The sequence below is a fragment of the Sturnira hondurensis genome, unplaced genomic scaffold, assembly GCF_014824575.4.
Source record: "Sturnira hondurensis isolate 20B ecotype Veracruz unplaced genomic scaffold, ASM1482457v3 Scaffold0005252, whole genome shotgun sequence".
NCBI classification, from domain to species: Eukaryota; Metazoa; Chordata; class Mammalia; order Chiroptera; family Phyllostomidae; genus Sturnira; species Sturnira hondurensis.
In genome coordinates, this window is record NW_028077883.1 from 7,230,506 (window position 1) to 7,302,594 (window position 72,089).

At 38.2% G+C, this 72,089-nt stretch overlaps 1 protein-coding gene across 1 annotated transcript; it reads right to left on the reverse strand.

Annotated features, from left to right (window-relative positions):
• Window positions 1-5,565: 5,565 nt before the first annotated feature.
• On the reverse strand, window positions 5,566-50,978 carry CASD1 (CAS1 domain sialic acid O acetyltransferase 1). The gene is made up of 18 exons (XM_037046467.1): window positions 50,598-50,978; window positions 43,103-43,199; window positions 42,437-42,557; window positions 34,284-34,328; window positions 32,781-32,843; window positions 27,223-27,267; window positions 26,693-26,816; window positions 25,328-25,542; window positions 23,099-23,521; window positions 22,009-22,098; window positions 16,793-16,912; window positions 15,644-15,800; window positions 14,234-14,313; window positions 11,891-11,992; window positions 10,489-10,629; window positions 9,927-10,004; window positions 8,597-8,689; window positions 5,566-6,958 (listed from the first exon to the last, which is right to left on the reverse strand). Exons 1-18 carry the CDS (start codon window positions 50,728-50,730, stop codon window positions 6,689-6,691), a joined length of 2,397 nt encoding a protein of 798 aa, XP_036902362.1. The 5' UTR covers window positions 50,731-50,978; the 3' UTR covers window positions 5,566-6,688.
• Between the last annotated feature and the right edge of the window lie 21,111 nt (window positions 50,979-72,089).

The following is a 72,089-nucleotide window of genomic DNA, read 5'->3' on the forward strand; positions in this document are numbered from 1 at the left end:
CTTCCGCCAGGATGGAGGTGTAGGTGGAAACACTGTGCCTTCTCCCACAACCAGGTTTGAATACAACAAAGGTTTAGTAAACAAAGACACAGCCAAAGAACAGAAAACTGAACTATACGGAAGTCTGACAACAACGAACCGTTCAACTGGGACCAGTAAGAGGGGCGGAGTCAGTGGCCGAGCAGGATCGGGCAGGAAGGATCCCCAGACCCAGGTGACCCAGGCAGCCGGGTTAGCTTCGAGGACCCAGTGAGGGTGCAGGGCAGGCTGACCGCAGTCACACATTCACAAGCAGATAAACCAGCAGAGGAGTGAGCAGTGAGATGGACCCCGCAGGCCCCAGTGGGCAAACCCAGTGAGTGCGCAAGGCATCAGGGTGACTGTGGTTGCACATTCACGCACAGTGGGACAGACCGCAGGGCCCTCGTGGCAGGAGGCGGCAGAGAGCACCACTATTGCTTTCCTTTGACCCCACCCTCACATACAGCGTCACAACCCAGCAACTGGGTCGCCCGGCCCTGGTGAACACCTAGGGCTCTGCTCCTCATACCTAACAGGCATGAACAGTCGAAAATATGGCTTAAGAAGAACTCAAAGTGCCAGAGCCGATAACTCTAAGCGAAAAAGAAATAATGAACCTCTAAGATGCACAATTCAAAACACTGGTGATCAGGATGCTCACAGAACTGGTTGATTATAGTCACAAATTAGAGGAACATATGAAGGCTAAACTAATTGAAACGAAGGAAAATGCACAGGAAACCAATAGTGATGGAAAGGAAAGTGGGACTAAAATCAATGGAGTGGAACAGAAGGAAGAACGAAACATCCAACCAGAAAAGAATGAAGAAACAAGAATTCAAAAAAAATGAGGAGAGGCTTAGGAACCTCCTGGACATCTTTAAACGTTTCAACATCTGAATTATAGGGGTACCAGAAGGGGAAAAGAAACAGCCACAAGTGGAAAACTTATTTGAACAAATAATAAAGGAGAACTTCCCGAGTCTGGCAAAGGAAATAGACTTCCAGGAAAGCCAGGAAGCTCAGAGAGTCCCAAAGAAGTTGGACCCAAGAAGGAACACACCAAGGCACATCATAATTACATTGCCCAAGATTAAAATGAAGGAGAGAATCCTAGAAGCAGCAAGAGATAAGGGGACAGTCACCTACAAAGGAGTTCCCATCAGACTGTCAGCTGATTTCTCAAAAGAGACCTTACAGGCAAGAAGGGGCTGGAAAGAAGTATTCCAAGTCATGAAATCCAAAGACCTACAGCCAAGATTGCTTTATCCAGCAAAACTTTCATTTAGAATGGAAGGACAGATAAAGTGCTTCTCAGATAAGGTCAAGTTCAAGGAGTTCATCATCACCAAGCCCTTATTATATGAAATGCTAAAGGGACTTATATAAGAAAAAGAAGATGAAAAATATGAACAGTGAAAGGACAGCAAACTCACAGTTATTAACAACCACACCTAAAACAAAAGCAAACCAAGAGGACAGCTAGATCAGGAGTGGAACCATAGAAATGAAGAACACATGGAGGGTTAGCAACAGGGGAGTGGGAGGAGGAGAAGGGGGGAGAAGGTACAGAAAATAGCATAGACAGTAGGTAGAAAATAGATAGGGGGAGGGCAAGAATAGTAGGGGAAATATAGAATCTAAAGAACTTGAGACACGTGGTCATAAACTAAAGGGGGGATGGTGGAGGAGGGGGTGTGCAGGGTGGAGGGGAATGAAGGGGGGGACTAGAACAACTGTAATGGTATAATCAATAAAAAATATTTAAAAAAAATGAATATATTTTAAAGATGAAGCTGACAAGATTTACTAAATATAAGATGTTGGGTAAAAGAGTCAAATTTTTAAAAGTCCAAGCAACTTGAAGGATGTAATTGCCATTTACTGAGAAAAGAAAGATTATCCTTATTGTTTTTTTGACCAGTAGTGAGAAACCTTAGTTTTGGTTTAGACTCATTAAATTTGAGTTGTCTTTTAGAGATTCAAATGGAGAGGTGAAGTAGGCAGGTAGTTATCTGAATGTGAATTTCAGGGAAGAGGTTCAGACTGAAGATACAAATTTGGTAGTCATCAGCATAAAGTCATGTGACTAGGTGGTGGTCACCGAAGGTGTGAGCACAGGTAGGTCTGAGGAATGAGCTTAATTGTAGTTTAGAGGTTGAAGGGTGTGAAAAAGACCCAGGACACAAGATCTTGAAGAAAGGGCTACTGAAGTAGGGAGAAAACGGGAAACGGTGATGTTCTGGAAGCCTAGTGAAGGAGGATGGTTGAAAAGGGAGGTGGTAGATCACCTGTGCCAAACACTGCTCACAGGTCGGGTAGCGGGGAGACTGAGAACTGATCACCGATTGAGCAACACGGAGGTGCTTGTTGATCTTGACAAGGGTCGTTCAGGTTTGCAGGAATAGAAAAACGAGGCAGTAGCTTTGGAAAGGCAAGAGATAAAGAGGAATTTTGTTTTCAAGATTCGAGAAATAAAGCCGGAGCTTGGCTGGTATCAGGTCAAGCCTCTCTCTACTTCGTGTAGATAGCACTTTACTGTACCTGTAAGAAAGGTCATCTTGTTTCTGGCTTGCAATCGTCCTCAAGGGACAGAAAACAGTATCGAAACGGCGAGACCAGGTAATTAACGCTAGAACATTTAAAAGTGAGGGTAATGAAAACACTGGTTTCACAGAAAAGGTACTGTTCAAATTGTACTTAACAAAGTGAGTTGGATTCAGGTAGATGAAAAGAATGTGAACAAAGGTTAAGAAAAGTATGATATTCGAGGAACAGCATGACTGGCCTGGCTGAAATTCCTATCACATAGGGGTGGATGATAAAAAGTGGACAGCTTTCACCCTCAGCCGAGTTCTGGCTTTATTGTTTTGGCAATGGACATTAAAAGGGTTAAATAATCTATCCATGATAGTGGTAGAATTAAAAATTAAAATCTTGTTAATAGCTTTGTGATTATTTTTAGCAATTTTCATTATGAGAAAATTCTCTCAAATGTCTTCTAAATAAGGCCTGCTATGTGTTACTGAAGTTAAAGCAAATGAAACTAGCTAAGATACTATACTTACTTTTGTGTGAGGAAGCGAAGGGTTTCTACCTAAGCCTCCATCTTCATTATACGTGCTTTTAAGCATGAAAATGTTGCCCTGCACGTGACAGAAACACTTCTAAGTAACCAAAATTTCCTTTCAAAATTTTGATTATATACTTTTTTATCCTCTGAAATGGTATTTTATAAATGAGATACATGATTTAAATTATTTCTAACTAATCTACTAGATATTTTATAGCTCCTAATATCCTCAACTCTACTTTTGGAAAATAGTCTCTTGCTTGTACTACTTTATGGATATAACTTTTAAGGCAGTTTTCTAATATTTTTAATTCATATAAGACACTAGAAGAGATTTCATGATAGTATAAGTAAGGATTTAAAGGTGCTTTTCAAGTACCAGTATCTTAGGAAGTTTTCACCAATCCTTAAAAATCACCCCAAATATAACAAAACATAAAATTCAGAATTTTGAAACAGCTGTCAAGATCAATTCTGCAACAAGAAAGCACTGGGGTACATTTGAAGCAAGCAAGTACCTTTTGGGGCCAACAGCAGAATTCTCAGTGGGATTTATATCACAGGAAATCTGAGTAACTAACCATGTGTTTTCTTTAACAAGGGAAGCTGTTAGGTTGAGCCATGCAAGCCTGCCAAAACTTCTACCACGTGTAGGTAAAAAATGATAGCACATTGGCGATTTAACACCGTTCAACATAAAGATTCTAACCCACTCTCCCAAGGTTTCCCAGAGGGGCCGAAGCTCTCATCTGATGGGGAAGGGGCAGTCTAGGGTGGCATCCTCCTAGAAACTGCACGTTCTTTTGACGAAGTGACTTTTATTAAGTGTCACTTTGTCAAAAGAATTATAACCATAATTATTTTCAAATGGTTATTGAGTAACAATTATGTAGCCCTAATGGTTTAGAATCTAGTAAAGAAATGAATATAAACAGATAGAGTTATCCATAGAGTTTATTTTACCAAACTTAAAAGCTTCCTATGCTCACATGGAATTAAACTTATTTCTAGAGAAAACAATTCACGTTATCTTCAAAATTTTAACTGGTCCACTTCTCTTACAATGGGATGGTAGGATGTAAATGTTATTTTATAAAAATAGGCACCTAAAGCAAGTAATAGGATCTAGCTCACAGGCGCAGTGAGTGGTTTTCTGTGGAGGCTTTTGCATTGTTCACGCTACATTGGCTATCTATAAAAATGGGAAGATTTGGCAAAAGACACGGAAAAGTGTTCGGGTGTATCTGAGGCGAGCAAATACCTTCTGGGGCCAATGGTAGAATTCTCAGTGTGATTTATATTATAGGAAATCTGAGTTTAGAGAACCTCGGTGGCTTTGTCTCAATTTCAGCATATCTACACACTCTGTCAAATACCTTTACCTAGAGAACGGTATGACTGCACAATGCATGCAGTGAGTACCCGAGTCAATGCAGAAAAACCCCGAAAACGTGTACCTCACAGAGGAGCTATCGCTGCAGCGACTTCTGCCATAGTAACTTCTTATCCATGAAAACTCATTAAGAAAATCAGATACAAACAGAATGCACTGTCATTAGAAATGCATAATATTTTAACTATTTTATATAACTTTGTAAGAAATGAAACAGTGGGGCATTTTAAACCAGAGCACGTGATGAAGTGACAGGGTCTACCGGTTACTAAGCCCAAGTTCCAGGCTTCGGTTCAAAGAGGAGAGAAAACTTGCTTGTTTAGTCCCTTGGGTGTCCCTGTGGGAGACATTAGTGCTTCCAAAACACCAGGAATACCGGTCATCTTTCTTTTTCAATTGTTTCATCAGGAAGAATCTTTTTCAGGTGATAAAACTTACAAGCTAAATTAAAATGCACTCTACCCACTGGCAGGTCACACCAGCAAGAATAATGTGATTGTGGTACTTGGAAGTTTTTGATTTATAACGATACTATTCTCTGCTTATAAGGCTGCAGTTGAGGAGGCTGAGCAATGAATCATTACAATTGTCTATCTGAGAAATGTCAAAAGATTAAGTAAGGACAGACAAAGAGAGAAAAGGAAGGGACATACTTTTCTGTCCAAGAAATAGTCCTCAATTAGTGAGAAGGAATCACTAGCACGTAAATCCAGTGCTAAAAAAATAATAGTTAAATTTTAAAAATCTTCAAGTAAGACTACTAATAAATCATAATGCTTAAATTTCTGAGTTGAAAGGCAGATAATTCTCCAAAGCTCTGATAAGTGCAGTATTCCTTTTTCAACTATCATAATGTTCTACCTCTATATACCAAGAGTTTGAAAAAGCAAATTTAAGTTGATGAAGTGAATTAGACATTTACACAAACATTAATGGATCCAGTTTTTTTAAAAAAGAACACATATAGTTTAATCGATACCTTGCCAATACAAAAATAAGCATCCACAGAACGTTTATTTACTGTTTAAATTATTCCATATTTTCATATACCACGAACAGAAAATATACTTTACCCCACACATAGTAAGAGCAAACAAGTGCAATCTTTCAAACATTAAAAGTCATAATAAAATCTGTACAACAGATAAATAAATTTATACCTCTAATAGTTAGTTTATAACAACACCAAACCAAACCAAACCAAACCAAAAAACATATATTGCCCAAAGTCACCGGTTTACTTAAAATTCTACTGATGGTCGGTCATATATCTCAATCCTAACAACTTGAATCTTTACTAGACTACACAAGTTTAGATTGATGAATACTTTCTTAAAAATAGGAGGGAGTAATAGGAAATAACAAAATGGTTATAAAGAGTTTTCCAAACATTGGAAATAATATATAAAAATTAGTCAGGGGAAAATGTATTAAGTGGATCCACAGGGTAACTGATATTACACTGGTGTAGCTTTAAGAAAAGGAAACAGGTGAATGGTTGAATTGGAAAGAAAATTTGGCCTTTTTATAAAAAAAGAACAACACAACATCAACAATGACAAAACCCTGTCATAGAGCCTAGAACAACTCTGTGACACAAAGTGTACAAAGATTTAGGCTCATATACCTGAAAACCATAGTCAGAAAAACAATCATGTCAGGAAACACATAACAACAGAAGAACACATATAAATTAAAGGCATACTGTTTATCACTCCACACCATTGCACATGTGATCAGAAAACAATACTGCAGTTATTCTTGAGAAAGTTTTCAATGAACTAGGACTTTCCATGAGGAATACAAGTATAGACAATCTCATTACCACAAATTTAGTAAATATCAAAACACTACCACACTAAGCTAGTTAAATTATCTCTATTTTTTACTGCAAAGGTAATTATCTCCCTGCCTTCATACGTTAACTTAAAATCATTTATAAATGGAAATACAGATCCAGTAGAAAAGACTTTTCACATGCAATGTATACAATGCAGCCAGTTTCATCACTGTTTTTCATTATTTCACATGGGATATGTACATTTCCAATATATACAACCACACACGTTCAACAGACATCACTGAGCTGTCCTCTGACCAGACCAATTGTTATTTATATGTACAATTACATCTCCAGATAGATGCTTTTCTCCTGTAGGCAGACACCAAGTTAGCTTGAAGAGTTTACATGTTTTAGAATTTTAGGAACTTAATGTCTTATCTTGAATGGATGATAAAATGAGGAGTCCAGAAAAAAATGCAGCTATGCATGCCAACCTTTTCAGCAGAGAAGAGTTATCTTTAGGAATAATGATCTGTGCAAGATCATTGGTGATCTGAGAAATTTCATGTGCCACACACACAAATATGAAAGTGCTGACGATGATATTGAGCATAGGGTTCCCAGGTATGAGTACCAAGATTCCCCTTGTGTCCGCTGCCAGCCAGATGTGGTATTGGCAGATAAAAAGCTAGGAGGAAAGATATTTAAAGTTAGGTATGTGCAGAGGGTCCATGAATAGATAACATTTTTCCCTAATTTAAACACTTAATAGCATAATTACGGTAGCAGGCTTTTCCAAAACCATTGAATTCTGTGTCACACTGGTCCCGAAAAGTCTACTGCAGTCTCCTCTCCAGAACTCCCACGTGCTGAAGCACTGCGTCCAAGCACTCAAGAAATGAACAACAGGAACCCTGACTCGATACACATTTCTTTGCATGACATGGAAGACAAATGACAGAATGATGTCTGGACTCCTGGATTCAGACCTCAAATAAATGTGTGTGTGTGTGTGTGCGCGCACGCACGCATCTAGTTATAAACCTGTGTATTACCTATGTGTGTACAATGTGTATCTATATATGTATATACAGGATCTGGCAGAAGTAATGCCTACTTGGGTGTGGTTGGTAGGGTCATAGGAACGGTGTGATAATTTATAGTTTTGATTTGAATGCTTCACCTAAAATGTCATATGGTATGCCGGAGTGTGACATTGTTATGTTACCGAATTACATGCTTATGATTTTGTAATAAAAAATTCTATAATAAAACAGAGGCATTATTTGTACTGGACCCTGCATTTGTAAGTATATTTATGTATGTACATACATGGGGGAAATGGGAGGGCGTTTAAGACCTACTCATGTTTGCTATGAATGGCCAAACAAGTGTTCTGTTCTGCACTGTATTCACATGTGTGTTTCTACCGTGTATTTCAAGTTCACCAAGTACACCAATATGTTGAGAACACATATTGGCGAACTACATCATTTCTTTTGACTGTGATTATAAATGTGGTTCCTTCATCACGCTGATTCAAAATATCACAGCAGATATATGCTTAAGCTACTTCAACAAATATGAGGACTATGACATTTCTATATTTTTAACAGAAACCCTAATAGTAAATTAATTCAAGTAAAGTTGATAAAACCTCTCATGCTTTAAATATTAAGGAACTGGCAAAATAAATATTCTTTAGTCCATTGAATGACTTGGTAAGCCATTCATGACCAAGAATTTAAATTCTATGTAATCTTTCTTCCGAATGTGACTTAAAAATAATAGAACATTTTTTCAAGAACTCAGAAATCTATTTCCCTATTTTAAAGAAAACTCAATGTATCTTTTTACACACATAATAAGGAGTTTTAAGATTATTCCCATTTCCAATAATAAGGGTGAATATTATTATGATAAGCATTATAACCTAAATTCCAGTAATATCACATTTAATTGTGGAAATAAACAACAAAATCAAAGTCCCCTCAGCTTGATTTCTTTTATGTCTATTTGTAAATTTCATTTACATTGCTTTCATTTTTTCCTCCTCTGGTGTCAGCATCCTGGGTGTGCTTCAAAGCTTGTGACAATACGAAGAACGCAGTGAAAGTCATCTACCTCTCATCACTTAAATAAAGCTTTACAATATTTGACAGTATGTTATTGCTTTTGAGGGTACTGAGCTTTTCCCCCTATAATTCCATAAATAACATAGCTCTGGTTAAAAAAATGTTCCAGCCACACATACACACACATACATGCACAGGAGCACATATAACACTTGGCTGTGTAAGATTGAGCAAAATGTTAATGTACCAACCTCTAATGAAATTTTCCCAAACCAAGCAAAAAATGAACTGTAAACAGAACGGGCATATCCAGGGATATTCCTTATTAGAATAAAGGCTAAAATCTAAAGAAAAAAACATAAACATAATACATAAATATTAATAATTTGTATATTAAAAGCATTTTGGGTTTCCTTCAAGTCATGACTTAATTCTTTATATTCTTAACCTTGATACATACACGATGTTCCCCACCTCAACAGATAAAGTATTAGCAAGTTATTTTTGTTCTAGCATCTATCTAAACTGGATTTCTCAAACATGGGGTCTGTATATTGCACACTAATGCCATTATTAGGTGGTGCATGGCTGAACAGTTTTGTTTAACATCTTGGAAAAATATAAACCCACTTGAGGACCTTTGTATAGAAAGAGATAACATATTTATGTGGAAAAATTTATAAATTCCCATGATATAATTTTGATTCCTCCATAAAGATGCTCCAGAAATTGTCCCTGATCCTCTTTGCTGGGCTACTCAGTTTTCAGGCCTCAGCTTAGACACTATTTTCTCTGCGAACCTTGCTGGGTTAGGAAGAAGTCACATGTGTTTCTAAAGCACCCGATACTTACTCATCACCTTACTAATCACAATGTACTATGACCACCTGCAACCAGAGGTATCTCTGCAAAAACGTCAATCTGATTTGAGTTGCCTCTAGCCTCTGCCCACCTCCCAGTCACTATCACATACCTCTCTAGTCCTGGGCTCTTTGAGCTCCAGCCCCAATGGCCTTCTACATCAAGTCCCTTGAATGCGCTATGCTCCTTTCCACACAGGCCTAAGCTCTTATTGCCTGCTGTGCCTTCATCCTTCCAAATCACTCCCCAACTCCAACTAGGTCATATCTCCTCATGATGTTCCCTTACTGCATCATGGACTTCTATTTAAAATTACATGGTAATTATATGATTATTACCTGTAATAGAAGAATGTAGGCTCAATAGGGGTAGGAAGCATGTCTGATATGGCTAACCACTGTATCTTTCCACATATCTACCACATACTAGGGATCAAATATTTATTAAGTAAATTTTAAAATTGTTAAAAATATGACAAGTACAATGAACATTTTCTAAGTGCCGATTAAGTGACAAATACTGATCATTTCCATACATTTAATATAACAGCCCTTTAAAAGGGATTTTAATTTCCCTGTTATGATAGAAGAAGTAGGGCTTGGAAAGATTAAGTAATACACCTACATCTTAAAAAGTTTGATCTCAAGTTTCTTTGCCTCTAAAGATTGCATTCTTGTCAAGAATTAAGAAAAAATAGTTTCTCCAAATCAAGACAATTACCTGCACTACAGAAACACATGGGTGGAGCTCATTGCACTCTGCTTTGTTTTTACAACTGCTGGCCCAGATGGAATAGGTCTAAAATAGAAAACACATCAATCAGTTCACAGAAACAGCTACGCCTTACATTCTCAGAGAATGTTAAAACTGTCTTTATAACATTATACTCCATTATGTTATTTAAAACGCTTCAGTAGAAACTTCCCATAGTTTTGCTCATCACTGGTTTTGGTGTCTCAACTCCCCCAAACACAAGCAGACAGGCACGCAGGCCTACACTTTTCTGGGAGGCAGAGATGGCTTTTCATGTCAAACAGCTTACATTTGTTTCCCCCAATTTATCAAAACTTTTAAAATTCCTATTTCACTTAGCTTTCAGTTATTATTCATATTTAATGTGTACATGTATTCACTTCAAAATTTATGCTCAATTGGAAAATAGAAAAAGAATTTTAAAGATTTTCTTTATTAAAAACAATTGATTAAATTCCATTCTCTTAAAGTTAATTTTCTATACCAATTAGGATATTGGAAAATCAAAAGATTAAATTTTGAAACTTACCAGGAAAGAAACTACTGAAATAAACAATAGAACATTTGAAATTTTGTTTGAAAAGAGAGGTTCACCCTTCCCTTCAGAAAGTACTTGACGCTTCTGCAAAGCCAGATAAATGAAAGCAAACAACATTCCATGAAAGACTACCTGAAAATAAGGAGACAAAATTTGTTTTAAACAGCTACTTTCCAATAAATAGCAAAAAATCTGGTAAATGAGAAAAACATGTATAAAAGTAAGTAGGTTGAAATCTTGAGATTTCAGTTTCTAGGACTTAAACTTCAAGAGTTAAACTTGAAGCAGTGAGGTAAACCCCCGTGACTGTTACAAACAGTAACAGGCAAGCAACGGTCTCTTGTAACAACATGAGAAAAACTGGCTCATTTTGAGCAGTTTCGGCAGCAGGTGAAGAAATAAAGACAATTAAAAAATAATAATAAAAACTTATTCTGAAGATAAATGATAAAATTTAATTGTATTCAACCAAGATAAAACATTTTATATAGATAATCCTTTCAATCAAATAAAACACATAATAGGAACACCACCAAATTCATACTTTTAAATAAGAATATATGCAAATACGAGTGAAAAATACGGTAGACTAGAAAGCTCTGTTAAAAAAAAAAGGCTACCATATCATAGCAGACTGCTCTAATGAGAAAGTTGATGATAAGAGCTTAGCAAAGCTTTTTATTAATACATGGTTTTTCACTGGAAAGTGCACAGGTGTTGGAAACCGGGGAATCACACAGAAATAGGCACCAGAAAAACATTTGTTGAATGAAAAACGGAATAGCAAAAGATGGGAGGAAAAGGGAAAAGAGTAAATAGGAGTAATTAACATTTATCCAGCATCTGTTATTTTTCAAACGCTGTTCTGGATGTTTTACATTCTGTTGGCCAACTGAATCTTAACCAGCCCTCAAGATTAAATTCACAGAATCATCCATGACACTGCTCTCTTCTTCTCTGCCAACTTCAACCTCCAAATTCATACTGCACAGTTTAGCACTCAGTTATAAGTAGTATTTCTGGGTTTTAAACTAGATGGTAAGGATTAGAAGCCTCGAGGTATGTCTCTCTCTAACAGGTCCCTCACAATACCAACACGAGGGCCCAACACACATATTGTGCCGAGTGGTTTAAACATGCACATGAAGGACCACCTGTAAGTGCAAGTTATGACTCCAACAAAGGCCATGTTTTTTATAGTATTTTTCTGCTAATATACACACACATGCATACCCTTTCTCTGCTATAAAAAAGTAGAGGGGCAGGGCTGCTCTGATTGACCAAATCAACATGCTTCCTTATTCTAAAACTAAATTAAAAATATTTAATTTTTCCAAAGAATTTTTTAAAAGAACAGTTTGAAATGGCCAAAGATCACAAGGTAAATACATACGTAACGGTCTAACCTCCATCTGAACCACCATTCATATACATTCCCTTTCAGTTCAAAACACTTGGACAATGGCCAAAGAGAAAAGATCTTCTCAAATGCACCCTGAGAAAAGGAATCCAGAAAATAAATTAAGATGGTACAAGTCAATACTTGTAGACAGGACTATATAAGGATCATTCACAGTTTTTCTATTCTATTTATTTCATTTAAAAATAGCACTTCATTTGAAATTCATCTGAAAATAAATTTATTTTACTAATGGCTAATACAAATGACTCAAACCTTTTTTTTGCTTATTTTCATTGCAGATTAAAGGCTACAGAGACTGAAAAATGTAAAAAGAACAGGCTGGTTATTGGAAAATTATTCCATTTAATATTTTAAATCTATGACACAAACAGCTAATATGTATTGATGAAAGCACAAAAATACAAAAGACTTCAGTCAATGTGGTATAAGTAATCTAAAAAATGATGGCTAATGTTAGAAAATATGTTTTTCTTTCTCTAAATGTCCTTAATAATCTATAATTAACCATATGAGTTAAAAGAATCCTCTAAATTAGTCACCTTAATCAATCGACCGTTCCTAAGTGCCATTACCAGCTTTTGAAACAAAGTTTACAATTTTACTCTGGTGAAGCTGGTGATTGTGCCCTTTTATTAATCTGACAGCCTGGAAAATCTGAGGATGAAGAGGCAGAAGTCTTGGGTACATTCCTGCACATCAATGAAGTCTTTCAAAAAAGAGAACAAAAACCTCAATTTCCAGCCTAAAGAATGATGAAAAACTCTATTAAGGAAAGCTCCATCATTAGACCTAATGCCACAGCATTAAAATATGTAACATTTTAATTTTTGAAAAGGCTAATAAAAATTAAGAGAAAATATGAAAACTATTGTATTAGGTGATGTTGAATCTTAAGGTCAGGAAAATGTTATTTTAATGAAGTGTAATATTCTCCATTTTACCACAGAATTTAAAATGCTTACAGCTTATTAAATATTAGGTCCAAACTATGCTTCAGGACATTAAGTATGATTCTGAACACAATTTGCATTATGAAGTACTTATGTATCTTATATACATACAGTATGAATATAGAAATAGGATCCAATGGGTATGTAACTATTAGATTTGATCTTATCCATCACTGTTACATGATATATTTATAAGGTATGACTTTATTTCTGATTAAAGATATTGTTTCTTATGTGACCAATAAACAAGTATTTATTGAACACCCATTTTGTAAAAGACACTGAGCTATATGCAGGGCCACATACTTTTTTCTTGTCCAATGGCAAACACTAATTCAGGGCAGGGAACCCTCCTTAGCCAACTCTACTGACCCTCTGGGCTGCCTGCCTTTTCCTCCCTCAGATGCAGCACAGTGCTGGGAACTTTAATGAATGACTATTAGGTAGTTGTTGCGGTTACCTGGCTATTTCTTTACACATTTGCCTATTGTTTCCTTACTATTTTACATATCTGCTGCAAAAAACCCTTAGAGGTCAGGCAGAAATATCAATGCTTTTTTTTAAGTATGAAAATACATATGAAAGCCTACAAAACAAACATGTGAAAAACCAGCTTTACAGAATTATACCCCCTTGCCCCACCCCTCACATAGCATTTGCATCTGACGCAGCCAGGGACTGTACCAGACAGAGTGTGGGAGATAAAAGCGAACTGCAGAATGTGTCACTACTCTAGGCATTCAAATTAAAACATTTTGTTGTAAATACCATGCTGCACAACCAATGTGTCTGCCTGATGGACCAAGCCAGCAGGTAGCAGTGTGCCACCCTGCTGAAGTAACTGAGAAAATGTCAACCATCATAAAAGGTTAGAGATAAGAAAATCACCAACATTTTAATGAAATTAAACATACTACATGTATACAAATCCCTTTGCTCCTATGTTGGGTTTACTAACTGCAAAAATTTTACTCTACGCAGTTATGGAAAAATCAAGTATGTAACACTTTTTGATGCAATGAATAATGCACAAACCAAATTGCAAATTCTGTCAAGAGAATTTTGATCTCCACTTAGAGTAGTAGTGTCTTGTAAGAGACATTCAATAAATGTTTGATTGATCAAGTAAAATGGGGTTTGAACAACTGCCAGAGGAAGAGCTCAATAAATTGCTCTTTCAACAAAAACAGGGGTAACAAAAGTAGGTCTCAAAAGAACTACACTGCATAGTCAACTACGGAATGACACTTTTATTACAGTCATTAAAAAATGAAGCTAAAAGAAGCTCTAACTCTTCTCACATACTTTAATAGACTTGAACACTAAAATAAAATAGAATATAAACTAAAAAGACTGTACAAACCTGAGAATATGCCAAAAAACATATACATAACAGCAAGAAGGCTAGTTTCAACAGTAAGCCAAAATGCCAGAAACAATTTCCTAAGAGAGAAAATATTTAATTTATTAAAAAATGTAAATTTACATAAGAAAATACCAAATATTATTTAACACATTAATACACTGCAGTTCTTAATATAATTTAAGGCTGCTTACAGGTGATGAGATATATCTAGGCAGTGTAAGTTACAAGTAGGACAAATAGGGGAAAAAACAAGAGGGTCCTGGCTAGGAATGAGGTTATAGCATACATCTGATGCCTCAATACCTGCTGTTCATCCACTATAAATATATTTGAAAACACCTCCTGGATTCGATTATACCTATGCATTATCGAAAGCTGCAACAGAATTTGGAACAGTATGTTCAGTGTAATTCTAACACTCAGGCAGGAATATACTAATTTAGGTAAGACTGCTTAAATATTCGAGTTCTAAAAAGAGAGCCTAAGGCCTACCTAATAGAATAGGATTTAACCATGAGATACATTTTAACACACACATGTTTTGAGTTATGTGTTCAGTATACGCACTGGTTATTCATTTGATTTAATATTTTGGTTTTATGTCAGGAATAAAACTACAGACTGTCCAAAGACACTAATGGACTTTATTAAAGACAAAAAACTCAACACTTTCCTGAAAAAGTATTTGATATTATAATGGAAGTCAACAGAAAATATTTTTGAGTAAGTTAAACACATTGTGAAAAATACTTTAATGATATGACCTTGAGGTGGGGAAAGCATTAAGATGAATGACTGCTGCCTCTCTTTGAACACTATCAGTAAGTGCCTATGGGGAATTTGAAGATGACAATTTTTTGGACGCTTAGGTTTTCTTAAAATAACTGCTGAAAGGGTTGCACGAACATAAATTACATTAGAGGTTTTTAAACTTGTTTGACATAAAAAGCCTTCTTGCAAATGTTTATTTACAATCTCTCTCTCCACACACACACACACACATGCACGCATACACACACAAGAAATTAAATGAAGCTGAGTTGTCAAAATTGAAGCAGAATGTAGGAGACTACAGCCTTGTCTGGCTTTCCCTTCTGTCTTCTAGCTTATCCACTCTGGCTGTGTACAAGACTGTTTGATGACTACTGCATTAGTTAATAGGTAAAATGACTGAAAATTTTAAGTTAAAAAAACACGTAATATAAACTGTTATTCACGTTGTGTTATGTGAATTACTTATATATGATATTTTAGAAACAGTTTTTAAGAACAAACTTTCAAAATGTCAATGCTACACATAAATTTAAACTGTTTACATGTCTAATAAAAATAGCCTTTAGCAACTAAAAACAAATTTAGTACATTGGAAGAATATATTTATTAACATAAGTAAGAAAGTATATTTACCGTTTGCTTTTTTTTGGATTATTTGAGGCCACAGTGCTAAAGTAACATATATGACTATGAACCATACAGTGACCAAGGGGACAAAGTAATAGAATTGATAAGGCCGATCCATTACTATACATAACACCACTACCAGGAAATTGAGACGAAATAAGACCTATTAAAAAGGAGAAGAAATAGTTTTCACTCCAGATATCCATAAAGAGCAAAGACAGATTCTCTCAGACAAACTATAAATGTTTATTTAAGACTAGAATAATAACTCTACAAGTATATTTTACTAATCCCTAAAATTGTATTTGTTCTACAATCATTGTAAAGAGTTGAATATAAAATATTTATGCATTACTATATTAACTAAATCCCAGCAAAGCACAAGCCTGAGCTGTCCTCTGGCTACAAGTGCTATCATGTTAAATGTAGGGAAAGAATCATAAATCTCCTTCCTAGGGCTCCAGTTTATAAGCGGAGATTAGATTACCTTCAGGAAGGTATCCATTTCATCTCTATTTAATGTTGATTTACCCCACTTGGGATTAAATTGAAAGTTGTCATATATAACAAAATGATATTACTCAAATTAAACAGAATCTTTGAGACTTATGTAACTGTCATTTCAGACAATACAATATCCAAGAACAAAGAACCCCAGAGACTGGTGTGAGAGCAGTACCACTTCCCACGTGACCACAGGCAAATTATTTAACCTCTCTGAGCCTCTGTGTCCTTGTCTGTGCTCGTGAAGGTCACAGCTCAAGACTGTAATGGGGGGTAAGTAAAACAATGTTCAGAAATTAACTAAAATAAGGTAGAAACTTAGTAAATATTATTCCTCTTCTTAGAGAGAGAAAATATCGGATGTTACTGTATAATAATTCCAGGTAACTAGACATTTCTACAAAACTACAGTTAGTCAGCCATGTTTCACCTTGCATTATTATGCATTCATCTCGATTATATTTTCCCTTCCCTCAGTAATAATTTATCTTGAATTACTAACCACAGAATATAGAAATAAAACAACTTTAAAGCACTATTTCATAAATTCAAATTATTCATGGTCTTATAATGACAATATTTATATTTTATCAACAGGCAAAAAAGCATGTTGAACTGAAAGAAAAAGAAAGTAATTGAATGCGTTCCTACCTGACATACTCTATGGATTCCAAAGTCTCCTTTGATCCAAAAGTACGAGAAGTGCCCATACCCCGTCTGAAACAGATATGCAGCAACCAGAACCCGAATGTGCATGTACACAGGCAAGAACTGTTGACAAAAATAGATAGGTGGAACGGATGTCGGCACTAACTGGACCTTGAACGATCATAACCAGTACTTTTAACCAAGACAATGAACGATCGGTACCATCTGGCATTACTTCAATGCAAAGACTTATTCTCAAACGTCAGGTGGTACCGTAGGAGACAAAAACGGGGACTTTAGAATCAGACCTCGATTTGCATTTCAGCTCCACCACTTACTAGCTACGTGGCTTCAAGTCGAAGGTTTCTGAGCTGCAAAGTGAGACTATCGCCTCTTTCCTCAAAAGGTTGTTGTGAGAAATGCATGAGTTAATACAAAGCACAGTGTATATTTCTTCCAGTCAGAACCAAATGTATGAAATCTACAATCATTAATCACCATTCTAGTTTTCACATTTTCCCAATGACAAAACAACAAAAAAAGCCTACATTTTTAACCCTGTTAAATATATAGACTTTAGACTTGTCAATAAAATGGTCACGACTACTTAAAATATTTAGTTGGCTAAATATACATATTTAAAAATATACATGGACATAATTTAGAAACATTATTTCCCTCTCATTCCTATTTTATAGAGTAATTTTATTTAATACTCCTACATAAATGTTTCATTATGACCCAGATCCTTATAACCCCTTGCCATGTTTTTTTCAGAGCATCATTTCTACTCTGTATTTTATGGGAGCGGCTGGAAACAGTATCTCACTTGCAAGCCCTATTTCTCATAACCTTGGAACACTGTCCTTTCCACTGACCCACCAACCACCAGGCCTTTAGATGCACATTCATAATCTCTAAAATATAACTAGTACACTGCTTTTAAAAGTTATGTTTCAAAGAACTGTTCAGTGACATCCAACCCTTGCATTTATAAGGCCATTCTTTTAGGGATAATGACTAAATTTACGTACATTTTCTTGGCTTCTACTGTATAGACTCATCTGATCACCTCTGTAATTAATCAGCATTAACACTGTTTATTAGCCACTTTGGTTAGTGTGTCTTCCCCGAGTGATGCTTTGTGGACAAAATAAACTAATTAAAGCAGACACCTTAAATAGACTTTATAAGGCCTTGGATGTAGGCATCTTTTGTATATAACCTCAAATGCATCCTTGAACACACCTTTTTCTTTTCTGAGAGATGGTATTTTTTTTCTAGAAGGAAAAAAACTGAATCTATAGTAGTACACAAAGTCTCTACCATAGCCACATTCTAGCCAAACTGTTCAGACTTCCTGTCTCCCGAACTGGCCCTCTTTCTGCCTCCTTGTCACCTCTTCTTTTGTTTACCTGTTTACACTATTCTGGAATGTTCTCCTGGATCCTTTTTTATTTCTTCAAATTCTATTCTACTTTAGAGCCCTGTTCAAAACTTCTAATCTTTACTCTCAGATGAAAGTAGTTTCTCCTTCCTTTGAGTTGCTAGACTATCAACAATCTATAAACCACAGTTTTTATTTACTGCTCTTTATCATTAGTTCTTTTTAAATGTCTGATCTCATCATTAGATCAGAAATTTTCAATGAAGGTGTAACATATTAAAATCATAGGGATGAAGGTGGAAAACGCAGTACTGAAATACCTCAGGATTTATCTAGTCTAAACTGTGCCCTTACTTCATTCTTGATGTTCTCTAAAATATTCCCTTTAAGTATCTTAGCACTTTTTAGAAGCTGAAACCACAAATTCCAAAGGCAATCCATTCCATTTTCAGGTGGGGCTTAGCTGCTATAAAGTTGCTTTTCATAAGAAGTTGAAATGTACCTCTACATAGAACTACCAACTTCAACTCTCCAGGGCACTGCTATGCAAGAGAAATAAAAGTGAGCTGCACAGTGAATTTTTAAAAAGTTAAAAGAAACAAGTGAAACTTAAAATTAGTTTAAAAGTCAATATATCTAAAATATCGTTCCAACATGCAATGAGATATTTTATATTGTTTTTATAGTAAGTTTTTGTAGTATATTTATCATGATTAATCATACTTAATCTGGTTGGTGTTTCACTTTACACAGTACAGCATATCTTAACTCTGACTGGCTCCATTTCAAGGCCTCCAGAGTCACTCACTGGTGGCAAGTGGTTACCCTGAAGAAGAGAGTAGCTCTAAAGCCACAGCCACAGGCTTAATCACGCTTACATCTAATGGTTCTAGAACTATTTGAAAAACAGATGTCAAACCTAGGCTAACCATTCCTAATCACTCTCACCTCTCCATAAAACACGCTTTCAAGTCCTTTCAAGATTAGAGCTAGGCCTACAAAGTTGGGACTTGGTGCTTCTTTTTAAACAGTCAAAACAATGAATTTAAATGAAATCAAACACAATCACAACAATTTGCCAAATTCCTGACAATACTGGATTACTACAAATTTGATGTAACAGTTTTATCCACTTTTTAAGATATTTTCAACCAACAGAAAAGCTGCAATAATAGTACAACGGAGATCTCACACACACATTATACTGAAACATTTAAAAGTATGTCACAGACCACATGACTCCACCCCTAAATACTTTCGCAAGTATCTCCTAGGCAGTAAAAATGCCTGATCATATTATCATAAAACCCAAGAAATTTAATGAGCATAATAGTAGCTACTGTATAATGTGCTTTCAAATTTCCCTGACTGTCCCAGTAACACTCTTCATAGTTTAAAAATTTTTTGCTTTCAATTTAGGAACCTTGAATCAACTATCACTCATACCATTTACTTGTCATTCCTCTTTAGTCCCCTTTAAACTGTTTTTCTTTCTGTCTTTCACGAGTCAAGTATTATTTACAATCAAATTTTAGGTATAAAAATATATTTAAAATTCCAACTTCATTAAAATGAATAGCTAGGTTGACTTCTGGTTCTCTTCTTTTTCTAGTCCTACAAAATTCCCCTCAAGCCCTTTGACTCAGGTCCCTTCATAAAAGTTATTTACAAACTGTCAAAGAAAAAAAATTACAATGGAACACAGAATCATCTACTGCACATATAACTACCTTGCTGTATTTTCCATATTAAATTCATAGTATTTTACCATACTGGATATAAGTTGTTTTAAAAGAATGTTTATACCAACAATTGCAATCTGCCAGACCATCTGTATTATTTTAAGAATTCTCTGTAATCTCTGATATAGTTTCTATTTTAGTATAAAAACATGAAATAACTAAAGTTTCATATATTTTACTAAAAAACATTAATATTAGGTAATTAGAATAATCATGGCAGTTAAAAAGAATTTTTAATTAAGGTAATCCCTCAAAGAGCCATGAATCAAATCCCAAAATATGTTATAACTCATGCTAATAATGCTTTGCTGATGTAGACACAGGTAATTTCTAACCAAAAAAAAATCATACAGTATAAAAGAACAGGGATATATTAATTAATCAAAACAAATGATCTATTAATGAAAAGTATGTCCCGCCAGAACAGAAATTTTAAAAAAAATTATCATTTAGGATTTACTGGGATATAGTCCAAAATGTTATCAGAATGCTAGCTTGGCAAATGATTATAAAAGAATGCCAAACTGCCTGTATCCATTTATGATCCAAATCCTTTCTGGAATCACTGAATTGAAGAACAGATTAATCTGCATTAATTCTCTCTGATTTTTTTAAACACTATTATCACCCTTTAATATGTCAGCAATTAATTATGTCTCCAAGTGGCATTTTTTAAAAACCCTTTTCCCTCCTCAAATTAATTTAATCTTTGTGCATACATTGGAGATATTTCTAGGATTCAATATGCACCTCTACTTAGTTTTTAGAAATTTGCCATATTTATCCTATAAACTCTGAACTGAGCTTATAAGCTAAATCTTACTCTCTTCATCTCCCCTTGCCTTGGCTCTTCCACGGCCAGGCTGCTCCCACGGCTATGGAATTCAGGAGGCCCCTCTGTCTGCAGCCTCACAGGGATTTCACCGCTGCCACGGACACACTTAGCATAGTCACGTAAGTTCACTGAGAACTATACTTCACTCCTCTGCCTTTTGCCCTTCAAATAAACCATCCATAAAATCACTAATTTTTAAAAATAATAGACTTTTATGAAGAATAACATTATTTTCAAATTCTTAAAGAGATATCTGAAAAACCTCAGTGTTATTTACCTTCTTAACTGCTGCTAGGAAAATTTTAACAGACCATGCACTTCTGCCTGGGAAAGAGTCTGTCATATCCATGTATCATCGATTCAAACACTGTTTAAAGATGTGTGCTTTACATAAACAAATTATGCAGTAACAAAACAGTTCAGGAGTCCCCAAATAATGAATGAGTTTCTTACACTTTTAAAACATTTTATAGATATCAGTTTGTATCTTTACTCTAAAAATATGTAAAAAGTAGTTATCAGACACCTAGGTTCACTCTCAAAAGCTTGTTTTTAACTGTAATGTAGCTAAAACATTACAATTCTTATACATTTTTTTTCTACCCTTGCCAAATCCAAGATGTCCCCAGACCCTGAGAATCCCAAATCTTTTAAGATAGTCTGGGAGCAGGAAAAGGCTTTGCCCTGATACCCGGCAGAGGAGGACCATGAATCTCACAGACTAGGCCCCACCGGCCTCCAGCGCAGGCACTAGTGTCCCAGTTGTCTGAACAAGAGGCAAGAGCGTTCTAAGTTTTGTAAACTCTGTAAGTGTAAAAACAGTTGGTTAAACTCCCTAACATACAGAGAAGGACAGAATATACAATTCTCTGATTTGATTTCTTTTGATAGTAACTTACCTATTCCAAATCCTCATCTGCATTTACAAAGACTCTCTATGGCTTGAAATTGGTTGTTCAACAGGATGACATGAAATAATACCCTTTGATCATTAGCTGTTTCTACTACATTAAAATTAAGGCCAAGTAAATATAAATTATTGCCTTCTCTTTTTTAAAAAAATGACTTTGCTTTTGAAACTAGTCATTCCCAAAGAGTCAGGTGGTAGGGAAGAATGGGATGGGGCAGAAAGATCGGGCTGGAAAGCAGAAGGGTCTCTAAACGGCAAGAGAATACGGAACAAAAGAACTGGGACCCTTAAAGAAACATTCAAGCGGCAGTACTTCCTAGGTTTTCTGAACTTTAAAATACTTACTGTACTTGCTCCAGAGATGTGATAAATCAAAATTACAAGCTGCATCCAGCCTTTCCATTCATCTGTTTGTTCTCTATTTAATACTTTCGTCTGTGTAAAGAACAAACATCTGTATTAAAATTTATCATGAAGCCATTATTTGGACAGTATAAATGTAAGTAGGTTAAAATTGTTCTTACAGGATATAAAGGTAACGCTTTTGCTAAAAGAACTTGGGTGGGGGAAGAGTTAAAGATGGTCATTTTATTTCTTGATAAAAGATATAATAAAACTACTTAAAATATAAATTTGAAAACTAACATAAACTAAAATTTTAAACAGTATTTGATACTTATAGTTTTATATGGATTACATTTAAACTATGACAGATGTGTTTATAAATCTAAAAAAAAATGGCACTTTATAATTTTCTTTAAAAAAATCTCAGGACTTCAGTTAGAAAAGATTTTACAGTTCTGTTACACTTTATTGTGAAAAAAAATCTCTATTATTATAGCTTATTTTACATGGGATTTTCTCACCAGAAATAAAGAACTGACTAATCATTCTCATATGAGAGTTATTTCTTACAATTGAATTTATTAATTCAAATAAATCATGCCTTATAAAGGAGTCACAGTAATGCTAAAATAGGAAATTCAGAATATTATGAACAGTGCCCTTATTAGTATGTAAGTTCTAATTTGTGTGTACATATGCCTGACTATACATAAATATAAAACATGCTTGTGCATACAGGCATGTATTAATATAATTCTACACTTTTGCTTTATAAAAGGCTGCAGCAGATCATGACTGAAGACCTTCACAGAACTGGAAGCCCCCCATCTCCTCCATCCTTGTGCAGGCAGAAGAACATTGAGTCATACATCCTTTTTACAGGTCATTATTGCCAACTTTCCAGGGATCTTCACCAAACTCTGTGCACGTCCTCCAGGAGTTTGTAAAATGCAACAGAGTCCACTGAGTGAAATGCAACCACAATGTTTGGCTATCCTCTTCTACACAGATGCTTGTATATTTTTTAAAATCTAGACTTTGTAATGAGATAACAAAAGATAACATAAGCTAAAAAGAAAATGGCTCTTACCTCTTTAGTATTTTCATTGTAAAATACTCCCAAAACCAAGATGTAAATAATTGGGATAAAGAAAGTTGAATGTGTATAAAATTTGTTTTCCTTCATAAATAGATTTGCACGATCACACATGTAGAAATAAGCCATAATCAGGCCAAGTTTGCAGAAAGATTGTAAAAGTACTTCTAACGGAGACACAGGGGTACTGATAATATTTTTCTTTTCCTCTCCACTTTCCAAATCAGTACATGGCTTATTCTTCCGATGAGAATTACGATGAATTATATAAAATATTAAATATCCGACAATAGATAAGGTGAAAAAACAAGCAGCCAGCTTCTGTATAAGCGTCAGAGGGGGCCGAGGCTGACAGCAGGAACCGTCCACAGGCTTCAGGACCTTATTGCAATACACGTTCATGAGAATCATCGCACTCTGGGAACAAACCAAGTTACTGGTTATTATCTTGTCAGCAATGTAGTTCGCTTTAGATTTTCTCCTGTGAATACTACTGACTTTTCAACACTGACACCAAAATGCTTTTGTACTTTTTGCTGCCATTTCCCAAACACTCATGCAAATAATGGTATTCCTTCAATCTGTAAAGCTAGTTTGGGGCTTTTCAACCTCCTTGGGCCATGATCTATAACAAAAAATTCATTTTCTAATGTGACCCAGACACATAAATGGGAAACAATCCCTATCCTTACTACTTATAATGCACTCTGACATTTATTACTCTTCTCTCTTTTTTTAGAAAAAATACTAATTTCATAGCTGCCAATGGACCATGGCCTTAGGTAAAAACAGTGACAAGATGTCAAAGAACAAAGAATTTTAATTAGCAAACTTTCAATACAGAAGATAACCAGGATATTTAAGATAGGGTCCCAGTTTTTAATTGTGAAAAAAAGAATATAGCCCTGGTTGGTGTGGCTCAGTCGGTTCAGCATCATCCAGTAAACCAAGGGGTTGTGGGTTCGATTCCAGGTCAAGGCACGTGCCTAGGTATGGGTTCAGTCCCCAGTCAGGGCGCATGTGAGAGGCAGCCAATCAATGTTTCTCTCTCACACGGATGTTTCTCTCCTTTCCCCTTTCTCTGAGGTCAGTAAAGCATGTCCTTGGATGAGAATTAAGAATATAAAACAACTACCACAAACAATAATTAATTCTTAGCTAACAATATGTGCAATATGCTTTTCATCTGGTTTCCAGTTTATGGACCACTTGGAATTCTACATACATTTTAAGTATTCCTAAAGTTAAACAAAATGTGGAATCTTGAACATGGTTTCATTATAGTAAAAACATTCTAGGCAAGCTGTCAAGATTCTGTCTAGTTGAAGTTTCAGTCAAATCCATTTTTATTAAAACTTTATAGGTTAGGCCTCTTTGGAACTCTAAAGTAATTGTATCATTCAAGCCTAAATTCACAGCACTAAACTAGTCAGTAAGTCTCAGCCCACTAGCCCTGGGTCCCGTGTCGGGCACCCTTGCAGACACGAGCCTACAGACCGCATCCCCAAGTTCTTCACCAGCTGCCCGGCATCCAGAAAGTCCCTGCAAGTGTGTGAAGAATATGTGTATATTTATACAAATGTGCATTCTTCTGCAGGACAGGAATGGAACCATTGCTTTTTACTGAACTCTAGAAGCGGTCATGTGATCCTCAAAAAGGCTAAGAATCACTGTTTTATAAGAAAATGACTATCTGTTCTACAATGTGTAAAAATGTATAACTATGCAGTTCTTTGTAAGACTTAACATCCCTTTCCATCTGTCTATTTGGACTTTTTTCACTGTCTACTGTGTACCTTGAAAAATGTTTAGGGTAAAAAAAACTATAAAAATAATAAAAGTTATTCTACATATTAAAAAATGTACTCATCATAGAAGTTTAATCTTGTCAGTTTAAGGCAAGAACATAAAGCAGTAGTTTTCAAACATGAGTGGGCTGAGAATGTACAAGTTTCTTGATTAGACAAGGCATAGTAAGACAGACTAGTAATAAAGATTCATTTCCTCCTCTCCATAACTTCTTTCTCAAAGTATATGAACACGCTCACTTATATATTCAGTTAGGTGATGAAAGCAAAATTACTTCTAGATTTATGTTTAGACAGAATAATTGTAAGTAATTAGGAATACAATAAAATAACTCATTTATTACCATTTATAGTGACTTATAGCTATAACCAATTAGATATTATAGTTTCTATCTACAGACACAAGAATTCTTACAGTTTCTCTGCTTGACTCTGGAAGATGTAGGCCATCCAAAGATTCCATGATGGTTTCTTGAGCAATTAATTTGGAAACACTGAACATCTTAACATTTGATTTAGAATTTCTGGTGCTACTATTTAAAATACTGACTGCAGCTTCATTGTAGGCATCTATCTTCTCATTAGTGATCATTTTCCTGTTTTCACTTAGTAGATCTTCATAAACAGGATCTGCACATGAAATACATTATTAAAAACATAGTTTTAAAAATTCCTGTTGGTAGAAACTGTGATCATGCAAGTTAGTTGATTCCATTTCATATTTTGTTGTTGAAGGCAGAGGATTCCAGGCGCTTAGTAATTCTTTTTAAAGTAAAGCTGGCCAAGAATTGCAAAAGGTTTATCTTACATTCAATTTATGAATTAATCAATCAGTACTGTCCTCAATTTTATGTTCTAGCATGACTTAGGAGCTTAGAGTTTGGGGATGCTGGGTTAGACCAGGTACTGGGAATTAAAAACTGGGTAGCAGGAGGCTGCCTAACGGGAGAGAGCAGCAAGTCTTTTTCCCCTCTAGTCACTGCTTAATTTTGCAAACTTTGTTCACACAATTAAGAGGTTATCTTATTGAGGATCAAGGTCTCATAAATAATTTAAATTTCACTTTTTCTCATGTTAGTATGAGAAAGGTTAACAAGGAGTCTGTAAATAAAGACTGTGGAACACATTATCACCAGCCCTTTTATTCCTCTCAGCATGATATTCAACTTGGAAAAAATCATAAGAGTTTCTGACAAATAACTTGAATTGCTAAAAAAAAAAACCCAAGGCATTTCATATTGTGCTAGCATTAAATAATGGACATTCAATAAACTCTTGAAATTAGTTGATCTATTATCAACTTTCTCTTAAAGAATTTCATTACCAAATATAAACGAGATGGCATAAATTTAAATACATTTTGTCAATTCCAAAGAATATTTACTTTCAATGATTCTAATATTATGAAACAGACTTTGAAATTTTTTCCCTATATTTCCCAATTATACTAAGTATACTTTGTAAGAAGTAAAAAAATCAGAAGTAAAAATCTCATTTGCCTATAGAACATATTCTCTTTGTTACAATCTGCAGCCATCTGCCTGGTGAAGCTCCTTGGAGAATATATTTTTCTTATTTATTTTTTACTTATATTTATTAGTGTCTTCTCCTTAAGTTCGAAAGAAGAAAGCAAATAACTCAAATTTATTCTAATTTTGCAAACCTTATTTCAAAATGTATTCTCATAAGGCAGCAATTTTATTTCTTGAAATAGGAGATAATAAAAATCTATGACTCATAATATATACAAAATGACATTTTTTCATTACTCGTCCATTACCTTGTAAGACCCAATAAACATCACTGGTCTTGGCCAGTTTTTCTAAAAGTGGTGCTATGGAAGTAATGTTCATTTTATACTGAGAAAGCGCTTCATTGCTGCCGTTGTGAATCTTGATAGACCACTAAGAAGAAGGAGAAATTATCACAGAAAAATTAAAGTATATAATTTACTCTATTGTCACAAAGGTTGTTATTTCAAGATAAGTCCCATTTTACTTTGTTATTAGAATAAATTATGGTCACATTATTTCATGAAATATGTGAAGGCAGAAAAAGCTAACATAAAATTAGGCTTTCAACGTATAACATTCAAGAAGAATATAATTTTAGATATCAAATATTGACATTTAATAGCAAATTTTCTAAGTTCCTATCTTTTTCGTAAAATTCATTAGTCTCATTAAATAGAAATAGCAGTTAAAACATAAGTACAATCAAGAATTCTACTTAACATAAGTTAACATTTTCTTAGCACGTCCTTAAGCATGGAGCGGAAATCATCACATAAGAATGCAGAGGGTAACTTACGGTGGCAGCTCCTGCGACAATCACATGGGGCTTTGCAGCAGAGTCCTAAAGAAAGGAAAACCTTTATAACAGTGTTATATGTAGTTCAGAGAATTAATACAATTAATCTTTTCCTTAAATTTAAGTTCTTCCTTCAAAGCACATTTTAATTTTCTGGAGTTTCTTACTGAATCTCTGCAATAACAATGGCACCCTTAAAGAAACATAAAGACAGATAACCTACGCCTAAAAAAATCTTACGTGATTACACAGGACGGCATGAGGCCTGTATGGTTAATTCTTTGGTGTTCTTTAAACACACACACACACACACACCATGATTGAAATCTAATATTGCCAAATGGCTCAATATTATTCTGAACTGTGAGTAAATGGCTTAAGAATAAAACTCAGTATACCATGTCAGCCAATTAAAAAGTATTTATGGAATATATAGTTTAAGTGTTAAATAAAATATTAGTGCCCCAAAGAAATACTTTTTGGGGAAAGCTAAATTCAATACATATATAACAAAACAGACTGATCATTATTATAGACTACAATGTAGGGAAAAAAACAAGGAGAAATTTGGTAGAAATCCCCACCAAATGCAAAGTGTACTATTAATAACCCTACCAATACTACTTTCTCTTAAATTAGCTCATTTTAATATAGATTCTTGCCACCTGTGACACAACGCAGGAAGATGTTATACAGATCCTATAAAACAGGGGCACAGCCTCACAAAGCTTCACAGAGCACAGCTGAAGCCTGGCAGAGACAAAGTCAGAATCCCAGTCTCCTGACTCCTGGGTTCAATGCGCTTTCCACAACTCAGAAGATGCAATGTTACAATCATGTGCATGAGAAAAAATTAAAAATAAGGGAAACATCTGACACATACATAAAAGTGAGTTAGTGTCTCATTATAAAGGTGATATATACTTTCATAGAAAGCTATGTAATCAGAGAAAAATAACAAATTAACCCATTTCCCCTTCAGAGGTATTGGCTTCCAGTCTAGTACGCTTAACCAATCCTTCTAAGTTTGTACCTTTGTTTTATAAGAATGTTTAACACCTTCCTGCCTATCTCACGGGTGGCAAGAATCTATATTACAATGAGCCAATTTAAGGGAAAAGTACTCAGTGCTCATTTCATGTGATTTTATACCGAAATGTCTCTTCATCCCTAGGCAGCTCCTGTTCTCACTGTTCGCAGCGGTCATCCCAAATCTTATTTTCCTTATTCAGGTCCCTTTTGTCCTCCTCCTCACTTTCCACATACAGGCTCATTCTCAAATTTCAAAGATAAAACTGAATTCATCTACCTGTACGTTCTTAACTTCCTCCATTCTTACAGCTTCACCCTATCTTCCCCTGACAAGAGAGGAGAGAAAATACGTCCCTATCTCTTCTAACGGCAAACCCTTTACTCTGCGTCTACGTCCCCCTCCTTTTCACTCCCATAATCCATGCCACCCCTTTCCCTCTTCTGCCTTCCCTTAATCTGCAAGTGTTGGATCATCTTTCTCTTCAAAAAATATTCCTTCAACCTTTTCTCACACTAAGACTCTTATTTTGTACACTTAACCAACAGATTATTTGAAAGAGCATTCTGCCTTCACTACACCAATTTCTTTCTCTCTCACTTATGCCTCAATTTATCATGTTTTGATGTGGGGCTTCAACGCCTATTAAAACTGCTCTCAGAGCCCACGGATGAACTCTGGATTGCCCAGTCCCATAGCCTAGATTCCTGATTCTCAGTGTGGCTGGGAACTGCCCCGCCTGGTTTCAGAAGCTGTAATCCCCTGTGGCTAAGGCTGAGTAAGGGACTTTGGGACCATAAGCCAATTAAAAGACAAAGCTTATCTTCCCTGTAGGGGCACCACCCCTGCCCCCTTTCTCTTCACTATGCTGGACCCTGGGCAGATGACAGTTTAGCCAATGACGGGTGATTCCTCAAAAGAGGGAGGACCTAAGGCACGGTTGTGAAAGGGCCCTCTCAGGGAAGGACTTGGGGGGCTATAGAAAAAGGGGGTGATGGACCCTCATCCCTTGGCTTTGACATAGGCTGAGTCCTCATTCTGTCTGTAAGAAGTCTCCTAATCTCTTGGCTGCCTTACTTCCCCTGCCTGACTTAAACCTGAAACAATGCTGGTGGTGGGTACAGCCCTGTGCTGGAAAGGGTAGGCTCCCTAGGGTGATCAGGCCTGAAAAAGAATGCATCAAATGCTATGAAACCTACTTTGCTAATACCCTCAATTTAAATGATAAGGGTCCAGAAGCCCCAGTGGCCTAATGGATAAGGTATTGGGCTCCTAAATGATAAGGGTCCAAACAGGAAGTGAAGTTTGTTCCCCAAAGTTTTATGACTCTTTAACTATCTGACCCTGACTCAGAATAAGCCCTCAGAGTTCTTTGAAGGTTATCTATTGTTTAATCATTTCTGCTTGACGATGACTGATGAACTTTACATATACATCCCGCATTCCTGTGCAAACCGAACCCAATAAAAGCTTGTCAAGGCAAGGGTTGAGGTGCTCTCCTCTTGAGAGAGAAGCCATGCCGTCCCTTTTCCTCCGCAGGACTCGGTAGTCCATGTGAATTTGCCTCGACTCACCCATTCATCCATAACACCGTGGAGCCCAGGGCCAGGGTCCGAGTCACAGTGTGACAGTACTGACTATCTGCTTCTTACAACTCTTTCCTGTGTTACATGACCATGACTCTCCCCCCGCTTTTTTCTCTTACCCCTTTCACTGCCCCTTCTCAGAATCTTTCGGTTAGTTCCACTTCTAAACTGTCTTTAATGCCTACATTCTCTGCCTGTTCAACTTCTTCCATTCAAGTAACTTCAAATACCACCTCACTCCATACCAAGGCTTCCCAAATTAACCTAAGAAGCTCACACTACTTAATGACTATCATTCACCTACAGAATGAAATCTAAATTGCTGCCCCAGCTGGACTGAGTGGACTGAGCTCAGTGGACTGAGTGCTGGCCTGCAAACTAAAAGGAGGCCAGTTTGGTTCCCAGTCAGGGCATATGCCTGGGTTTCAGGCCAAGTCCCCAGCTGGGGGTGTGCAAGAGGCAACTGATCCATGTATCTCTTGCACACTGATGTTTCTCTTGCACACTGATGTTTCCTCTCTTTCTCCCTCCATCCCCCTCTCTCTGAAAATAAATAAACAAATCTTTAAAAAATCGCAATTGCTGGTTTCTTCACAAGTTAGTCTAATTTATCACTATTCCCATTTAAAACTTTCAATGGTTATCCACTACCCTCAAAATAAATTTAATCCAATATCCTTATTTTTAGAAAATACATGCTTAAGAATTTAGAACTAATGAAAAATGGAAAAAGTAAATCTACACCACACCAAATACAGCTTAGGATGTTATAATCATTATCTGCTTAACTCATCTCTTATCACCTCTCTTCCAAAATGAGGCACCTGATACTAACAACCAAAACCAAACACAAATAAAGGAGCCCTTTGCACTCTAGCCCTAGCCACCCTAAATCTGCTGCTGATGCCCTGCACAGGCTCTACTCTATCTTCATCTCTGCTACTTCCTTTGCTTGGGACGACCCTCCTTTCTCACTCTAGACCTTCACCTTTAGGACCACTTTTTCTGAAAATTAGTTTTGAAACCTTAAAAAGTTACATTTAGTGCTTATCCTCTGCAATGCTGTTATACCCAATAGTCACCTATTTGGCCCCATCACACTGTTTCCTTAATTACCAATATCTGCCGCTCACCTAGAAGCATGTTGAGGAGAATTCTATTACATTACCCAGGGTATCAACACTGTCTAGCCTAGTACCTAAAATACTGCAAGTGATTTATAAATACCTGTTGATATTTATACTCTAAAAGTAGAGTTGTTTAAATTCAACTTTGTTTTTATGCCAATAAGCTTCTATGAGGGATATAACTTTATCTTTGTAACCCACAGTTCTTCTGGAGATATTACCTTCTCTGTAAAGCTTTCTTGGATCATCACCTAGATTCTAACCAACCCCATCCTAAGCGCCTCCATCCATGGTGCTTTCCTTCATCCTCTGTGCCTGACCTGTTATTGCCCTTCATTTTACCATGTCATTCATCAGACAGTCTTTATACATGAGACTGCAAACTCCGAGGGCCTTGAGTGGGGCTAATTCCCTGTCGTGTTCCTAATAACCAGCACAAAGCTAGAAATAGTACATAAATAATAAAAATATGAATCTCTGTATTCTTAGGATCCAGCAGTTTACTATAGAAATAGTAAAAAATAAATACATATATAGTCTTTAAAAAATAAAACCAATCAATAAAGCTTAGGTAATTACATGATCATCTACCTAAATAAATGGAAACTTTTCTTTCCTTATAATCATAAGAAATTTTATAACGGAATCTAAAGCTCCAAAAACTAGTTTTAGCATATTATAAAAACTGAAATCTGGAAATGCAACATTATTTCCACGTTAATAAAAACAATGGTTTTCTGTAAACTTGCAGAACTTATAGATTATACTACATTGATGTTCCGTTAATTGTGAATTTCTACTATTGTAATGGATATACTTGCAGGTCCACTACAAATATGAAGCATATTTTTAACTCACTTGAACTATACACATAACGTTCTATACCTCTGGACATTTAAAAACTTACCAATAAAAGCAAAACAATTACATGATATTCTAATTTATCAGAAAGGTGAATTCCAGAAATTGTCTGCATGTTTTTTTTTTAAACTTAAACACATTTTCTCGAAAAAACAAAATTAGAAATGTTGACTAGGTTCCCACCAGATTGTGTGAAAGCTTGTTTGGTGTATGAAGTGGCTGCAATACTAAACACTTACTGTGGAAAGAAGCAAATAAAAATACCACTGCAGTACAAGTAATTAAGCAAAATAAGGTCAACAAATTGAATACTGTTTTATCCACCCCAAATGCAAATCCTTCTGGGAAAGAATACAGGTGTAATGAAAGGACGGATGAGGAGCTATATAAAGACCACCATGGCGATTCCAAAGTGGACTTGTGGGAACTCAGGGGTTTTCTGACCTTAAGAGCATGCTTGTCTTTATACACAATTCATCTTTGAACACTATGAGCCAAATGTACTAGGCTTGACTTCTGGGTCACAAACATAATGCTAAAAGGGAAAAAAAGAGGCTATCAAAAAACCAAAAATTTCCTAAGTATCTGGGCATGAGTTTGAAGAACCAAGTGGAAAAACATCCCAAGGAATGTGTACTGTGATAGAAAGATTACTTGGGTTTGAGTTAACTGAGCTGCAGGCAGTGACAGAAAATTTTACATCTGGGAAGTATGGTATGAGCATAATCGCCTTAGGGTTGGAATGGTGATAGTGGAGACACTGGATCAACACACACATTCTCTTCTCAGTAAAGTGAGAGAACCAGCCCAGCATAGCTCAGCTGCTATCACGAAGGCTGTATAAAGTACAGGAGAGGGATATAGCTGAGTACGGGAAGAAAAACAATGAGTGTTTATGAGCTTTTAAAATTTGGTTGTGCAAAACCAGAAAGACCTCTCTTTTCAAATACAGACCTCAGTCCACACTTTGATACACTGTTTCATAGAACCATTAACTTCCGGATGCCACAGAAAATCCTAAGAAACATGTAAGAAAAGAAAAAGTCAAAGAAACTGTTATATCCACCACTCAAAATTAACATTAACTTATTTCCTACACAGCACTTAAAAGTACCTCACCACCTTGTTGGTTGTCGGAGGGGAGGGAGGCGGGGACTGGGTGAAGGAGGTGAAGGGATTAAGTAGTACAAAATAGTCATGAGGACAGGAAATATAGTCAATCATTATGGTGCCAGGTGGGTATTGGAATTATTGGAGGGAACACTTCATAAAGTAGATGACTCTAATCACTATGTTGTATACCTGAAACCAATATAAAATAATACTGAAAGTAAATTCTAACTGAAAAAAAAAGCATTACTAAAAACTTGTATTAAAATAAATCTACCATTAAGACAAAGCTCAAAAACTAAAGCCAAATGCACTGTATTTAAAAGATCTGAACAACTTACATAATTCATTTCCTTATTAAATCTATCTCAAGCTACCAAAAAAAAAATCCCATGAAACAAATAAACAAAAAGACCACCTTCTCTCTGCATTCTTCTTCTTCCGTCTCAATCTGGCAAGTTTCACAATAGTTTTCCTGCTATCCACTTTTGCTTTTTTCTAATCTGTTTTCCACATTTTAGTCAGAGTAACCTTTTAAAAATTTAAAATCTGATCTTGCCACATCCTTGCTTGAATATTCAAGGAATTTCAATTGCCCTCAGGATAAGTTCAGGTCCTTGAAGTTGCTAAGAAGGTGCAGGACCCGCCCTCTGCCTGGCACTCTGCCTCTTCCCCTGCCTCCTCGCCTGTGCTCTGCACACCCTCTCAGTTATCGGGCAGCTCCTGGAATGCTCTGTGTCCACTTTCTCCAGCACTTTGCACGTACTGTTCTTTCTGCCTAAAAAGCTCATAAACTCTTCCGCTGAGCCTGACAAACTCTTACTAATCTTTGAGGCCTCAGTTAAAACATCACTTCCTCCAGGAGGACAACTACTTTTAATTTATTGCCTTGTACACGCCTAATGCCCCACTTTTCCCCTTGCCACCCTTACCCTCCATTTATTTGTATGTAAAGAACTATCATTATAGTTCTGCAAGCTCCACTAGGTCTAGGACAGTGCTTTGTTCATCCTCCCTGCATTCTCAGTATCTAGGAGAGGTCACTGAGACTAGTAATTCAAAAAATCCATATACATTCTTTTACGAACACTAATCTTTCACATATACTGATTTCAAATTAATGTGTAAAATTATTTTTTCCTGGATTAAATATCCGAGAGTCCAAAATTTCTATTTTATTGCACAAAATAGTACAAACATTTATTCAATTATTTTACTATTCTTGTCTACTCTCAATACACTGGAGTATATTTAATATATACAAAGTATTAGGTGCTCTGTAAATAAATTAACTGATGAATATAGTTTTGACATTGTAACATTTTGCTTACTACTGTATGAACTTACCACTTTAACTGATGCAATCTTGTCTTCAAAAGGAATGTTTTCATGCTGCCATAAAAAAGGAGACAACAGAAATAGTAATGTATAAATTTTATGTAAATAGTTCTCCCGTTAGCTGCTTTTGTTAATTTATTTATGTATCGTATCTCAATTATCTATAGTCAATCCGAAGAGGGAAAGAACTGCACAGAACACCACAAAGTAAGTGACACTAGTTAACTTGTGTACCTGTGCTCTTCCACATCAAAGACACAGTTCAAAGATAAACCCTCAACTATTAATACAAACAGACATATGAACACGCCTATATAAATGATCTTTTCACCAAGACTGCCACGACTGCAATTTAGTCCCAGTACTACTACCCGTGGCAAAGATGAACTGCTCCCCTACATTTCCTAAGTTCCTTCCAATCAGACAGGACAACCCGACTAGTTCTGTCCAATGCAACGTGGACAGCTGCAACACGGGTCACTTCCCAGCTGAATCTCCCAGGGCAACTCTCGAGTCTCCAACTTTGCCTGATGCAGAGACGGAGGAGGAGAAGAGTTCCAAGTGGTATAACTAAAAGAGGATAAAGATCCCACAAGAGGAATCCCTGAGAGACTGCACAGAGCAAAGGAGCAAAGCCTCTCCTGGGACTTGCAGCGCTAAGCGAGACCTGAGCATTTGTTGTGTTAAAATTCTAGTGTGTTTTGTTGCTGCAGCAACATCCAATCCATTCTCACCAATGTTCAAGTACAGGTCCTATCTGGACCAGAATAAACACATATGACTCTAGGTCATTACCCGTTTCACTTTTGAGGACAGCACACAGTCTAGTTGTAGAAAAAATTAAAATCTGGAGACAACTTTTTGTAATCAAGCATTTCACATAAAAAAAGAAATCCTTTCAGAGTTAAAAACTCAGAGTGGGGTGGAAGACAGAATGTAATTCCTAATTCCTAAAGCCAAGGTCAAACTGTGTTAATTAATTTAGCCAATTTTACTTTCATATCTATGTAAAATAAGGTTTGCTTTTACTAACAAGCTAACTTTTAAAATTCTTGTTAGTCCTGCTCAACCACCATTTTGGGGGCGGACTCCTGGGACAATTACTCCATAGGAACTTTAAGGTGTGTTACATGAAAAAGAGTTTTCTTGGCCAGGAAAGTGTGGGAAACACCGGGTCAGAGAGAATCCCACAGGTACTCTGTTCTCCTCCTCCCACCCCGTCCTGGCCTTGTTAAAACCCTCCTCAGAGAAATACTGCCATGAACTTTCTTTTCCCTTTTCTTGTACAGTTCAATTAACTCAACTCACCCTTCTCTTCCTTTATTATTTTAAGGTAACGTCTGATACATACAGACAGTTATGATTCATACTGATACATACTGACAGTTATGTGTCAGTCACAAAGCACAGTAAAAACACACATGGACTTTGAATCCATGGCACAAATCAGGGTATCACCAACACATGGAGAGGCATGGGTGGACCGCTCCCTCTTAACTCCTTGCTTTACCCAAAGGAAACAGCTACCATGAATTTTATTTATTTTTTTATTATATAGTTTTGTTACCAGTATGTGGACCCTTAAATAATATATTGTTTAGTGTTAACTTTCCAACTTTCAATTTTGAAAAATTTCAAACTTACACAAAGTTGGCAAAGTTGACAAAATTATAATGAACTTCCAAATGCCCTTTACCAACTAACATTTTCCATGCTAGCTTCACATCTCTCTGTGCACACATATACATAGTTTGTCTCTTTTGCTGAACCATCTGAAAGTAAATTGCAGATTTAACACTTCATCCTTAAATACTTAAGCATACATGCCCAAAGCATATGTACTTTCTCTTACATAACTAATACTACAATCCCACCTAGGAAATCGGATACTGATAAAATAGTCTAATCTAAAATACAGCCCATGTTCAAATTTCCCTAACCTCCCACAGTCCTTTCCACAGTTTTTTATATTTTAATCTAGAACTCAATTAAAATCAGATATTACATTTAATTGTCATATCTCTTTAGCCTCATTTAATCTAGAACATTCCCTGGCCTTTAAAAACACATACGTCAATTTACTGTACCAGTATATGTTGGGAACCATCCTGCCTGGTTTTAGAAGCTGTAACCCCCCATGACTAGGCTGAGTAAAAAGACCTTGGGACTGAAAGTCACTAAGGAGACAAAACTTTTCCTCCTGGCAGGGGTGCAGCCTCTGCTCCCCTTTACTTCACCCTGCTTGGTCCCTGTAGGATGGCTGGATCACCAATGATGGGTGAGATTCCTCAAGGCAGGAACAACCTAAGACAGGCACAGTCACAAAGAGACCATCAGGGAAGGGCTTAGGGGACTATAGAAAAGGGGTGATGGACCCTCCCCCCTCTGCTTTGTCATAGTCTGAGTCCTCATTCTATCTGTAAGAAGTCTCCTAATCTCTTGGCTATCTTATTTCCCCCACCTGACTTAAGCCTAAAACAAAGCCAGAGAGGGGTATAGCTTTGTGCTGGAACATGCAGTTCTTGGGGATGATCAGGCCTCAAGAAAGAATTCATAAAATCCTGTGAAAACTACTTTGCTAAGAATGCCCTCAATTTAAATGATAAGGATCCAAAGCATAAAACGAGTCTGTTTCCCAAAGTTTTATGGCTCTTTGATATCACTCTATCTATCTGACCCTGACTCAGAATAAGCCCTTATAGTTCTTTGAACATTATCTATTCCTTGATCGTTATTGCCTGACAATGACTGAATAGCTTTACATATACGCCCTGTACTCCTATGCAAACTAAACCCAATAAAAGCCCATTGAGAAAGAGGCTCAAGGTCTTTCTCCTTTGAGAGACTGGTCAGCCTTTCCCCTCCATGCAGATCATGTCTTGGTAGATTTATTCTCATCCATGGCAGCTGGGAGAGCTCTGCTAGATGGAGCTCCCCCACAAATACACATCAAATATACTTACTACTTTTGTGGAGTCTCAGTCAGTTACTAAGATACACCAAATCCAGATTACAATGGGCACTGACAGTTACCTTCATGTATACGTCTCTTAATACAAATGTAGAGTTTCCCTCCTAATAGTTCTAAAACAGCAATTTTCAACCTTTTCCATCTCATGGCACACATAAAGTAATTACTAACATTGGGGCACACACACCAACAAATATGTTTTTTGCTGATCTGACAAAAAGAGGCATAATTTCGATTCGTTCACAGCAGAGGGCTATTGTTATGTTGGCTGGTATAATTTTTGTATTTGATGACCTAAGGGAAAAGAGGTCAGTGCCCCTGACTAAATAGTCAGGTATCACATGTTTTAAACACTCTTGCAGTGCACTGGTTCCAAACTGCTGCCCTAAAAATTCATGGGTTATACAAATGCCCATCCTCACGTGATAAGAAAAATTATTTTCTGAAGCTTGTAACAATTTATATTCTCACCAACAGTTTATGAGACACGGACCCTCTAATTCATCTCATCAGACTTCATATTCTTTGCCCTTGTCAAATGTAATTTCTGCCACAAAAGTAGGTGTAAATGGTATCTTGTGCCCTGGCTGGTGAGGCTCAGTGGACTGAGCACTGGCCTGTGAACCAAAGGGTCGCCGGTTCAATTCCGGGTTGGGGCACCTGTCTGGGTTGTGGGCTGAGTTCCCGGTGCAGGGTGTGTGACAGGCAACCACGCATTGATGTTTCTCTCCCTCTCTTTCTCTCTCCCTTCTCCTCTCTAGAAATAAATAAACTAAAATCCACAAAAAAAAAGGTACCTCATTATGGTCTTGATTTTCATTTCCTTGGTTAACTGTCTTTCAGATGGACACGGGGATTTACGTTTTCCTCCTCTGTGAAATGTGTGGTCATACCTTTCCCCTTTGTTTTCTGTTGGGTCATCTTTTATTTTACTAATTTGTGGTTCCTTACATCTCTTCAATATATATATATTATAAATATCTTCTCCCAGTTTATGGGTAGTCTTTTTTCTTTATCTTTTGATGAACAGATACTCCAAATCTTAAATATGTAAATTTATCTATGTTGTCTTTTATAGTTAATACTTTTGCTTCTTACCTAAAAAACTTTTCCCTACTGGAGGTAATGAAGATATTCCCTTACATTTGTTTTCTAAAGGTTTCAAAGTTTCGGCGTATCTGTTACTTATTAAGTCTGTCATGTAGGTGTCTATTTTAGAGCTCTCCACTCTGTTCCACTGGTGTCTCTGTTTAGCCCTACCATCACCACAATGTATTGATACAGAGTTAAAATAAGGTGGTTTGAGGTATAAGGGGCCCCAGACTACCCAGCTTGCCCGCCAGCTGGAAGCAACACAAACAGCTTCTTTACTGCAAGGCTTCCCCAGTTTTTAATATCCTAACCTAAATTAAAAACATCTAAGAAGGGGATATAATATCCAGCTCTGCCCAAACTTATTTGACCAGAGCCTCTCACAGAATTAGTCTTCCACAAAATATCATTTGAAAAAAGTCCTGCTCTGAAGTTTCTTTTTAAAACATTTTTTCCCTCAACACAGAAAAGAAACACATTCATACAAAGAATTACCTTCAAAACTCCTATTCCACCCAAACAAACCCACACCAACGCTAAATCACCATCATCATTAGCAGCAGCAGCTTTTACAGTAGGCCAGACTGTGCCAGGCACAAGAATTTAAATAACAACAATAAGCTCTGTCCTCAAGTTGTTCAGAGACAAGAGAACTAAGTAAAATACAATTTAGCAAATGCTCCACTAGCAGTGTCAACTAAATAGCTCCTCACTAACTGTCTTTCTAAGACTATGTCCAACTGCCTTTGGCTCTTTTTAGAATGCATATAAATTTAGGAGACTTCTGCCAAGATGGAGGCATAGGTGGAAACACTGTGCCTTCTCCCACAACCAGGTTTGAATACAACAAAGGTTTGGAGAACAAAGACACAGCCAAAGAACAGAAAACTGAGTTATATGGAAGTCTGACAACAACGAACCACTCCACTGGGACGGTAAGAGGGGCGGAGCCAGCAGCGGAGCAGGGTTGGGCAGGACAGATCCCCCGACCTAGGTGGGAAAGTGGCCCGGACCCAGTCGGGGTGTGGGGCAGACTGACCACGGTCACACATTCGCGCACAGTAAGACGGACTGCACAGACCCCAGCAGCGAACCCAGTGGTGGAGGGCTGACGGCAGTGGCACATTCGTGTCCAGGGAGATGAAGCGCTTGGGCCCCAGTGGTGGCGGCGGCAGACAGGACCAGCCTTGCTCCTCTTTGACCCCGCCCCCACATACAGCGTCACAACCCAGCAACTGAGTTGCCCTGCTCTGGTGAACACATAGGGCTCTGATCCTGATACGTAACAGGCACGAACAGCCCAAAAGATGGCTCAAGAAGAACTCAAAGCCCCAGAGCCCATAACTCTAAGCGACCAAGAGATTGCCAGCCTCTCAGATGCACAGTTCAAGACACTGGTCATCAGGATGCTCACAGAACTGGTTGATTATAGTCACAAATTAGAGGAACATATGAAGGCTAAACTAATTGAAATGAAGGAAGATGCACAGGAAACCAATAGTGATGGAAAGGAAAGTGGGACTCAAATCAATGGAATGGACCAGAAGGAAGAACGAAACATCTAACCAGAAAAGAATGAAGAAATGAGAATTCAAAAAAATGAAGAGAGTCTTAGGAACCTCCAGGACATCTTCAAACATTCCAACATCCAGATTATAGGGGTATCAGAAGGGGGAAAGAAATAGCCACAAGTGGAAAACTTATTTGAACAAATAATAAAGGAGAACTTCCCCAGTCTGGCAAAGGAAATAGACTTCCAGGAAAGCCAGGAAGCTCAGAGAGTCCCAAAGAAGTTGGACCCAAGAAGGAACACACCAAGGCACATCATAATTACATTGCCCAAGATTAAAATGACGGAGAGAATCCTAGAAGCAGCAAGAGATAAGGGGACAGTCACCTACAAAGGAGCTCCCATCAGACTGTCAGCGGATTTCTCAAAAGAGACCTTACAGGCAAGAAGGGGCTGGAAAGAAGTATTCCAAGTCATGAAATCCAAAGATCTACAGCCAAGATTGCTTTATCCAGCAAAGCTTTCATTTAGAATGGAAGGACAGATAAAGTGCTTCTCAGATAAGGTCAAATTCAAGGAATTCATCATCACCAAGCCCTTATTATATGAAATACTAAAGGGACTTATCTAAGAAAAAGACGACGAAAAATAGGAACAGTGAAAGGACAGCAAATTCACAGTTATTAATAACCACACCTAAAACAAAAGCAAACCAAGAGGACAGCTAGATCAGGAGCAGAACCATAGAAATGAAGAACACATGGAGGGTTAGCAACATGGGAGTGGGAGGAGGAGAAGGGGGGAGAAGATACAGAAAATAGCATAGATGGTAGGTAGAAAATAGATAGGGGGGAGGGCAAGAATAGTGGGGGAAGTATAGAATCTAAAGAACTTGAGGCACGTGGTTATAAGTAAGGGGGGGAGAATGGTGGGGGAGGGAGTGTGCGGGTGGAGGGGAATAGAACAACTGTAATGGTATAATCAATAAAATATATTTAAAAATAAAAAAAGAATGCATATAAATTTAAATGTATCTTGCTTGATAATTGTGATAAAAATTAAAACGAAAAGCGGACTTTATAGTTTTCCATTATTGAGATTTCTAAAAAGATTTTATTTATCTTTAGAGGGGGAGGGTAGAAGAGAGGGAGAGAAAGATCAATGTATGGTTGCCTCTCGTGGGTCCCCTGCTGGGAACTGGCCTGCAACCCAGGCATGTGCCCTGACTGGGAATCGAATCGCAATCCTTTGGTTTGCAGGCCCTCGCTCAATCCACTGAGCTACACCAGGCAGGGCTCAGATTTAAAACCTCTACTAGTCCTTCCTGGTTGACAAAACCTCCAATAGCCTAAGGGCTCTTCTCACAAGAAATAGTTCCTAAAAATCTAGCACCCGCTACCGTTGTCACTCTGAGCCAAGCTACTTGTGAAGTCCTAGTTGTGAAATTCCCGATTTTTCAACTCCTTACCACAGGGCAAATCGAATGTGTACAAGCAGATTTTCATCATAAATTCAGGAGATAGCTCCCCTACAATTCTGAACTTTCTTGTACTTCACTTTCCTCTCCTTGTGACTGCCCACTGCCACTCATACGCAGCTGAAGACAGGGTTTAGAAATTTGGATCACTTAAAAATGGATAAACAAAAAACAGTTCACAAAAATTAACTAATTATTAACAAACATACAGATGATCATACTTGTTAGTTCTCAAAGACCTACACATACACACACATAGTCTTTTGGGTACTTTTTTTCTCTTCCAGAAGAATGACTACATTGAAGAAAGGTATATTTTTAAAGTAAGAAATATTTTATAAAAAGGGCATAAATTTGTTGTTACATTCTTGTTTGAATTTTGTAGCATGATTGCCCAGTGCCAGTAAGGTAGCAGGAAATGAGGCCCTGACATACATTACTTAGAATATAAATTGAAATATTCAATGATATAACACTTTTAAAGTTTTTATATATTTATATACCTAATATTACAAGGTAGAGATTCCACCCTAAGGAAATAATTTAAAAAGCAAAGTTTTCAAACAAAGATGTAATTTAAAATGTCTTTTTTTAAAACAGCAAAGCGAAAAAATAGGAAACTACAAAAAGTTAGGAAAAGGGAGGTTTATATAAGATTATATTATATCCACTCAAAAATATGTTGGCATTATAAAAATATTTATGCTGATTATTTAATAATATGGTAAATTATGATAAGTACTGAAGAAATAAGACATGAAATTGTACATGCTAAAAGGTTACCATTATATATTTTTTAAAGGGACAAAAGATAAATGGCAAACATTAAAAGGAGGATATTTTCTTTGTTTTCTTTCTAAGAAATTTTTAGAAGCTTTTCCATGAAAAGAATTTATTATTTCCAAATACTAAAAAAATAAATTAATGAAAGGCTGGCCAATACCCACTCCTCCCGCTGACTCCCAGGGCAGCCTATCACCCCGCGGTCCCCCCCACTGCTCCCACACCCAAGTGAAGCCTCCGCAGTGCCTTGCCTTCACACTCCTCCTAAAACGACTCAGCCGGCCAACATCTAAAACAACACCCTAGTGAAGAGAACAGACAAATTTTACCTTATTTCCTTCTTCTTTGAACTGAGGATTAATTATTTTTACAAATGAATAAAATAATTGCCGAATTCTGGAATCTCCAATAAATGCAATATGTTTATCTACAAGGCAGTTCTTTGCTTCACTGAAATCAACAGAGAAACATTAATTAAAATAAACAAAAATAGCATACTGGCGTTTCAAAGCACACAGTTTGTGAAGAAAGTAGTACAGGATTATTATATGTAGTAACTATGTTGCTTTAAAAACAGGTGGCCATGTTTGTTTAACCTACAGGCTCCTGTGTGATCAACTAATCTCAGTAACTCCCAACAGCTCCCATTTATCAAGTCTTTAAGAGGTACTCTAACCCTATTAAGGACTTTATATCCACTATTTCAGAATAAGTCTATGAGGTAGCCATCCAAGTCCCAAAGCGAGAGTCCTTCATTCAAGGCCTTTTGCCAGGGGCCTGTTTGTTTTTGCCTGAGATAAAACCAGAGCTGTCTCCAAATGCTCTCGGGCAGGAATCTCCATTTGGACTCAACTCCACCTCTATCCTCCTCCAGCAGTCCTCTACCATCATATACAGAAGTATCACAGAGTGCTTTCTTTGTTTCACCAACCGTACTCCCCTACATACTATGACCCATCATAGGGAAAAAACATAACAAAATGGAGAAACCTTACCTGATTTTGTATTTATGCATCATACAACTATGAGGTTGCCAAACTTTCTCTCCAAGAAATCTGCCACTTGAAAGAAGGTATTCACACGAATCATTGCCTGTAACAGTTAAACACAACAGTGTTACAAACAGTAGTTAAATCTTTATATGTTGGTTATCTAGCCCTATTAAGCTCTTTGAGGAGAGAAAGTACAAAGTCTTTATCCTTCACTCTATCTTCTAAGTGCATATTACTTACCCATGAGAAACATAAATATCAATACATTACTATTCAGGAGGATAAGAGTCACTAATAACACATACTTCACACTGAAAGAAACTGACTCCCTAGCCTCTAAATGCTACATTCACTGCTCTGGCAGTTCCTTCTGCTTCAGGTTTTGTTTCCAAGGGTATCATCTCAATAACAATCTAGCCTTTCCAATTATCATTCCTATTCTAGCTTGGAAAGAAAAGTTTCAGGGATAAAAGAGAAGACTTTGGAAATGACTTCTTCCTTCTCAACTGTTATAATACATAGTGCATTAGCATATTTGGAAACCCAGTTAATATTGCAATATTTTACAAACCTACTACCTGATTTTCACAACTTTCCCGTGAGTGTGCTATCCCATTCTGTAAATGTGTAAACAGAGAAACGGACTTATTCAATAATCTCTTTTAAAAAGCCTAATGAAATTTTATTCTTTTAGAATATTACAAAGGTAAGACTTGAAAAGATGTCATGGCGGCCAAAGATACACACACATAATCAGTGTCAGTAACAAACTGCAGATTTCATAGTTATTAATAATCAGCCTCTCTACTTCTCTTGATCTCTCCTTCCTGGAGGATGACCAACCAACTCCAATCAATCCGGTGGAGACAGTCACAGTTTTACATGGTAAGTTCCACATCTGGGACAGGTGGTCACCCTTCCTCCTTCGGCTGTTTAACTGCACATTATCTCAAATGACTTCACGGAGTTAAAAAAGGGGGTGGAGGCATTTAAAAAGTTCAAATATGGATGAGGGAAAAATAAGGTGTTTAGATTAAGCATAGGGCTATAATAAAAGATACGTATTACTTAATTTAATCTTGAGTTCTTTACTTACAGTCAACAGTACACTCTACTTGCTTTACAAATAGTTAAGGTCAGGATAGGGAGTCTGATGAGAAGAATATCACAGAACAAGAATTGTACTGAATCATTCAGACCGAAGGTAGGGAAGACCTAAAGATATTTAAAGTAGAACATACATATTTTTTCAATCCAGTTATCTATCTATCTGGCTAACATACAGATGAAAGGTAATACAAATGCAAGACAGGTATGTATGAACAGTGAAAGTACTGTTACTTCAGTGTCAGAAATTCTAAAACAGAACAGGAAGGAAAAATAACAATACTACATTATAATACTGGTGGGAAACTGGGTAAGAAAAGCAGAGTATCAATTGCTGAATTTCTCCAACTGCATATGTAATCTGTGTAGGTTTTCTGTATTTCAAAGATTTTTTAATAACATCTCACTAAGGGAACTATAATCAGTTCTTAATTCTTTACAATTATTAAAAACTAGTTCTAGTTCCAAAAAGAGCAAAAAACAAATTTAAGCTACATAAACAATCAAGGAAGAGTAAAGAAAGAACTATAGGATCACATAATTAAGTTATTTTCCTAAAAATAGCCCTCCTGTTGCATTCTTTTAAAATGGCAATGCAGCAAAATCCTATTATTAAAATTCTAGTAAATGTTTAAAATTAGAATGAAAAGTCTGTATTTACGGCATTTCTACCTCTTTAAATATATCTATTAAACTAAATAAAAAGCTAAAAGAAGTTGCAAATAATTGGGTATTAATTCTGTAAAGTTTCTCTTTCTTTAAAAAATTATTTTATTTATTTATTTTTAGAGAGAGGATAAAGGGAGAGAAAAAGAGAAGAAAAACATGACTGTGAGGTTGCCTCTCATGGGCCCCCTACAGGGGACCTGGCCTGCAACCCAGGCATGTGCCCTGACTGGGAATAGAACTGGTGAGTCTTTGGTTCCCAGGCCAGAGCTCAATCCACTGAGCTACACCAGCCAAGGCTGATTTTTGTTTATAACACAAGTCCAAACAGAAACACACCTTGATCAATATTCAGTGTGTGGGGTTGTGTCATTTGTTAACCGTCTATATGGGTTATCACTAAGGTTTTCTGGAGAGGATGTACCATAGCAACATCTTAAAAAAAACAACAAAGTCTTTTCTCCGACTACTCACACACTGTTTTCCAGTAGTTCAGTGAGTAGAAAACAACATCTCTAATCCAATGAACCCACAGTAGGAAAACCCCAAGGCACAACAGATTTGAAGTTGTCACTAACGAATAAGCACTGCAAACACAGGATTTTGAGACTATTCATTTTTCCAGAGAAGAAATTCTTAATTTGCTAATGGATGCTAGTTGGTGATGACCCTTAAAATATTTTAGGATGCAGAGGTTTTGTTACAGCCCTGCATCTGAACTCACTAATTGCTGTGCATCAGCTAGGGTCCTGTCAGAAGCCAGGAACCGTACCAGCTGTTCTAACAGACTGAATCCAGTACAAAGAACTGTTAGAAGAGTAAAAGAATTAATAACTGGACAATTGAAAAGAGACTGGCATTTTATATTTGTCAGCAGAATAAAGTAACCTTGTCTAGAAAAGAAAACTCCACAAAATTCCATACTCCCAAAGCTCTCTTTTGCTGGGAAAAGATTTTTTGGGTCAAATCAATAAATGTACATCTAGATGTTAAAATAAGTTAATGTGTCATATTTTTATTATGTATACTAACTATACGTAATATACACTGGCATGTATTTCCTTTCAAAATTTACCCAGAAAAATTCCAACCAGAAGAACACAACAACAAAACCAGTCGTTATTTTCAACTGCCTCATATAATTTTGATAGCTACTTGAATACAACCAGTGTGAGATGAAAGGTGCTGAGTGCTCAGATGAATCAGGCTGTGAACACAAACGCCCACACACAGGGCAACTGGAAGTACAGAATCACTTGCTCTGCTATCTCCAGTAAGAAGATTATCTGATGAATGGCTGTCTTCCTCTTCATTGTTATCTGAAGCATAAGCATTCTGTTTGGACAATGGGAAGTCTCAGGTTTTAAGACATGATATTTCTATCATAGAAAGATACCCAAAGCAAGAAAAATAAGTAAAACAAGGTTTTAAACAGCTGAAAACTATGTAGCAACTGAAGACTAAATCTGTTTTGCTAAAGTGTAGCCCCTATTTTCCAGACAATACTTCCTGTGGCACACTGTACACTTACAGGAATCATCCTACCAAAGCTGCGTGTTCCTTTCTACCAACCATGAAGATGCCAGGTCATAAAGTTTACAATACCATCTGCAGTGTATTTTGTTTGCCTAAAATTCAGCAAGTTATACTCCAGTCTGTGCTGAAAAATCACCGGGTACATTTTCCTTTAGGCAAACTCTGAGTACCTCATTCTAAGCAGGGTCACACTGATCGGATCTTTCCAGCAGTCAAAGGAAAGCCTGAGAGACTAGAGCTACTTTTTCTCCCGTTAATTTCTGAAGCCTTGAACTTACTTTCCTCTAAAATATGCAATACCTAACATTTGCATTTAATATGCCTAGTGATAGGAAGGATTAACATTTCAACAAAATTAATGCATCTGTAGCAAGTTAACATTATCAATTAAAAAAGTGAAATATATCCAGATGGGAACTACCCTCAAAGCAACAGACACGCCTTGTGTCACAGACACAATGTTTTCAAGTTGTAACCATAATATTAACAGACATTTTGTGATTCAGTAATTTTAGAGGCTGATACAATTTTTTTAATGTAGTTAAAGGCTTAATTATTTTAAAGCGCCATTCAACTGAAAATAATGCAACAAAAACCTACTTTCTAAATTTGAGATGAGAACATACTATTAGAACATGAAATTCAATTAAAAGCAAAGTAACCAAACGCAGGAGGAAAAACAGAAGGAAATGGACTTTAAAAACCTATTTATACAATAATTATTTATGATTTTAAGCTCTGCATGTTAAACTTTGATAACTTAAAGATAAATATAATACCCTTGGAAACTCAAGGGGTTTTGTGTGAAGACAGATACAAATTATTATAACACAATGTGATAAATATGTGGTAATTGCTTTGAAAACACTGAATTCCTAATTCCTACTTCTGTGGCAGTGACATTTGAACCAGGCCTTGAAGGAAAGACCTGTACTTTGCAGGAGAGAAAGACCACTGCAGGCATAAAAAATAAAATATTTGTGAGATATGTAAAAGGGCAAAACATATTTAGATGGTGAGACTGGAGTTTGGGAAGAAGAAAAAAGAAAAACAGGTAGTAAAAAGTAAGGTGGTTAGATTTGGAAGTTCTACACATGCAACTTTTAAAGTCACTTTACTGGAAGAAGAATGGGAAAACTCTTGGCTGGCACTGTGAGGCTCAATTAATGTTTCTAAATGGTTTAATCCATTCCTTCTGGAATAAGCTTTCCCATTCCATCTTCTATATACATCACCTCCAGGTAAGAAGCTCTGAAAAAGGTACACCAGACCATAACGTAAAGGCTGGAGGTGAACTGGGTTCCAAATCCTACCTCAAACTAATTTATATCCTTAAGCAATTTACCCTCTCATGACTCATCTTTAAAATGTAAATAACACTGTAATTCGAAGAATCTAAGAGCATTGATTATAAGACACATCATTATTTTATGTAGCAGTGGGGAAAAAATGTTATCAATTAAACTTTGACATTCAATCAAAGATTTAAAAGCTCATCTTGATTACAGGAATGCTATAAACAGGCCAGAAGCAGGACTAAATATAGTAAAGTATATCTACCTCACAAAATGGTTATAAATACAAAATGAACTAAAATGTGAAACCATTGGAATAGCACCTGGCATATAGTTAGTGTTCAGTGTTAGCATGTAGCGTTTGCCAAGCTTTACCTTCTGCAGTATGTAATTCTTTTACTTGCTGTTGTTTGCAAAGAAAGCAAGACACTGAATATGTGAATTCTACTGCATTCACTCTTCCTTGCCTGATGCATACTGATGCCCACACATCAGAGATTTTAATTTTTTAATTATATTTTCTTGGTTTTGTTCTTACCTTACCGTTGTACTGATTTTTCCCCCTTTACCCCCTCCACCCAGCAACTCCCTACTCCGTCAGGCACTCCTCCTATTGTTCACCTTCTAGGGTCACACACTAAGTTCTCTGGCTACTACACCTCCTACACTGTACTTTGCATCTCCATGGCTAATCTGTAACTACCTATTTGTATCTCTTAATCCCCTCACCTATTCACCAATTTTCCTTCTCCCCGCTCTCATCTGCCAACAATCGAAATGTTCTTCTTATCCATGATTCTGCCTCTGATTTTGTTCGCTTAATTTGTTTTTCAGATTCAATTGTTGATAGATATGTATTTTTTTGCCATTTTATTTTTCATAGGTTTGATTTTTAATGTAGCCTAAACCTCTATATCTAAGTCCTTTTTTATTCTAAAGACGTGATACTGTTGTTCAAGTGTTATCTTTGCATAAAGGGCTTTGCATCTGAATTTGACACTGCCAAAGCACAAGGATGGCTAAAATGTTCCTGGTAAGATTATTTTTCCCAAACAGTCTCTGGCTCAAGTTCTTGACATTCAGTCTGGGCAAGTACACACACCAGGTGTTCTGCTTCACACTCAAGGAACTGAAGCACCTAGGGAAGCTGATGACTAGCTTCTGGAGGAGGCTTTACAAGCAACCCCAGATTGCTACACTGACTCATAAAGTTCCATCTGACATTCTGTTTTCCTTGCTGATGACAGATCTTGAAAAGATGAAATAATCTAAATATAGTCATTAGTATCCACGCTTATCTGATATAAGAGCACAATTAAAAGCGAGGAGAGGGTGTGGAAGGGGAAAGACTACATATTTACCTTTAAGAACAAGGCACCAAAGTTACAAAAAAACTGAGTTCAATTACTGTCATCTTATACCCAACTAGTACATGATTAATAGTTGTTAGAAGATCTTCTTCAAAATTACCACAAATGCATGCATCAACATTCCTAGTTTTATTTTCCATATGATCTGTTACAGCAAATGCGAATGAACCAGAGCCCTCCCAAGTCATATGGCTGTGATCTTACAGGAGGCTGGAGAAAAAAGGCCAAAAGGGTATAAAAAATTATTTTTTAAATCGATTTACTTTTTTTATACAAAAAGCTATTCATCTAATACGGTACTGTAAAAGATTTTTAATCCTCAAACATTGGAGAAAACAAAATAGCAAAACTGATCAAAATGTTCTACATTTGAAAGATTTCCTGGGATGAGAAGACAGCTCAGATTCCAGAATCCAGTTTACTGGCTACCTTGCCATTAGTGGGTGTAAAGTTACCTAAATGGCAATAGTGTTAAATGCCCACCTGCGCATTACACATTCCATCTTGACCAATCTCAGTCACCAAAAGCTGTCCTGATAATGGCTTCCATAATAATAAGCGCCCCCAAAGAAAATATCCTATCATTATTAACTTCCCTTAGCCTGTCCGTCTCTCTCCTAGGAACATTTTTACAAGGAATGTTCCTTCAGTGATAAAGTGATATTCCTTGATCACTGAAGGTATTTGTTGTGAAATAAGGAGGTCGTTTCCTTTTGCCCTTTACACCAATCTCAGAACCAACAGCGCAAGCCTCTTTTCAAACTGCTTCCAACTTGCTTCCATTGCCCACCTGAGTTACTGTCAACTACTACTTTTCAGGGACCTACCCCAGTGCCTTTACTTCGTAAAAAGTGTGCAACCAGAACCCTTTAAACATTTCTTAATCACAAAGTCTGGGTGACACCTTCTCTATTTGGCCAAGGGCATCTTTTGCCAGGTGTTGTCCCCGTGGCAAAGGAAAATAGGGGCGGCCCTCGCTGCTGTCCAACAACAGGTTGGCCCCGCTGTTGCAGGGCAGAGACGTGATTAAACGAAAGCTAAGAGTCGGACCCCTAGCATGGAAAAACGACGCCGCCACTATATTTGGAAGTGCCCCCTGTGCAGGAGGCCTTTGCCTTCACACGCCCCGAGCTAGCCGCGAAGCCGCGGGTCCGACCACCTGCACGCGAGCCCCCGGCCTGGAACGGCTCCCTGCGCGCCGCTCAAGCTGGAGCCGGGACCCCGGCAGCCCCTCGGGCCAGGCCGGGGTAGGCGTCCCCGCCCCCGGCGCAGGTGCCTGGGGGGCCCGGAACTTCGGGGCCTCGTCATGTCCCGGCCCGCACTGGGGTCCGCTGCAACGGCCAAGGCCGGCTGGCCCGCGGAAAGGGACGCCTGGGGGAACGTGGGGGCACCGCCTCCCCCGCGGGCCGGGCGCGGGGGCGGGCGGGCGGCCGCGTGAGCGTGGGCGGGTGTTGGGCGAGGGGGCGGCCTCCTGCCGCCGCGTCGCCTCCTCCCCTAGCCGGGCCCGGGGGAGGGCCCGCTCACCTCGGTAGCGGCGGGAGGCGAGGTGGCACACTGCGAGCAGCAGCACGGCCACCAGCGCCAGCACCTTGGCGCTTCTCACGCTGAAGTAGTGGTTGATCTCTCGCTTGCCCAGGTTGTAGGCCAGAGCCGCCATCTTGGTTCCTCCATGACAACAGTGCGCGGCGGAGCGGGGAAGGGGCGCCGCACAGGGGCAGCACTGGGGCTGCCGCCGCCGCAGCCAGGCGAGGAGCCGCCGCCAGTCCCCGCGGCCGCCACCCGCACCTCCCACCGAGGAGCCTGACCCCGCCGCCGCGGCGTCTCCGACCTCCGCCTGTCCCTCCTCGGCCCCAGCCGCCTGGGCGGCCTCCCCCCAGCCCCGCCGCCGCTGCTCCGCCGTGCCGGTTCCCGAGGCGCCCTGGACGCCTGTCTCCTCCCCTTCCTCCTCCTCCCCTTTAGCCTCCTGCCTTAATAGCGGCTGCGCCTGCGAGGGGGCTCCGGATGCCCTGGGCTCCCGGGTCACGGGCCCCAGATGGCCCTCCAGGGTCACCGGGTCATGGGCGCCGGCGGGCGGTAGCGGTGGCGGTAGTGGGGGCAGTGGCGGTACAGACTTAGGGGAAGAGGAGAGGGGACCGGGGGTCCAACCTGGCCGGAATGCGAGCCCTGGAACTTTTTCCTGGCTTATTGGCCTTTACCTGAGTCTAGGTCGGGTCAATAAAAGTAGAATTCCATAAGAAAAATACACATCATTCCACTTCCTCCTAACCCCCAGCACACTTTCCTGACCTTTCTAACCCTGGAAGCTGCCCAGCGGGGAGCCAAGGCCATCCCACCTTCACCAGTGCTTAGTTTCTGGCTATCTGGCCTGTCTGGCTGTCCCACGACGCGTTGTGGCATTGAGGCCACGGATGAGAATAGCATTAGCTCTCAATTTACCACCTTGGCTCATTTCTCTTGTAACTTTTTCTTCAAAGGCCTCAGTTTGCCCAGTTCCAGTGAGCGAAGATACATCTGAGTACAGGGCATGAAGGTACAGAATGAGCCTAGCTTAGTGTGGGTGTTGGTGAGAAAAGAACCCTCACTGTATTTTACACAAAGTTTGGCTAGGTGAGTATGCTAAATGTAAAGTGTACTCATAACAACTATCCCCGCTCCAAAAGTTGGTTCACACTTTGTGATTATCAATAAAGTGAGCACTCCTTTTGCCCTATTAAACGCTTTTTTTTCTATACTTCGTCCTTCTTTTATCCTATTTTATTATTTTTATTTTTGGTCTCGGCCTGCACTTCCAAGTGGAAATGGTTGTTTACGTGACCTCCCTTTCTTCTTGCCTTGTGTAGCGTGAGTCATTGGTTAGCTAGGTGTTTTCAAGTATTCTTTCCAACATTCCCATTTAGCCATTCCTGAGCTTGTGTTTACAGGCCCCTCTTAAAATTATAAAATGTTAGATATGAAGGGACAATGAAGATCTTGTCATCCCAATTCCTTTCATCCAAGGACTCTTTTTATTATGTTTTCATCCAGGAACCCCATATCTTGAAAGATTTTGTCGCTTAAATGAAATTACATATATCACTGTCATAGATGTAATGCTAATAAGCAATAAAGTTAAATAAGTGTACGAATAGTAGGCACTGTTCCCTGGAAATGTTCTCTCATTTTTGGCTGTCACTCTCCTAATCCAAAAATGATCACGTGCTGGGAGAATTAAATCAGATATTGTAAATATCAGATAACACTGCTAACAATATATAGGCTGCCAATCACATCCTAGGAACTTCTAGGATGTCATCAACAGCAAATTATAATTTCTGACCAGTGTGCAATAACCCCTGTGTTAACCTGTAGAGTTGATTTAATGCCTGCCAAAAGTAAAGAAACTTGACTATTTAATTGCGTTTTCCAGAAGGGTTTATGAAATATTGTAAATAGCTTGAGGACCTCTTCCTTTTTCCACTCTAGCTTAAAGCTGATCCCTGCCTCAGCTCTGAATCTCTTCCTGTCCTCCTTTCTCAGGGTGCCAGTGATTCCATCAGTTATCCATCAGCTCTCTGTGTTTTGTAAACTCCCCCTCTCTCCTGGCTGTTTGCTTTCCGCTAGTCGATTTTCTCTTTTGAGTGAAACACATTCATGGACTGTGTGTTTGTGTGGTTCACCTCCCCATTTTTCTTTCCTTCTCAGACAAGTATCTGGAAAGAGTAGTGTTGACTTGCTCCACTTCAGTTCTCTCTTCTGAATAACTCAGATATGTTGTCTCTTCTCATCCCCTTGCTGTTGCCTTGGGCAAGGCAAATTTTCTTGCCCGACTTCATCCTTTTAACTCATCTTGCTTGGGTCTGGCTCAAAAGTTGTCTTGACTTCCTCTTTGACATACTTTTTTTTTTAAATTTTATTTATTTATCTTTAGAGGGGAAGGGAAGGAGAGAAGGAGAGAAGTATCAATGTGTGGTTGCCTCTGAGTCCCCTGCTGGGGACTGGCCTGCAACCCAGGTATGTGCCCTGACTGGGAATTGAACCGCGATCCTGTGGTTTGCAGGCCCGCACTCAATCCACTGAGCTACGCCAGCCAGGGCCTGACATACTTTTGATCAGACTGAACTTTCTTAAGCTGGGATCTGGATAATGTTGAAAACTAGTTAGTGGCTCCAAGTTTATTTGCCTACCACCGACCCCTGCAGAATGTTTACTGATACTCAGCATGTTACCTCACCTCTCAAGGGTCTGATAAAAAGAGGACCTCTTTCAACCTATCTTCTCAATGTGCATTTTATCCCCTTCTTTTTATTTAAACCAAATATTTGTTTCCCGTCGTGCCACAGGACATTACGAGGATAAACAGGACAGGAAAAGGAGACTGAAATGGAGCAGTCGGTGTGATAAGATGTGCACAGGGTTTTTTCCCCCTCATAAACATTACTAGTAGTTTCTTTTATTTCCTTTTTTTTGAACAGTTTGAGGTTTGTGCTCCACTGTGTTCATTTATTACTCTTGATACCAATGTGCTTTTATTTATTTATTAATACATTTTATTGATTATACCATTACAGTTGTTGTTCTTTTCCCCTTTTCATTCCCCTCCACCCCCCACCACTCCCCCCTTTAGTTTATGACCACGTGTCTCAAGTTCTTTAGATTCTATATTTCCCCCACTATTCTTGCCCTCCCCCTATTTTCTACCTACTGTCTATGCTATTTTCTGTACCTTCTCCCCCCTTCTCCTCCTCCCACTCCCCTGTTGCTAACCCTCCATGTGTTCTTCATTTCTATGGTTCTGCTCCTGATCTAGCTGTCCTCTTGGTTTGCTTTTGTTTTAGGTGTGCTTGTTGATAACTGTGAGTTTGCTGTCCTTTCACTGTTAATATTTTTCATCTTCTTTTTCTTATATAAGTCCCTTTAGCATTTCATATAATAAGGGCTTGGTGATGATGAATTCCTCGAATTTGACCTTATCTGAGAAGCACTTTATCTACCCTTCTATTCTAAATGAAAACTTTGTTGGATAAAGCAATCTTGGCTGTAGATCTTTGGATTTCATGACTTGGAATACTTCTTTCCAGCCCCTTCTTGCCTGTAAGGTCTCTTTTGAGAAATCCGCTGACAGTCTGATGGGAACTCCTTTGTAGGTGACTGTCCCCTTATCTCTTGCTGATTTTATGATACTCTCCTTCATTTTAATCTTGGGCAATGTAATTATGATGTGCCTTGGTGTGTTCCTTCTTGGGTCCAACTTCTTTGGGACTCTCTGAGCTTCCTGGCTTTCCTGGAAGTCTATTTCCTTTGCCAGACTGGGGAAGTTCTCCTTTATTATTTGTTTAAATAAGTTTTCCACTTGTGGCTATTTCTTTCCCCCTTCTGGTACCCCTATAATTTGGATGTTGGAACATTTAAAGATGACCAGGAGGTTCCTAAGCCTCTCCTAATTTTTTTGAATTCTTATTTCTTTATTCTTTTCTGGTTAGATGTTTCGTTCTTCCTTCTGGTCCATTCCATTGATTTGAGTCCCACTTTCCTTTCCATCACTATTGGTTTCCTGTGCATTTCCTTTCATTTCAATTAGTTTAGCCTTCATATGTTCCTCTAATTTGTGACTATAATCAACCAGTTCTGTGAGCATCCTGATCACCAGTATTTTGAACTGTTCATCTGAGAGGTTCGCTATTTCTCGGTCACTTAGTTATTGGCTCTGGGGCTTTGAGTTCTTCTTGAGCCATCTTTTGGGCTGTTTGTGCCTGTTCCGTATGAGTAGCGGAGCCCTAGGTGTTCACCAGGGTGGGGCGACCCAGTTGCTGGGTTGTGACGCTGTATGTGGGGGCAGGGTCAAAGAAAAGCAATGGCGGTCCCCACTGCTGCCTACCGCCACTGGGACTGCCTGGTCTGGCGCAGATGTTCGACCTTAGTCAGCCTGCCCCGTACCCTCACTGGGTCCTCAATGCTACTCCTACTCCGGCCGCCTATGCGCCTGGGTCACCTGGGTCAGGGGATCCTTCCTGCCTGATCCTGCTCTGCTACTGGCTCCGCCCCTCTTACTGGTCCCTGTTGAACGGTCTGTTGTTGTGGAACTTCCGTATAGTTCAGTCTTCTGTTCTTTGGCTGTGCCTTTGTTTACTAAACCTTTGTTGTATTCAAACGTGGTTGTGGGAGAAGGCACAGTGTTTCCACCTATGCCTCCATCTTGGCAGAAGTCCCAATGTGATTTTATCTAATCAAGTATGATTGACATAACATTAGTCTCAGGTGTGCGATGTAATGATTTGATATTTCTATGTATTGCAAAAGGATCACCACCGTAAGTCTAGTTAATATAGTTAAGACATTTATCATAACACACAGTTACAAATTCTTTCTTGTGATTAGAACTTTTGAAATCTCCTCTCTCAGCAACTTTGAAACATGCAATACGGTAGTATTAAATGTAGTTCCCCCTTCCCAAAGCTGTCTCTGTTATCTACGCCCTCGATGGTATCGGTGCCACTGCATGTGAGAACTTGGTCTCATAAGCTTCCTTCTTTGTTTCTACCTTCAATTTGTCCCTCTTCAGTGTTCGCCCCGTAGAAGCTCAAATGCTTCCTACTTATTATAAAGCACTTTCCTTAATTCACCACATTCCCTTCTTCCTTAAACGTCAACCCTCTTTTTTAAATTTAATCTTTATTGCGTTTTTTCTCCATTACTGTTTAGTCCTCTCACACCCCTTTGCCTGCAGCAGTCACCACACTGTTGTCCATGTCCCCGAGTCCTTTGTCCTTGTGGTTCAGTCCCTCCGCCCCCTAACCTTCCCCACGCCACAGCTGTCATCCCGCTCTTCATCTGTGAGTCTGTCCCCGTTTTCCCTGTTAGTTCGTTCATTCACAGTCTACGATTATTGTTCTCATTTTTCTGACCACTTATTGGTTCTTTAAACACTTGAGAACTGACTGCTACTCCTATTGCTTTACTTAAACCACTCTTTTAAATGTCAACCACAACCTAAATGACCAAATCCAATGTCTTTATCTTAACTTTATTTTTCCTGACTGTGCAGCGTGGTTGAAAGCTCTCTTTGTACTTTCCACGCCACTACATCTTTCTGGCTCTCTTATTTCCTTTCCCATGAACCTCTAAGAAGAGTCGTCTTGCTTTTTCAAACCCCCTATATGAAAGTGCTTTTCAGAATTCTCTTGCCTGCTTTTGTGCTTGGGAAACCTGCTTTATAAGTCGGCCTCAGTTATCACACTGGCTCCAAAGCATGTAACCCGGAACCCTCTCATTCGCTCCAGGACTCTCACACATATCAAGGATGGCTCCGCTGAGTATCTCGTGGAACCTCAGACTCGGTGTGTTGGAAACGTTTCATTTTCCTCCCAAACTCATTCCTGCTGTTGTGTTTACCATGTAGTCGATTGACACCACTGTCCTTCCAGTCATTCCTGCTGATCTTTGATTTATCTCCTTTTTCCTCTGCATTATTTAAAGAATAGTTTTCAGCCCTGGCTGGTGTGGCTCAGTGGATTGAGTGCAGGCCTGCGAACCACACGATTGCGGTTCGATTCCTAGTCAGGGCACATGCCTGGGTTGCAGGCCAGTTCCCAGCAGGGGACTCACAGAGGCAACCATACGTCGATATTTCTCTCCTTCTCTCCTTCCCTTCCCCTCTAAAGATAAATAAAATAAAATAAAATAAAAATAAAAATAAAGAAAGAATAGTTTTCAATGGGGATGGAGTGTGTTCACAAGATGAGGCATTGGGTGGTCAGAACCAAGCACTAAAACTTCTCTTTACAGTTAATTCCTATTAAAAATGATTAAAGAAAATAAAGTTAGTGTCACTTTTCAGACCGCTGCAAAATAGAGTGAAGGCAAGAAGCTTTTATAGAATATAAAGAATAGAGAAAAGAAAAATAGAAAATACCTGGTTGGCTGAGGCCACGTACTCAATCTTCTTTGGGATAAGAAGAAACAAGGAAATGAGTATAGAGCCCAGAGTTGACTTGGCATTTGGGGACTGACTGGCTGAATATATGGCATTCTGATTCAGTGGAGTGTTTATAGGGATAGGAAAGTTACCTAAATTTTGGTTTGCTGATGTGGCACCCTGGGGAAGGAGCAGCTTTATCTTGAGCCTAGGAAGTTATTTCAACATTCCTGAGTACAATAAAATAAGGCTTCACTGGTATTTAATATAAGGACCTCCCCCGGTACTCTGATTCAGTCTTTATGGAGAGTCATGTCAAGTGTACTTGGAAGGGAGTCCCAAGGGGAGAACATGTAGTGCCTATGGGCCTCTCAAACAAATTCGCAGATTATACTATCTACTTTCATTTAAACTTACCAAGTAGAGAGTGACTTTAAAAATTCCCGTGGGGAATGTGAATTGAAGATGATTCTAATTATGCAAACCCTACCAAACATGAAGAATATACATAACAGAATTTTCCCTAAATACAAGGTCCTCATCAGCTACATTACTTGGTTTAAAAAAAGTATGTGGATGTATTATATATATATATAGGTAGATAGACACAGGTTATATATCACACCTGACATACACCTATGTAGACAACTTAAATGTGTAAGAAACCAGAAACAAATTTTGAAATTATCAAATTATTTCAGACAAGAATTTACATCCATTGTAAACTTGGATTTTGCTGTAAGTTCATGGTACTTTGAGATGAGAGTTACTGCTTACACGGAGCCATCAAGTCAAGTACCAGATATGAATTAAAGCTCTCTCTTTGAAACCAACAACAACAGAATTTTATGAGCACGTGTGTGCAGTCTAGAGGAGCCACCCCAAGATGTACCTCACTGGTATGCAGATTATTTGAGCTAAAGGCAAGTTTGGTTTCAGGTGCCAGAGAAACTTCTGTCCCCAACTCTTAACTACCTAGAAGAATTTAAATTAGAGACCTTGGCCGTAAGAGATTACCAGAGATAAATTCTTTTGACTCATCTATAGGGCATGGAAAACTTCTTTGGACCGAAGGTCTGTTTTTCTTAACATCTTGCAATGCCTGTTTGAAGCCCCAAAGGCATCTTACCTCATCCTCAGCTCAGGATGTTTTATTACATACCTCAGTCCCCCTTTCCACGTCTGACTCTCAGGTATGTGAGGTCCACGTGTGTGCGATATTAAATCTGCCTCCTGTTGATTTATTTGACCAGCCAAAAAGAACCAGAGGAGAGAAAGTGGAATTTTTCCCTTTCCCCCCCTATGAAATGTTTCAAATTACATGCGTTATATTAGTTTGTAGGTAAAGCAGTACACATTTTATAATTAAGTAAATATATTCCTACATTGGAGGGGTGCATGCTCAAACTTTTCACTGATGCGAAGGCATGGTCGAAAATCTAAAATCACTTACTTGGTGCGTCACCACCATAGCCTGTCCTTTGTGCCTTCCCTGAAGCTCTTCTCCCCACAGTGGTCAGGTTTGGGCCCCAACCTGACCATTGCAACAGGTTTCTACTGGCCCCCTTGCCTCGAACTTTTCTCCTTCATTCTCTTCCTCCCCCCAGCCTCCAACTGCTGCTAGACTTGTCTCAGGCTCATATTAATTGTGTCGTTGCCCTGCTCAAAAAACCTGGTGGCTCCCTATTGGAACAAAACAAATTCCCAGCCTCCTAACTCGACTTGGCCTCAAATCTCCATTTCTTCTGTCCAGCTCTCATTCCAGACAACTATGCTACACTGTGAGCTGGGAATTCCGTATGTGTCACATGTCTCTTACGGTTCCCTTTGCTTGAAAAACTTGTCCCCTACAACTCACATTCTGCTTATTTGAAACCCCTCTTCTTTCTTCTTCTCCTCCAGCTCTCTCCTGAAGTGTAGCTGACAGATAAAGGGATTTATATTGATAGCGCACCGTGTAGTAATTTGATACACATGCATTTTGTGAAATGATTACCACAGTCAGAAAAACTTCCTGTGGTAGAGATCTGCTCCATTTTGCCTCGTCCATGAAGTAAGCCCCGTGGCTCTCTAACGGGATGCAACTCTCTCCCTCCTCTGATTTGTCATGGGTCTTTGTTTCTGCCTGTGCTTCAGCAGGCTTATAGCACAGGTACCATCCAGTCAGAGCCGAGATCTTCCTTGCGCATGTTGTGTGTATTGGGAGATTCTCAGTTCTGGGTTTTGGGGTAAATCCCAGTGTGCCTTATAATTTATTCAGTTATAATGCCTGTCTTCCTCTTCTTCAGTGTCCTCCCTCCAGATTGTATGCATTGGGCTACAGGCGGTTAGTACTTTTTGTCTTATTTGTAAGGGGACATTTGTAAAAGACTTAGAAATGGATTGAGGTATTACGTTGTCTTCCACGGAAGACTGGGTGTTGTCCAGATTATCGGATTCTATGGAGTGTCTGAATGTTTTATTGTCTTTGAACTATTGTACATTGCTGTAAGTTATATAATACTTATAGTGATGCAAATTATCTTGTCCATAAAAGTACACATTGTATTTCACTGGGATTCAGTTGATTATTGCCCTGTGGCCATTGACCAGTTTGAAGTTTTATATTCGTTCAGCAAGTTTATTTCACCATTCTCATGCCCATGTGAGTGTGGGTCTTTGAATTCTTTCTTGAACCAGTCGTAATGTCTTACTGGTTTCCTCACCAATTAATGAATTAAATAAAAGCTTTGATACATGTTCATTTGATGTCTGTATGAAAGCCATGCTATATCCTCCTCTAAAAGTTATCTTTGACTACATGTTATTCCTTGAACTTAATAAATAATAATATTTTAAAATTCAGATTACATATCATTTAGTGAAGAACACTGGATGAAACTGAGACACTGTATTCTCAGAATTTTTGAGATTATTGAGTAGAGAAATATTTCCCAAGTTGATTTTTGGCTTGTCTGAACAAGTGAACAGTTTCCTGCAAAAGACTGAAAACTTCTTTTTATCATGGTGAATTTGAACAGTAGCGTTTGGATTCTTTGATCATGTTGAGTGTACACAAAATCAAACAAAACCAGACCAAACACCCAACTTGTATTTACTCAAATATTCAAAGACCGAATCAGTTACTCAATTTTATTATGCGTTTTACTCAGTTATTTTATTATGTGTTTTTTCGTATTTCTTTCAACCTGGAGGATTTCACCTTGAAAAAAAATTATACAGAAATAATTATACAAATTATACATTTGGAAGTTTTACACAGTAAACATTGCATACATAATAAGTCTTAAACATAAGATTAAGACTTACATTGCTGAGTCTTAATCTTATGCTGAGTTCACCTTACATTTATACCTGTTCCTGTCTTTAGACTGGGAGATGCTTCAGAGTCAATCTTGTGTCTCTGATCCTTTCCATCTAAATTCTGTTTATCTCGATTGTGTTCTGTTTCTCCCACCTTCTCAGCTCTTCTGTCCCCTTTCCTTCTGTCACCCTTTGTAGTGTTTACCAAAGGTCTGTACTTTTGAGAAAGCTCTTTACTCCTACCCTGGTAACCTCATTCACCCGACCGATCTTCCTTGCGCATGGACAAAGTGAAAGAAGAGGCGGTGAGGAAAGTGGGCGGATTGAACACAGATTTCAGAAGTCAAATCGATAGAACTTGATGGATCACATGTGGGAGATAAGGGAGGGAGAGAGTCGAGGGTGACTCCTGTTTCTGGCTTGAGCAGCTGGTGGCTTCAGGGACCATTTGCTGACTCTCCAAAGACTGGAGTGGGGACAAACTTGGGAAAGAGCATCATGACATTTCTTCAGTTTCTTTTTTGTTTATATTAAAGTATGCTTAAAAATCAAACCCCCCAAAATACAGTCCATATTAAATTTTGATTTGTGAAATTTGCTCCTGCCTCACCACCTTCAATACCCTTTGTAGGACAGAAAATCACACCTCTCATTCCATCCCCAAGTTGTGCATTTTTTTTTCCAGGGGAAATCAACATTTCCTATCAGTTAAAGAAATAAAGGGAGAGAGGGATGGTAGTGTAACAGTTATTTTCCCCTGGGTCTTCCTCATAGGCTAAGACAAATTCTCCTTTCTGTAGAACAGTTGTTTTAAATTAGCTGGAAATTCACAGTTCACTGTTTTTTAAAAGGTACCATGTCTCTTAGGGAAGGCAAATATGAATATCTCCCATTATTTCTAAGGTGAAGGGAATTAGGCATTGATCAGATCCAGAGGGGGACAACTAGAATAGGGGGAAATTCTAAATGACCTGCGGGGCTTCACGGGCTTCTGGCCCAAATAGTACTGACATTTTCATTAAGCCGGTTAAGGAAAACACTGGAGGTTAATTAACTTAGCGGTGTTTCTGCTGAAATGGCCTGAAAATGCTTAGGCCTCAGGTAAGTCTAACGTTGTTAGCAGTGCCATGGCCTTCCACTTTGCACTCTATCACCTTTGAGTGTGTGTAAGCAAATTAGGATCCTTGTGTGTAGTTCACAGGGAACTGTGAGAATGTATGAGGTGCTATCTGTGAAGCACTTTAAATGATTTATTGTTTAGCCAGATTTTCCTAAGGGGTGGTTTGTCTCACACACTTCTAATGGCCATCTAGCTAGGTGATAAAGAGCGACCTTCAACTAAACACTTGGATCTTCAACATCTCCTTCGATTCAGGAGATGACTCATAGGTGTTTTACTCTGTGCACAGGAAACAGGGACTTGCGTTTCCTATCATGAGAATCTGTCTTTCTAACTAGTGTATTTTTGTGTGGGGAGAATGACGCTTAGATGCAATTTTCACTTTGCAAAAGTGGCAGGTACGATTTTGTGGTCATTAGAAAAAGTTCATACTACGGGGGTAAAATGATGTAGCAAAAAGAGAATAGGTTTTGAAAAGAGCGTTCAGGATTTGACGCCTGGCTCCAGCATTTACCAGCTAAATGATGTGGCAACTCATTTTATCTATTGAACTTCAACTATCTTACTTGTAAAATGAAGATAATAACACCTATCATTCAAGGCTGTTTTTATGACTGTGTGAGTAATGTATAGTTCTTGCCACTTTGGTGGTGCTCAATCCAATATTCTTTCTTTCTTCACTGTTCCTTGCCACGGGTAAATTCACCAGCAATTGTTGTTAAGTTTGCCTTCTGCCAGTCAGTACCTACAAGTTAATATACATGACATAGAGACTGTTTAGTTAATGGGAAAAAGCCATATCGAGCACAGATACATTGCTTTAGATAATTAAATAACCCTTGGTTAGGTCTGTTAAACAATACCCCAGTATGATATGGAAAAGTCCTACCATCCACCTTCTTTTATTCCAAGTTTTAAATAATTTAGTTTAACAGTCCATTCTTTTGATCATTAATAACCTCTATAGATTATTTTTGATCACACACATGCGAAAGTCTGGTTTCATTATGCTTTGGCCTGATGGTTCACCTATTGCAGCAAGAGGTATTAACTAACCCTATATGCCTCATTGACCATTAAGTATTGAGTAACGAGAGAGGCCAAATAATTAAATTCTGCTACATAATTTCATTAAGTAATATAGGATTCAATAATGTAAAAGATCTTTTTTCCCTCCTTCCTGTTTCAAGAGTGGGAAACCAAGCCCAAGAAAACCTACTCGTCCAGACATCACATTCATTGCTCCTAGATTCTGGTGAATTTATTTCCACTTGAATTCTCAAATATGCATACAGCCTGGAGGCTTTAACCATAAAAGTAGTGCAATGATAGTTTTCCTGTCTGGGATTTGTAGATATTATTTTCACATATAAAACACAACACTTGCTCCCTAATTATGGTATTTCAATATCTAATTAAATATTGTATATTTTCAAATATGACACTCAGATATGACCTTGTATAATAATGCCAACATTGAAGACAGTAAAATTCTCTGTTGGGGTGCAATACATAATTTTTTATTTTTAGAAATATTAATTTATTTTTTTAGAGAGAGGGGAAGGAAAGGAGAAAGAGAGGGAGAAATGTCAATGTGTGGTTGCCCCTCATGCACCCTCAACTGGGGACCTGGCCTGCAATCCACGCATGTGCCCTGATTGGGAATCGAACCACCAACCCTTTGGTTTGCAGGCCCATGTTCAATCCACTTAGCTACACAAACCAGAGCCATATTTTTTAAAATGTGTTTGATACCTAGGGAAAGGAAGATAACTTCTGATTGACTTCATGTGAGTAACTTTATTTTCATATAAGATATGGAGACTCAGTAAAGGTACTTGGTTCTAAATTCTGAAGAAGGCACCAAGAGATATGATTTTTTAAATGCCCCATTTGTTTTTGAGAGTTGGAGAATTAGAGATCAGTTACCAAGTAAAAGAAAGTGTTTCTTTATGCAAGCATCAGAAAACCGACAATTAACAAGTCAATGTCATCAGTATTCCAAACCAAATAATTATAATTCAATTTCTCTTATTAGTTTATTTAGTTTATGTATCTATTTCTTGTTTTGTTGCATCTCGGGTCCTTGGGCTATTTTTATGAAGTCATCTGCTTCTGAACTAGAGTCCTAGAAATCCAACTGGTTTCCACGTCTGCCCGATGACTGTGCAAGCAATACATGAGCAAAGTTGTTACACATGAGCCTATCCATTGAAATATCAGCAGAGTAGATAGAGATGTTTCTTTATTGAAAATAAAAATGTTAACTTCTGAGCCTTTTGGTGAGCATCAGAAAATAATAGAATCCTCTGTCAATGAGACTAAATGAGTATGGTTAATTTATTGTTGTAACCGACATTGTCAAAACTGAAGACAGTAAAATCCCCTGTTGAATGTTCTTCCTAGTTTTGTGTAAGAATTTGGTCAGTGTTTTTCTGGGGAGGAAGAACATACAGTAGTCCCACTCTGATGTGTTACTTTCTGTGGTTTTGGTTACTTGTGCTCCAAAAACATTAAATGGAAAATTCCAGAAATAAACAATTCATAAGACTTGAATCGCACATCATTCTGAAGAGTGTCATGAAATCTTTTGCCATCCCGCCTGGGACTCAAATCACCCCTTTGTTCAGATCATTCATGCTGTATACACCTCCCCGCCATGCCCGCCCCGGCCAGCACTTAGCTGTCTCAGTCATCAGATTGGCTGTTGTACTGTTACAGTTCTTGTGTTAAAGCAATCCTTATTTTACTTAGTAATGGCCCCAATGTCATTCACAAACTTTTACCACAGTCTATTATTGTAATTTTTCGTTTTCATTATTATTGTTGTTAATCTTACTCTGCCTAATTTATAAACTAAACTTTGTCATAATGTGTGTGTGTAGGAAAAACACAGTGTGTCTAGGGTTAGGCAGTACCTAAGGTGGGCGGCCTTCGGATAGATCCCCATGGAGAAAAGGAGCCCCGTGCTTCATGGACAGGGGGACATTGACAATGCTCCAGGGCCTTCCGACTCGCTCTGTGATGTCGGATACAATCTCAGATACCCACATACCAGGAACATTTTATCTATAGAAAAGCCTGTCAATTTGACTGCTCTTTTGATCAGTTCTTACAACAGTGTTGAGCTAACTAAGAAATAAAGATGTCAAGAAACAATTACTTTAGTCATTAATTCTTCTAAGAGGCAAAGAAAAAAATCTTCATGAATTACCAAGGGTCTTATGGCAAATTTCAAAGAAACTTCATGTGTAAAAAAAAAAATCCTGAAAGTTTTATTTTTCTGATTCTAGAATATGATCATGGGAAAGCAAAATCAGAAGAGTTTTCAGAGTGTAATAGATCAACTATTAAGACAGAAATCAGGTGTGCCTGAGAAACAATAAATTGGCTACCTGTTAATCAAAGTGACAATACAGTAATCTAGATAACAAAAGGGTATCACAATTGAAAGGAATCTTAGCTCTCTCAGGAATAAAGAGCTTTATGTTTTTGTTGCTTATACCGATGAAAAAGGTGTTCTGGTCGTAAAGGAAGCTCACAAGATGATCTGATTGTAAATTTCTAAATGAGCAACTCATGGTGGATAGTCACAACTGGGGTATGTAACTTTTTTGGTGGGAGGGGCCTGGGGAGAGGGAGAAAGAGAGAGAGAAACATCAATTTGTTGTTCCACTTATTTATGCGTTCACTGGTTGATTCTTGTCAGTGCCCTAACCAGTAATCGAACCTGCAATCTTAGCCTAGGGTGTAGGTATGTTGCTTTTTTAGTAAAAGGTTTATTTTTGTCTTAAATAAGGCCTGTTTATTGTTTCTGTGCATCTAGGTTAACACCGTTTTGAAATACTTCTTTTCAGAAGAATAACCACCCTCCAGAGAGCTCATAACCTTATTAAGTAATCTTCCCTTTCCCCATCCCCTCCTTAGTTCCAAATGCATAAAAGAAGTTGCAAAATTGTTATTCTCTGGAGCAGCTGATATCTTGCTTCCCAGCAATTGTCAGTTTGGGCTCAAGTAAACTCTTATACAAATGTCTACAGGTTTAGACTTTTCTTACCCGGACACTTCATCAAGGGCTTGAAAAAGTCAGTACAAAACACAGAAAACTACTTTGATGGGACATGGAATTCTTGCCATCCTGACCCATCAGACAGAATGTAAAAGAATAACTATAATTGTAAGGAAAAAAACTTTCCCTTTCTTTTCTAGGTTTTTTTGGGGGGTGGGGTGGGGCATGGTGCTGGTCTAATAATTAAACTGACATAGATTAACAGGAGAGAAATTAATTTAATTTTGTATATCTAGGAGTCCATAAAAATAAGATTCAATGAAGTAACCCATGCAGGCAATTTTTACACCTTTTAGACAAAAAAAAAAACCAATAAATTTGTGAAAAATTGACAAGAAAAACAAGTTTGGGTTTGGGGTAGTAAGTTAGTGAGGAAGTAACGAACTTTGTTTGTGCAGCCTTCTCGGCCTCGACTTCCCCATTTCTGGTACTAAGGATGCCCTCCTGGTACAGGGTGAGCAGGGTGCTGCTCACAGGAGAGGTTTATTCTCTGCTGCAGGGCGACAAAGAGGGGTCAGAGTGTCTTGAACTGGCTATATGTTTAAAGTAACTTTAATTCAAAATAATGAATATGCCAAAGTGGGATACTTTGAAGTGGCACATTTTGCTTGCCTTCACTACCCTTGTAAGGTAAGACCAAATGGTGCAAGATAAACCATCATTTTAAGATACAGAAAAATCTAAATTCTAGTTTTCCTTTAATATGATACTTAGCAGTAAAAGATTTATAAGGTCCCTCTCTTACTGTTTAAATTATGTTACACCCATGGAAACTGAGTGAACTTTGTAAAATTTGAATACTGTTTAATCCTTTTTAGACTCATTATTTGCAGTTTGAAACACATACAATTTTTTCTACCAGTTTATGAGTTTTTATATCTTTTCTAAGTTTGTCTGACACAATCTTTTTTTCCATCTTCTGGGAGTACCAGACTTTTTACTTTAAGGTAAAACTACCCTTCTTTTCTTAAAAACAAAAATACATTTCATTACTTTGCATTCACAGTCATAGATTTCTGCTACTATTCTGCCAGTGTAGCATTTGATTACCTATATGAATTATAACTTCCAGTCAAATTAACATACTTAGCAGTAACTAAATCATGAATACACACATAAAACCCTCTAAAGTCATATAATACATTTTTCACATTTTAAATTAGCAAAATGAGCCTTGGCTGGTGTAGCTCAGTGGATTGAGCGTGGACTGTGAAACAAAGGGTTGTAGGTTTGATTCCCAGTCAGGGCACATGCCTGGGTTGCGGGCCAGGTCCCCAGTGGGGGCCACCGGAGAGGCAACCACACATTGGTGTTTCTCTCTCTCTTTCTCCCTCTCTTCTCCTCTCTAAAAATATTGACCAACAAATATACGTGCTCTAAGAGGTAAAAGAGCCCTGACTGTGTGGCTCAATGAATTGGGCTTTGTGTCGCAATCTGAAAGGCTGCCTCTGGCTCAGTTCCCAGTCAGGGCACATGTCTGGGTTGCGGGGCAGGTCCCCAGTTGGGGGCACATGAAAGGCAACCAATCTATGTTTCTCTCCCTCTTTTCCTCTCCCTTCCCCTCTCTCTAAAAATAACAATAAATAAAATCTCTAAAAAATAAGAGTATATATTAAAAATATGTTGGGTGACCACATTTTGGTGTTATATTTTGCTTAGAAATTTCCTGGTGTCCAACATTATGCATTAAATAACTTTAATTAGGGTTAGTCCAAGATTTTAAAGTTAAATTAAGGATCTTGGTTAAGTTAACATACTATAAGTTAAAAATCAATTATTAAAATTATAACTTAAGAATTTAGACAATTTGTATTTACATAGTTTAGTGATTGTGACTGAGAATTCAGATCCCCTCTATCAATTTGACTCAATATTTTTTTCCAGGAAATTCTTGCCCAGGAATATAAAGTTATGAACCAATAAATTATTTCACTATTTGCTTTAGGCCTAATAAATTTAGCTTTGATCAGTGAAATGATCAATGAGACCTGTGAGTGAATAAATGTGCTTTAAGCCAGGAACTTTGTGGTAATATTGCTATGCAGCACTAGCAAACCAATACAATGGTTTTAGTAAAGCCAGGGAAGAAGAGTTGTTTTTCAAACCAGAAGCTATCAAACCAGCCCAGTTTGTAAAAGATTCAACTTGAGTGTGTGAACTTGTGTAAGAATTTTTTACGCCTAGTTTTATATGTCCAATTTCTTTACTTCCTGAGAAATTTGAGAATATTAGAGTTATATGAGTACTATTTATTTTCATTTAAAAACCAGTTAGAATAGAGCTATTTGGATTTGAGATACTTCATAATTTGACTTATTTGTGTATTCCAGATGTCAGAAAACATCAAACACATACTGAGAGGTAGAGGTTTTTCCTACTCACAGACACAAAGACTTGTTGAGAGGTCGTAGCTCTAGTTCTGGAACCTCAATCACAGGTGAGTAGGAAACGTAGAACCGGAAACACTCACTACGGCAGATTTCAAAGAGATGTTCTACTCTCAGTGAGCATATAATATTTCCTTGGCTGAGCTGACTTTACATATAGTAAAAAGAAAAACAAAAAAGGCTCACAAACCAGATTCTTTATCATCTCTCACCTCACAGATCCCCGTGATATCCTGACAGAGATCACCTAAGGATTAATCCAGTTTCTCAAATATTGCTGTCACCAATGAGGAATAATTTTTTGGCAACACACAACCACATTTCTATATACATAGGGTGCTTCCTCCCCTCCCCTCCCCTCCCCTCCCCTCCCCTCCCTTACCCGAGGACATTTTTTCATTGTTTTTAGAGAGAGAGAAAACAGGAGAGAGTAAGGGAGAGAGAGAAACATTGGTTGCCTTCTGTATGTGCCCAGACTGGGGATAGTATGCGCCATACTTCTTTCATTTGGACCATATTTCTTTGTCTTGGCACACCGGTCTGGTTGTTCTGGTTGACTTTTTCTTTATTTCCTTGGTTGTTGGAGTTCTATGCAGTTTGATTTCCTGGCACGTCTGGTTGTTTATTGATTTTAAATTGGTTGTTATCCTCCTTTTGGTTGTGGGAGGAAGGGAAGGGTTTCTACCTACGCCTTCATCTTGGCCAGAACTGAAATGAATATTTTAAAAAGGCACACCTATACATTGCAATATGAAAATAAATGTGCAAGCGGAGGTAAAAATGGCCTCATTGGAGTGGGTAGACAGGGAGGAAATTTAATTGACTCTTCACCAGAGAGAATTTACACAATTATAGATAATAATTATTTTTGCATGGTTATCAGGTATACATACTATAAAATTTATGGAGTTCTAAAATAACTAAAAGCCAATGAAAGACTAGCATCAGAGACCTAGAAGGGAATGAGCTAAATAATACATTCTTTATTACATTGATGCATAATTTTCTCCTTACGTGGTGCTTGACTGGCTTGCTGATGGGAAACTGCTGGGACAGATTTGCAAATTGCTGTAGGGGTAGAAACTACATATTTTTAGTTGCTTAGCTGTATTAAGCGGGAAGAAGGATTCAAAGATCATTCATCACAGGTGTGGCAACTGCCAGAGTGTTTAGTGCTTGCCTCACGTGCACTAAGGGAACGACCTACATGGTGTCAGAAGCAGTGAAAAGAAAAGGCAAGGACACATTTTAAGAAGGGATCATTTTAGAAACTTAAGCACTATGACAGTAAAAAGAGGTCCTTTTGGGCAGGGTTTGGGGGCAGGGACGCCATCTACTTCATTGTCATTAGACCCTTCCTTTTAAAGCCACCTCAAATAATCATGCAATCTAAGTAAAAATAGTTGCTTGCTCTGCTTGGCAGCTCCTGGGTAAGTCCTTTAGATTTCCCTTTTGAAATTGGTTTAGAATGTATCACCTTTTCTGATGCACTTGATCAGGAGTCATTCACAGACTTACAGAAAAGATTCAGGAGGGAATTTAGGAAAGTCGTGCAGCGAACCAATGCAGATGTTGCTCAGTACTTTGCTTTTCCCAACGTGAATTTGTTCAGAGAACATCCTGAGTTAAAAAAATAGGAGAAGGAACTGAAGAAATTTTATTTTCTCCTCTAAAAGTTTGGGTGAAAAGGCAATTATATGACTAGGGATTTTTTTTCATATTAAAGATATGAAGAACACGGTGTTCTTTGTTAATAGCTAGCTGTGTTACTGTTTGCTTCACTTAAGATCCTTTGAAACTCAGTTTTATATCAAAGATCTACTCTGAACTAGTCAACTTGCTGTTCTGGTTTCCCAACATTTCACAAATTTCACCTTAAATTAGTGTAAGCTGCTTTGTTTATTCCATATATGGATATAAGGCCCTGCATTTTTTGTTCCTTGTTTAAGAAAGAAAAGAAGCAAGGAAGGGAGGAAGGAATGCAAGAAAGTAGGAGAGGGAGAGGAGGGAGAGGGGGAGGGAGGAGAGGCGAAAGGAAGGGAAGGACCCGGGAATGGAGGGAGAAGGGAAGAGAGAGAGAGAATGAAAGTTCCAGTTTGGTCGGTAGCGAGTTACAGGAGAGTTTGTCTGTTCACTGCTGTAAACCGACAACCCCCCTTTCCTGTCCTGAACACGGGGCAGTAGTAAGCCCCTCAAACTGCAACTTTTCTTAAACTCCATATTCTTTCAAGAATACCATCAATCCACAAATATTATTCAGCACCTCACACGTGCCAAGTCCTACACTGCAGGATGGCAATGTGGCCGTGACCTAAGGCATCCTTGCCTTCTTTCACTCTTTGCTCTGGTGGATGTGCTAAAAAATAGACACACAAATAAAATAAAATTCGATGTAGGATGATGAGTAAAAGAGACTTTTTTCTTTGTTATCCCTCAATTCACGACTAGAAGGCAAAATCAGAGGTGAAAAACATGCTAGGGGCTGCAGATGCTAAAGTCAGCAAAGAATTGAAAACAGTCATCCCCTCGGGGCTTCTGGGTTTTTAACTGATTGTTCCACACTTCAGGCCATTTTTTATTATTTCATTCCCCTTCAGTTTCTGTTAACAGGAGATTAGAGGGGGATAGAGAGATAAACAACCATCTCAAGTGAGAATACTTGGCATTTTTCTTCTCCCCAATCTACTTTGTGGATGGAGTTGGGAGGTATCCCTTAGAAGTCAAGGGAGTGTTTGTTAACTCCAAAGCCAAGTGGAGGGAACTGGTGGAGAGCCACCCTTAGGGATGGAGGATATCTGCAGGGAAGCAAGACTGCACCTTGTTTTCCGTTGGATCATCTGCTCGCACTATACTTTTCTGATCTGCCTCTATGCTATTTTAAAGTAGAGGAAAAGTCAGAAACAAAGGGTAGAACAGAGAGAAAATGGCCTGTCCTTAAACTTTGCGTGGCAAAGATGTGAGAGTTCCCCAGTTCAAATAGATATTACAAAGTGTAGGTGGTCTTGAGCTGACCTCCCAGTACCTCACCTGAGGTCTTAACAGCAAGAGCATGAAGGTGTACCCATAGGGCTGCTGCTGTGGAAAAGTTGGAAAAAGGGAGCTAGAGGGGGATCGTCTGTGTCAGGGACCCCACAGGGTTTCTGAAGAACCAGCACTTGGAGGCTTGCCAAACGGAGACCATCAAAGGCCAGGCGGCGCTACCCAGAGGAGCCTCTCCTCCATGAGCAAGAGAGAGCCAGCAGCAGGCAGCCTGTTAGCTCTTGGCTATCTCGCATGTATTTTTCCTTTTCACCCCCAATTCCAGAAGCCCTAGACAGAACAGAGAGGAGATGTAAAGGCTACTGGGAAGACGCATCCTAGAAACAAAGTGAGACTGAGGTTTAAAATTCAACTAGACTGGATTTTTAATGATTGAAAGTGACCCAACAGCACTGAGAGCTGCCCGAGTCATTGCTGAGAGGCAGGAAAGGAAAACGGAACGCTGCAAGGTTAAAGGCAGTAATTGGAAGAAAGGTAAAACTGTTTCATGTTTGTTTCTCTGTAGAGTTCAAATTGTAAGTAAACTGATCACAAATAAGTGGGGTAATTTTTTTTTTTGGTGTGACTGCTGTGAAGCAAACAGAGTAACAGGTAAGGTGGGAGTAGGTAGGGAGAAAGCTACGTTTGCTACGGTGGTCTAGGAAGCCTCTTTGAACTGAGGACTTCCATGCAGAGAAAGAGCTGCTCATTCCACACTCTGGGGCAAAGGAGGTAAGTGCCCCTGGGTAAGACTGAGAAAGAAGGTCACTGTGGATGGAGTCTGGTTGGTGAGGCAGACGGTGACAGAAGATAGCCTGGCAAAGTGGGCAGAGCCCCAGAAGCAAGTAGAAGGCCTGGCAGGCCATGGTAATAAGTGTTAATGTCAACTTTGCCACCCTCTCCCCCAGCTTTAACATTTTCTTGACTTTCTTTGCCCTGTTCTGCTTGTAGAAGACACTGGCTTTAATGGATCACACATAGCATATAATTCTAAATACTTCTGGTCTCAGAGGTAAGCAACTATTATACTAAGATATCTTATATTTGTTATTTTATCACCTTAATGCTACTCCTATAGCAAGATAGTTATAAAAATTTTATTTATGCTGTTCTTTTTTTTTATCTCGCTCAACTTTTCACACCCAAGGATTAAATTCTTGTCTATAATGGGGGTGCACATACTTAAGTAGCTATAATTGACATCTAAATTCCAGATGATATATCTGTT

Coding starts and splice junctions, on each gene's coding strand:
- CASD1 (XM_037046467.1), bottom strand. CDS start 50,730: ATGGCGGCTCTGGCCTACAACCTGGGCAAGCGAGAGATCAACCACTAC. Junction 11,993..14,233: donor GTTTTTTGGCATATTCTCAG/GTTTGTACAGTC, acceptor TCCTTTTCTCAG/GGTGCATTTGAGAAGATCTT. Junction 6,959..8,596: donor TTGGGAAAATTTCATTAGAG/GTTGGTACATTA, acceptor CTTTCCTCCTAG/CTTTTTATCTGCCAATACCA.